This window comes from Schistocerca gregaria, chromosome 4 (assembly GCF_023897955.1).
Source record: "Schistocerca gregaria isolate iqSchGreg1 chromosome 4, iqSchGreg1.2, whole genome shotgun sequence".
Lineage (NCBI taxonomy): Eukaryota > Metazoa > Arthropoda > Insecta > Orthoptera > Acrididae > Schistocerca > Schistocerca gregaria.
In genome coordinates this window covers 694815543-694887631 of record NC_064923.1, presented here as the reverse complement: position 1 = coordinate 694887631, position 72089 = coordinate 694815543, and the positions used below count along the sequence as shown (strand labels likewise).

The 72089-nt window shown below is 43.1% G+C and overlaps 1 non-coding gene across 1 annotated transcript; it reads left to right on the top strand.

The window, feature by feature from the left end:
- The first annotated feature begins 37054 nt into the window (after positions 1-37054).
- On the top strand, positions 37055-37129 carry Trnaa-cgc (transfer RNA alanine (anticodon CGC)). The gene has a single exon. It is a non-coding gene; the product is annotated as a tRNA-Ala (tRNA).
- Positions 37130-72089: the final 34960 nt, after the last annotated feature.

The following is a 72089-nucleotide window of genomic DNA, read 5'->3' as shown; positions in this document are numbered from 1 at the left end:
AAGTCTTTCAACTTGACGGCACTTCAGTTTCTTGTGCTTTTTGATGAAGGTTGGATGAAGTGATTAGGACAACAAAGTTACAGAGCGAAGAAAATCTCCCACCGAGCAGTGAATCGAACCTGAGTGCCCATATTACATAGTCTGTGACGTCAACGATTAGATTGTAAGTAGGCTGTTTAGGTTTTATTATTGGTAACGCCGCCGCCACGTAGCGCTCTGTATGGAAATCACTGGCTGTGCCGTGTGCAGTCTGTAGCTGGTTTTCAGTGTTGTCTGCCATTATAGCGTTGGGCAGTTGGCCGTTAGCGGCGCGTAGCATTCCGCAGTTGGAGGTGAGCCGCCAGCAGTGGTGGATGTGGGGAGAGAGATGGCGGAGTTTTGAAATTTGTAAGAACTGGTGTCATGAACTGATATATATATTATGACTATAAAGGTAAATACATTGTTTGTTCTCTATTAAAATCTTTCATTTGCTAACTGTGCTATCAGTAGTTAGTGCCTTCAGTAGTTTGAATCTTTTAGTTAGCTGGCAGTAGTGGCGCTCGCAGTATTGCAGTAGTTCGAGTAACGAAAATTTTTGTGAGGTAAGTGATTTGTGTAAGGTATAGGTTAATGTTAGTCAGGGCCATTCTCTTGTAGGGATTATTGAAACTCAGATTGCGTTGCGCTAAAAACTATTGTGTGTCAGTTTAAGTACAGTCGTGTATAATTTTTCTAAGGGGACGTTTCAAGATCACAAGCTATGGATATTACTGTAGGGAAATTGGCAAACTGCAAAAGCTACGCTCTTGCCTGTTTGTATAACACCGGCTTTCCAATCATGTTTGTTGTGTAATTTATTTATTTGCTCTGTAAGGGCACACAGTCTGATTTATTGACTGTTGAGTGGATGGGGTTCTGTAGCTGAATACTTTAATTAAATTATTGAATTTGGCCCTGTAACATCTGAGACGTTTAAATTATCATGTCGAATCAGTGATCAAGAAATACGCCTGACGGCAAAATCAAGCAATGATCACCACACTTTTTATACATTTGCACGTAAGTAATGGCATTTCATAAGAAAGCATATTAATGTTTTCTTACATCACTAAACTAATACCTAGGCAAATTTGGAAGAAATATTTGGAATGATAATTCAAAGTTAATGCAAATCTGAACACTATATTCAGTTCCACAGAGGCTGTACCTTTATTGCTGTGTTGGTTAGTAAACAGAGATAGAAAGTACTGCAAAAGGATTTCCATGTTCATCCACTGCTGGAGTTGAAAGCAAGTTGAACTAATAACTATAAACACGTCTTCGAAATTAAAATTGTGATCACTGAAGATCGCTACATAGACTTCACCTCTCCTCAAATGTTGTTTAACGTTGCGTCTTTGTCTCACCAAATTTACAGTCTGCAAGTGGCGGCTGCAGTGGATAGGGAATCAGTCTTTGGATCGACATCAAAATCTCATCTCCACCAGTCAAGATAAATCTCAGCTGTATGAGAGCCTTTCGTGCCGAAGGTGCGGCTTCGAAGCAGAAGTGTGGTCTACAAGGCAAGGATAGAACAGCAGTAGCTATCTGCCGAGCACTTTTGACAAGGAAAATTTCGAGCTTTGTTGGTTTTACGTATTTCGTAATTTTGATTGACAGAATACTGATTCACGTAAATTCCACACTGTGTGATGTTGTCTTACAAGTTGCTGGCTTCCTTTCTTAATAGCGATTTCAGATGGGTAACTCATTAAAAAACTTATTACTCTTGGAGAGCCAAGAGTGTGTGTATTTAACTCTCTCCATCTGTCTTCCAATGTGTGCTCTCCCATATCGCTAGGTCTCTGTAAGTACAGTCGCACCCCCTGCTCCCACTAAAATTTTTTTCATATGAAGCAATGCGTTACCTTACAATCACTGAGTATGCCGTCGCTCAACTTCCTATTCCCATTCCACTTTTCAAGATGCTATCTCAACAGCCCATGATTTTCTGCCAATTTTGACTTCCTGCTGAATCGTCCTACAAAAGCCATTTTTATCGGTCTCTCTATCCGTCAGGTCCTACGTGTTGCATGGACATGGTATATTAAACTCATATTCTGCTGTTCTGCACATTCCTGAGAAATGATCAGCATTTGAGATGGCAGACAGACGGCGAGACAAATGAATCAGGGCAGCGTCTTTCCTCTCTCTGTCTCTCATAAAACAAAACAGTGGTCTGTACATTTTCAGAGCTGCCTCGCGTGTAGATCTACCTTCACATGGGGAGGTATTCGGGCAGTTTTGTGAATGGCACAAAGTGGACGTACTCAGGGTTTTACAACCTACACATTGTTCTTCGCTCTTACTGACATTCAACTTGTTTCCAAGTGGCCTTTGGCTTTTCTCTGGATGCAACACAGTATATGAAATAAAATCCTAGAGGTTGTGTGTTGGCAGTCAGTAGTTCAATTAATATTTTCTTACCCATTGGGGAATCATTTATTCCAATTTACCTTGACTACCGCTAACAGGTTGTACACATGTTACGGGACAGATTTCCTAAAACGGTTGCCTAACAACATACACCACTGGCCATTTAAATTACTGCACCAAGAAGAAATGCAGATGATAAACGGGTATTCATTGGAAAAATATATTATACTAGAACTGACATGTGACTACATTTTCACGCAATTTGGATGCACAGATCCTGAGAAATCAGTACCCAGAACAACCACCCCTGGTCGTAATAACGGCCTTGATACTCCTGGGCCTTGAGTCAAACAAAGCTTGGATAGCGTGTAAGGCTATAGCTGCCCATGTAGCTTCAACACGATACCACAGTTATCATGAGTAGTGACTGGCGTATTGTGGCGAGCCAGTTGTTCGACCCCCGTTGACCAGACGTTTTCAATTGGTGAGAGATCAGGAGAATGTGCAGGCCTGGACAGCAGTCGAACTTCTTCTTTATCAAGAAAGGTCCGTACAGGACAGCAACATGCGCTGTGCATTGTCCTGCTGAAATGTAGAGCTTCGTAGGGGTGGAATGAAGGGTAGAGCCACGGGTCGTAACACATCTGAAATGTAACGTCCACTGTTCAAAGTGCCGTCAATGCGAACAAGAGTTGACCGAGACGTATAAGCAATGGCACCCCATACCATCAAGCCGGGTGATACGCCAGTATGGCAATGACGCACACATGCTTGCAATGTGGGTTCACCGCGATTTCGCCACACACGGATGCGACCATCATGACGCTGTAAACAGAACCTGGATTCATCCGAAAAAAAATGAGGTTTTGCCATTCGTGGACCCAGGTTCGTCGTTGAGTACACCATCGCAGGCGCTCCTGTCTGTGATACTGCGTCAAGGGTCACAGCAGCCATGGTCTCCGAGCAGATAGTCCATGCTGCTGCAAACATCGACGAACTGTTCGTGCAGATGGTTGTTGTCTTGAAAACATCACCATCCGTTGACTAAGGGATCGAGACGTGTCTGCACGATCCGTTACAGCCATGGTGATAAGATGCCCGTCATCTCAACTGCTAGGGACACGAGGCCGCTGGGATCCAGCAAGGCGTTCCGTATTACTCTCCTGAACCCACCGATTCCATATTCTGCTAACAGTCATTGGACATCGACCAACGCGAGCAGCAATGTCGCGATACGATAAACCGCAAACGCGGCAGGATACAATCCGACCTTTATCAAAGTCGGAAACGTGATGGTACGCATTCCTCCTCCTTACATGACGCATCACAACAACGTCTTTTCCAGGTCGTCGTTCATTCTTCTTCGCCAGGAATGGGTACAAAGCCATTGGTTTTGTCCGACTATGCCGCGTGTACTTTGTTCAGATCTCTACACCGATTCCTGCCTCTGAAAGCTGTTTGGGCAAATATTCTTGTTAACATTCATGCAAGCCCAAACCTTTGTCGTTTGACTCTGTCGGATTTAAACACAAATTTATTGTCCTGTCAGCTCCGCACTTTTTTTTAAGTGGCCTGTGTTAATCCGTTGGCCAGAGTTACCTCTGAGATCATGAAATGAAATGTGTGACGAGGGCCTCCCGTCGGGTAGACCGTACGCCTGGTGCAAGTCTTTCGATTTGACGCCACTTGGGCGACTTGCGCGTCAATGAGTTACTACTAAAAACGTACCATGGTTAATGTTCTTAAGGCGACTTATGTAATGTGCCCAGCTCTCAAGCGTAATTATATCAGGGGCCACCGAATTATCTAGCGTCTTTCTTAAACATTTGTGTTTACTTTAAAATTGTTTTATGTAAGAGAACAAACGGTTTCTGAATTTTAATGTTGGTTTTCACCATGTTTTAGAAACTTTTGTGCTCTCTTGTATTACTTTTTATGAGAAAAATTTTGTGTTGCATGACCACCAGTAATACTCTTTTGCTGATAATTAATGTGTCATCTGAAAAATGTAAAATAGTACTCAAAATGAAATAATCAGATTCGTTACCAAAGGTGATAATAAATGCTCAACTATTTCATACCCTACTATAACATAAAGACAGGTAACTCTGGTAATAATGGTGTCAGTCACCAAAGTCTACTTAGTATTATTTTACTAACTCAGAATAGTAGTCAGGGTACGTCCCTACATTCAACATGCTTACTAAACAGTTTTTCTTCTTATAACAAAAAGTTTTCTCTTAGTGGTCGAATATGTACTGCTGTTTTTCTTATTACATCATTATACAAATTTGCTGTGGAGTATGTCTTCATACATACATCGTATAACACTAGTACTTTGGTTACTTGATGTATGCATTAGTATGGTTTTATTCCCAACAATCTTTTGAACAGTAACGCTACCTTATGTGAACCTGGCGGTCTTTCTGTTAGAATTAATAATTTATTTCATTATTTTTCTCATAAAATAATCGCAAGAAACGGTAGTTAACCCGCCATAAAGCCAGTTTCTTGTTAGGATGCACGTAAGATTTATACATTTAATGGCAATCCTCCCTACATAATTGTCTCTTATACAGGGTCGGATACAACGTGGAAACACCAAGTACACAACACAGTAACATGCCTAATTCGGTATATGCAAACTGTTGTCATTCAAAACAGCGTCCAATCGTCTGCGAAAGGATAAATACAGGTTCTATATAGCGTTCAAGCGAATCTTATCTTCTTCTTCCTGGAAAACAGTGCCATGTTCAGATAACAACAAGAGAGATGGTTAGCGATCAGGCATTCTTCTGTCCAAATTAGACGACAAGGGTCTACAATACTGAGATCTGATGACTGTGGTGAGCAAGGAAGATAGTACACTTCATCCTTGTGGTCACAAAACCAACATTGAAGATGTGAGCTGTGTGAAGAGGGACCTTGTCATGGAGGAAAACAGCATCATTATGTGGGAACAAAGGTTGTACCATGGGATGGACCTATTAGGCGAAATTAGTCATACATGGAAATAAGTGTCCAAGGAATAGAAAAGCAACTGGAATCACTCAACAGAGGAAAGTCCACTGGACGTGACGGGATACCAATTCGATTCTACATAGAGTACGCAAAAGAACTTGCCCGCCTTCTAACAGCCGTGTACCGAAAGTCTCTAGAGGAACCGAAGGTTCCAAATGATTGGAAAAGAGCACAGGTAATCCCAGTCTTCAAGAAGGGTCGTCTAGCAGATGCGCAAAACTATAGACCTATATCTCTGACGTCGATCTGTTGTAGAATTTTAGAACATATTTTTGCTCGAGTATCATGTCGTTTTTGGAAACCCAGAATCTACTCTGTAGGAATCAACATGGATTCCGGAAACAGCGGTCGTGTGAGACCCAACTCGCTTTATTTGTTCATGAGACGTAGAAAATATTAGATACAGGCTCCCAGGTAGATGATATTTTTCTTGACTTCCGGAAGGCGTTCGATACAGTTCCGCTTTGTCGCCTGATAAACAAAGTAAGAGCCTACTGAATATCAGACCAACTGTGTGGCTGGATTGAAGAGTTTTTAATAAACAGAACACAGAATGTTGTTATCAATGGCGGGACGTCTACAGACGTTAAAGTAACCTCTGTCGTCCCACAGGGGAGCGTTATGGGACCATTGCTTTTCACAATATATATAAATGACCTAGTAGATAGTGTCGGAAGTTCCATTCGGCTTTTCGCGGATGATGCTGTACTATACAGAGAAGTTGCAGCATTAGAAAATTGTAGCGAAATGCAGGAAGATCTGCAGCGGATAGGCACTTGGTGCAGGGAGTGGCAACTGATCCTTAACATAGACCAATGTATTGCGAATACATAGAAAGAAGAATCCTTTATTGTATGATTATATGATAGCGGAATAAACACTGGTAGCAGTTACTCCTGTAAAATATGTGGGAGTATGCGTGCGGAACGATTTGAAGTGGAATGATCATATAAAATTAATTGTTGGTAAGGCGGGTACCAGGTTGAGATTCATTGGGAGAGTCCTTAGAAAATGTAGTCCATCAGCAAAGGAGGTGGCTTACAAAACACTCATTCGACCTATAATTGAGTATTGCTCTTCAGTGTGGGACCCGTACCAGATCGGGTTGACGGAGGAGATAGAGAAGATCCAAAGAAGAGCGGCGCGTTTCGTCACAGGGTTATTTGGTAACCGTGATAGCGTTACGGAGATGTTTAACAAACTCAAGTGGCAGACTCTGCAAGAGAGGCACTCTGCATCGCGGGGAAGCTTGCTCACCAGTTTTCGAGAGGGTTCGTTTCTGGATGAGGTATCAAATATATTGCTTCCCCCTACTTATACCTCTCGTGGAGATCACGAATGTAAAATTAGAGAGATTAAAGCGTGCACGGAGGCTTTCAGACAGCCATTCTTCCCGCGACCCATACGCTACTGGAACAGGAAAGGGAGGTAATGACAGTGGCACGTAGAGTGCCCCCCGCCACACACCGTTGGGTGGCTTGCGGAGTATAAATGTAGATGTAGATGTAGACAACCACTGGTAGAAAGAAACTTACACAGTACACTCGAGACTCTTGAAATACCGCGATATGGCTTCCCAAGTCTTCCCTAGATCTCAAGCATGTTTCACTGTTGGGTAAAAAATCGAACTTTCGTTCTGTTCTGAGATATATGTGTATCTTCTCTATCATTGTCTTTGACATATGTAAGCAAACAGTATTTTCAAAACTAACATACAATATTTGGTACATTTTGAAGTTATACTCACCTATTACGAAAACGAGGATCTGATCAAAGAGCACAGCTTCAAGTACCGTTTGTTGTGGATGAGTACCAGAAAATGTAACATTTCTCGATACAATTGCTGTAGATATTTATATTTTTTTGGAGTTGATTTAGGAGATGCAGTGTGTAAATACATTTAGTCAGCCTTTGCTCCATAATTTGAGCTTTATATGTCGCAGTCTTCCTTGAAACTACACACGCCGAATGTAGGCCAAGGCTGGCCCAACATCAGAAGTAGTTAAGAAAACTTCGTTAGCCAACCAAGAACGTTAATTATATTTTTTGTACTGCACTACCTTCTGTCCCTCTACAATGGTGCTATGTTAGTCAATGAAAGTTAATGTTTGTACCATTAGTAACATAGCCTTTCTTGGGCTGAAAATGAGGTGTCGGCAATTACTGTATTGCCTACTTAGCGTACTAGTTTAACCACATATATTTTTACTGTTAGAGAAAAATAATATAGTCAATACAGACGTTGAAACAGCATTGTGACTCGGAAGTGAAGAGTTCTCTGTAAGGTTTTAGACGTCAGGTATATCTTAAACCTGTAAGTAACACAATAATTGCACTCTTCCAATAGCTGCCAAATTATTTTAGCTAATAAACACTTTGTACAATTGCAGGGCAATAACACAAACGGATTAAATATGAAAATATTTTATTTGAGGGGTTCACTGCACCTTTTACGGGGTACAGTCAACTTGACCTGTAAATTAGGTCTATAGTGTCACGTGCATATTGATAATCTATACTAACAGATCACATGTGAAACTACTTACACCAGTATCAACAACATCTTAGTTCTGGAACTAACATTCCGACACTTTATTAACATTGTGTGTGTGTGTGTGTGTTTAGCTGACAAAGCTTATAAATTGCATTCAGAGATTTTAAGTGTGGAACTCCTGTAATTTACATTGTTTGTATATTTTGGACAGACATTTTACAAATGGAAAACACTATTACGCTTCACTTAAACTTTGTGTGTGTACTTTCCCATTTTTTATAGATTATACAGATTTTTATACGTATAAATACTGTGTATTGCGCCATTATTGTGAATATCTTTATATATTTTTGATAAACTCGGATACTTTTGAACACAGCATTACTTTATGGTTCAGGCTCCTTACATATTTCTCAACATGGTGCCAAATTACTCGTTGCAGATGGTTGAGATACGTTTGAACACGGCGCTATTTTATGCACATCAGATTGTTTGGATAGTTTTGAATATGGTACCATAATCACCACAAGTGGGCAACCTCCACCGTCTTGCATTTTGATATTAAGTGGTTACGGAATAAAACTGGGCTACTTTCCATCTCGGATTTCTAAATTATTTTTGATTTTCCCATCGTTTATTGTCATTACTTCTGCGTATTTTTTTGTGATGGCATTGCTCTCCCACTGCATCCAAGCAACCTGTGTGTGAGATGTCGTTATCTACGCATGTGACGCCATAACCCTCTGTGTGTCATGTAGAAGGCAGCAGTATGCCAGTAGTAATTGAGTCATGGCGGCTTTAATCTTGACGACATGGCACCTCACTGGCGCCACTGACTACTTTGGTTGCCGATATGGGTATGATCTTATGTCTGAAGCTCGGGTCTTTGGTCGAGGCCGTGTGTTGTTGGCTTGGCGGGCCCTGGTGCTGACAGTAGGATGGAGAGCTTGCGGTTGGAAAGTTGTTGCTTCTGGGGACTCTGGCTGTCAGCCTTGAGAAGCTGTGAATGGTTAAATCGGGCAGAGGCAAGGCTTGCCGGCTCCCATAACGACAGGCAGTGGTGAGTTGCAGGACGAACAGGGGATGTCGCGTGCAACCTGATCATCAAGTTCCTCGCCTATTCTGATATCTTAAATTTTAGGGCACCTCGAAGATCACCAGTACGGATTGGAGCCCAGTACTTTTACACCGCCATGTCTGTTCTAATGTGGAACTGGGCTGTTATATTAACGAGACTTAAGAGTGATTGTGTGTTTCATAATCAGACACTGTAACTGATCGCAATTATATGTTCGAGGCCATATTCTGTGTAAGTATACTCGTATTCTCTGTTATAACTTGAATGGACGAAATTAAATTGTTCACATTATCTGTATCAGAGGCAAGTCCCAGTTTAAATGCGTATACCTTAATCACGGCATGAGATAGAGCTGACATTCGTCCGCTAATTTACAAGTATTAAGCTTCTAACTTGTATGTGTAGTTGCCTCCGCAATAACATGAAATTTCCTACATTTTAGGCGTCCTCGTCTGTAGTCTTATTTGTGGATATTATTGTTACCTTCTGATGTATGTTTGTAGGGTACTTTTGGCAGCAGACGCCGCGTTCCTGTTCTCTGGGCCTGGATTCCCTTCCAGTACCGTCATGCACTTTCTGTATCTCTTCGTCTTCGCTTGTGGCGTCGGCGCTTATACCTGAGCAATCGTTGTCAATTCTGATAAGAAGAACCCTGTCACTGAACTGTTCACAGTAACACACTGTCTGCCCTACCTTCCTATTCATATTGAATGCTATGCCCGTTATAGTATTTTCTGCTGCTATTGGTAATACAATATACTCATCTGACTAGCAATCCTTGTCTTCTTTCCATTTTACTTCACTGACCCCTATTATATGTAGTTTAAGCTTCCCTACCACGTTCAAGCTTCTGACATTCCAGGCCCCCGATTCGTAGAACGTTATCCTTTTGGTGGCTATTCAGTCTCTTTATCGTGGTCAGCTCCTTCTTGGCGGTCCCCTCCGGGAGATCCGAATGGGGGACTATTTTTGATTCTTTCACCAATGGGGAAATCATCACGACACTTTTTCAATTACAGGCCACGTGACCTGTGGATACATGTTATGTGTCTTTAATGCAGAGGTTTCCATCCTCATGCCGTTCGTAATTGCTGATTCTTCCGCATTTAGGGACAGATACTCACCTCAAGCTCAAGAGAGTGCCATGAATCTTCGTCCACTCCTCCTCCCTCGATGACAAGGCCGTTGGCAGAAAGAGGATGACTTCTTATGCTGGAAGTCCTCGACCGCCAATACTGATTATTAATCAAATTTGAAGCCGTGGCGGGTTTCGTACACGTGAGCGAGGACTTTTCGATTACTAATCAAAGACACCTACACCATTGTATTCCATTGCTAAGGTTCTGGTGCTTGCTAGTTTACTTGTCAAGGAATTAGCCACGGGCAAGACTTTCAGAATGCACCTGCGTCAAGTTAAGCTGGTAATTGACCTCCCACCATTTCTCAGGGAGATGGTGTATAACAGGTTTAAGTGAGGGGGGGGAGGGGGGAATTTGAGCAGTGGTGGCTTTAATCGTGGCGGCATGGATATCTGCTGACGCCACTAACTACTTCCGCTGCCTGTATCAATATCACATTATGTTTGGAGAAAGGGTCTACAATCGAGACGTGTATTGTTGGTTTGGTGTGCCGTGGTAGTGACAGCTGGAGGGCATGTGGCTGGTCAGTTGTTGCTTATGGGGGAATCTGGCTGTCTAGAAGTGACCTCGAGAAGCCGCAAATGGTTAAATTGGTCGGAGGCAAGCTTTGCTGGCTGCATAAATGACTAGTAGCGGCGAGTTACGAGAAGAGCAGCGAACGTCGTGTGCAACCTGGTCAGCAAGTTCCAGCCTACTTAGAAAGCTTAAATATTGCAGCACCTCGAAAATTGCCTGAACTGATTGGAGGCAATAACATATTGGCTTGGAATCCTAATAGTAACGGCTGCTTCAAAAACGGGTGGAGTTAAGAAGTTAAGCAGAGGTGAGACTTGGAGGCGCCACCTGTGCATTGATGGCGGCCATGAAAGAAATGCAAAAATCTCACAGTGTAGCCATCAGGCAGACGGTTCGCAATTTAGTCTCTACCAGAGACCTGAAATCATGGTAGATTTCAGTGTGTGACACACCCATTCGCTGGTCATTCTTATTACACGTGACTGTGCACATAATGCCTGGTTGATGAGTCCACAGTGTAGACACGTTCCTTCAGACCATTGCCGCCCGGCCAGGGTTCAGGTGGTGCCACACCAGGTATCGCACCACTGTTCCGCTGGAGACCTGTCTCAACGAGGGGCTGCCCTGTGTGTCTTGCATGGCTGTGGACCAGCCTTGCAAGATTTGCTGTGGGATGGGCTCGCTGCCATTTGCTTTCAGCTCCCAAAACCTTGTTTCTATGAGCTAAGAACCATAACAAGACGTCATGTGCTTAGTACCCTACCAGTCTCCATCAATGTCGACTCAGGCCATTAACTTCTTGGGTCTCGCTAAAGGTGGTTCAGGTTGTAACAAAATCTTTAATAATTTTCCATTTACGAATCTAGGTGAGAGAGTAACTTGTCCTCTCTCAACACCTTCGAGTGGTTGAGTGCATGATCATCAGTCAGTGTAACTGATCACAGTTATTTGTTCCAGATCATATTTCATGCAAGTGTACAAGTAATCTCTGTTATAACTCGATCTACGAAATTAAATTTCTATCGAAATCTGTGTTAGATGTAAGACCCCCTTTGCAGATGAATATGCCTTAATCATTGCAAAAGCAGGCTCTGATATTCGCCTACTGATTTGCACGTAATTTTAAGGTGTGTGTGTAGTTGTTTCCCCAATAAGTTGAGATTTCCTACATCTTAGTCGCTCTCGTCTGAAGCCTCTTTTGTGCAGATTACTGTTCCTTTCTGATGTATGTCGGTAGGGTACGTTTGGTAGTAGATGATGTGTTCCAGTTGCCTGGGCCTGGACCAGAGACGTGTTTTCCTTCTGCAGCGGCTGCACTTCCGTCGACGCACGACACCTTGGTTGGTCAACAATCCAGTGCCTGAACCAGGTTCATCGTGTTGGCTCAAGTTCAGTAAACTCGTTGGTTTGATTCATGCCACAACGGAGTGTCACCATTTATCTGGGAACCAGTAGTGTGTCCTATTTCGTGAATTCAGTAAGCTCATGAGGTTTAAAGTGTGTTCTGCACGCCCAACGTTCCACCTTGCCATACCTGCTATTTAACTACTCATTTATTGTCACTTCTGAAGCGTGTTCTAAGGACTTTCACTTATCAAAATGAACTAACTCCACTCATTGTGAAACTTGCTTGCTTGTGCCTTCTTGACTGTGATAGCCGTCTGCTATAGCTCTCAGCTTACATTGTATCTTGGGCAATTGTATTTTTATTAAGGTACATTGTCAACTTTCTGCTGGTGTGTAACAGTTGGCAGTCATATTTAAATTGCATGTCCTCCTAGCTAATCTTGCATTTTGGGCAACTGCATATTTAACTAACGGTCATTATCAACGGTTTGCATGTGCATACCATTTGGAAGCCATATTTTAATTGTATACCTTCCCAGCTTTGACAGTATTTTGGGGGGATTGTGTATTTTATTGCTTAAGGGATTTTCATTAATGCTTATAGTTTGTTAAGGGCCTTCCAACACCCAAAATCAGCGGTGCGGTTTGTACCCTTTCTGTATTTCGGGTGGGCATTATCCACTTGTGTAACGTGTTACTGTTAGTACATTTAGTAGTTGTCAATGTAATTCATTTTACTGATAAAATTGTCTGTTAAACCTTCTTGCAGCCACACCTAGTTCTTTCTTGTATTTGTAGTATTGTTGTAAAGCAATAAAGTGTATTCCATGAAACAAGAAATGACGAAATCTGTGGGTCCACCTTCCATGTGCTTTTTTCTTAAAGTTATGCCCACCCAAGTTATGGAGTGTCAGCATTACTACCGAAGATCACGAAAGCATGAAATACCGATGAATACCAGTACCATTCGGCGCTATACGCTCGCTATGAGATGAATAGAGACCAATACCTCTTCTCACCGGATGCGACACAGCACAAACCTTAATAGCTACACAGTAACAACGCCGATGGAGGCTTAAAGCATGGTTATGTCACATAGTGGACCTGTTCGCTGAGCATATTGTTGCAGACTACCGTAGGGGTATGAGTATATCAAAAATCGACGCATCGTACCTCTCTGTAAGGCACCACTCTGGAAACTATTTGAGCTATTTTAACAGATGGAAGTCCTGATAAATCTGATATTGTGTCTCACTACCGAAATAATTAGGAATATACTGTCACGTAAGGATCATTTCGGTGGATACTTCGTGTTCTACTATTACTTTCTTGTCCCCCATTACCTGTTGCCAGTGGATGATATTTCTTGGGTTGGCTATAACGAATCAAAATATTCTCTCCTACGAGACCCCCTCCTCCCCCCTCTGTCTCTATCTCCCTCTCTGTGAACCTGCTGCAAGAACTGCAGGACGTTTATCATCCGCATTTGAAAAATTTGGAATTTTGTGGTAAGTACTGTGGAACCAAACTGCTGAGGTCCTCATTCCCTAGGCTTACGCACTACTTAATCTAACTTAAACTAACTTACGCGAAGGACAACACTCACACCCATGCTAGAGGGAGAGCTCGAACCTCCGACGGGGTGAGAATCTCAGACCTTGACCAGACGCCCTAGGCCGCACGGCCGTCCCGCACGGCCGGCACCTAGAGCTGCCTGTTGTTCTCAACCTGAAGGCACTTTTCTGATCATGCGCTGTACCCTACCTTAAGGGACATTGAACTAGCTTACATGATCAGTTACAGGGATGTGCAAATGGTTTGTCGTGCGCCCTCAACTATGATACTTTCCACATTAACTTCCAAACCGTACTTTCTACACTTCAACGTAAAAACTGTTTCTGAATCTGTCTGACGACCAGATAACTAATATTATAATACTGTATGTTTCTATTATAGTCAACAACTTTCATCGTGCTAAATATTAATAGATTTTACTGTACTTTCGTCAGTACTATTCCGATAGCACATGAGGTTTCTACGTACGTTCTTATCCGCATTTACTACACTACCGTTTAGTAAAACAAGTTTATAGTGCTGTAATTCATTAAAATCTATTTATTTATGTTTAATGCTCTGCATTCAATGTAAAGTACGTTTGTAATATATAACAAGATATCACGCCTCCATTTCCCGAAATGTCATAACATTGTGACGCATTAGTGTGCCGCATCATCTTTAATGTTCATGTACCTTGTAACTACACTCTATTTGTTTCTGTATGTTGTAAATGATTCATAACGTGGAGAGCGAACTGGTGATTAGGTTGATGATCCAACGAAAGTCTGAAATAAATAAGACCGAATTCGTGCATGTGGGTGAATAAGAATAACAACATGAGTATGATTTGTCGGAGAAAATATGCAAAAACAAACCTTCCGGATGGATATATCACGTGAGTTGTATTTTAAACCAAGTCTGTAGCCTAACAATCTTTATTACAGTTTTGTAAGTGTATACTATTATTCATCGTAAGGGAACATTTATGACAGCTTTCAAGTAGTCTCAGGATGAATTATTGGTTTAGGAATTAGTAACGGTCCTTCTTCAGTAAGATAAACGTAAACTAGTTTATGGTTAGTTGTGTTACGCCTTTAGGGTTCGTAATGATACATGACGTTGCCAAGTTTTTGCACGCGTGACGCAACAGCATTGATTTGTCGGTTGCCAGAGAGCCACTCATCCTCACAAATTGTGATTACCTCTACGCCAATGAAAATTTCCTGTCTAGTGCGTCTGTATCCGCAGGGGACGCAGAAAAACGGAGCCGAAAACTACGAGAAGAATGAATAACCGAAACAACAGAGGACAAACGGTATTTGACAACTAAACGCTTCGAAACGAGTATTGAAAGCGTTCAGCAGTCGGGGAAAAACAAAAAAAAAAATATTGGTAGATATTGTTCGTTGTGTGATACGCAACGACGAACCCGACGCTGAGATGTTAACCACTGGAACGGGAAATCAGTGACGTCCGCTGTGGAATCGGCTCAAAAGGAATATATAGCCAGCCCGCGATTTTCGACACACAAAAAGATTGCTCGATGTACAACATCAAATCCGTTGTATGTGTATATCTATCCATATATGTGCTTGTGTGTATATCTCTGCCTCTTTGGTGTCCTAAGTCCCAGGTGGCAGGCAGGCAACCTGGGAATACAAACGGCCGCTGAATTTCCCGCGCGTCAGCTTCAGTTTTGCCAACAATTAGTACACACTGCATGCATACACACACACACACACACACACACACACACACACACACACACACACACAGTGAGAGAGACGTCGCTTCGGATGAGGCCAATCGCGGAGCGTGTTTTCAGCGGCTGCCAGCCCTCGGGGGAAATTATGCGACACGGCGGCCTCTTGGAGTCGGTGAGGCGAGCGCAGCGCAACGACGCGGCGAGCCGGCCAATCACGGCACTGCCCTGCAATCACTCAGCCGCACATAGCGCCGCCAGCTACACCTGCCGCCGCCATCCGCTGTCAGCTGGGGACGGACGTCCCGACGCATGCCGCGACTCGCTGTTACACTAGAGTTTCATTTTAATACGCGGAAAAGCGTAGCTTACATGTCACCCTCAGAGGTGGACAAAAGCGTGAATTCTGTTCTTACGAAAAAATTGCAGTCGAATGTACGTCCGACAAACAGAATTGAGAGCTGCAACTAGTGGGGCAGCCACCCTCTTTTAAATGTCCGATTCCGATGTGGACTTCCTAATTTTATGTAGCCACTGTAGCGTCAAATACATCCTTAGAAATATAAATAACTAAATTATACGAATGGGGTGGAAATCGGGGCATGTGATGGAAATGCACAGACAAAGAAATGATAACAGTTTCAGAAAAATTTGAGCCGGCCGGGGTGGCCGATCGGTTCTAGGCGCTACAGACTGGAACTGCGTGACTGCTCCGGTCGCAGGTTCGAATCCTGCCTCGCGCATGGATGTGTGTGATGTCCTTTATTTAGTTAGGTTTAAGTAGTTCTATGTTCTAGGGGACTGATGACCTTAGAAGTCCCATAGCGCTCAGACCTATTTGAACCATTTTTCAAAAAAATTTGATGATTTATTGAAGAAGAAGAACTTCACAAACTGAGGAATTCAATAACGTTTTGGTTCACTTCTGGCCCTTATGCAAGCAGTTATTCCGCCTAGCACTGATTGACAAGAGTTGCCACATAGGTGACGCAGAGAGACGTGCTGACACAGTCTGCGCATCTACGATAAACGTTGTGTCCAGGGGGTGCAGCTGTTACAGCAACAGCCGATTCCGGGTTTGAATAGCAGTTCGACACACGTTGTCACTCATCGCCGCTGATTCCGCGTAAAGTCCAGATGCAGCTGACGTCAGTAATCCCTCCCCTTTCCTTTCGCTTCTGAGTCCTACACCTTCAATTAACATATAATGTATCTCAGCTGTTGATTCAGTGTGATTTCTGAGCTTACGGACATTTTTGAAAGAACAGACACCAAGAATTCGTACCAAGAAATAATTAATGTAGAGTGATGAAATTTCAGGAATACATTCGTCTGCGTAACATACACTACTGGGCATTAAAATTGCTACACCACGAAGATCACATGCTACAGACGCGAAATATAACCGACAGGAAGAAGATGCTATGATATACAAATGAATAGCTTTACAGAGCATTCACACAAGGTTGACGCCGGTGGCGACACCTACAACGTGTTAAGATGAGGAAAGTTTCCAACCCATTTCTCATAGAAAAAAAGCAGTTGACAGTCGTTGCCTGGTGTAAGGAGGAGAAATGCGTACCATCACGTTGCCGTATATGAAATAGGTCGGATTGTAGCCAATCGCGATTGCGGTTTATCGTATCACAACATTGCTGCTCTCGTTGGTCGAGGCCCAATGACTGTTAGCAGAATATGGAATCGATGGGTTCAGGAGGATATTACGGAACGCCGTGCTGGATCCAACGGCCTCGTATCACTAACAGTCGAGATGACAGTCATCTTATCCGCATAGCTGTAAGGGATCGTGTAGCCACATCTCGATCCCTGAGTTAACACATGGGGACGTTTGCATGATAACAACCAGGTGCACGAACAGCTTGACGACGTTTGCAGCAGCATGGACTATCTGCTCGGAGACCATTGCTGCTGTTACCCTTGAAGCTGCATCACAGACAGAAGTGCCAGCGATGGTGTACTCAACGACGAACCTGGGTGCACAAATGGCAAAACGACATTTTTTCGGATGAATTCAGGTTCTGTTTACAGCATCATGATTGTTGCATCTGTGTTTGGCGATATCGCCATGAACGCACATTGGAAGCGTGTATGCGTCATCGTCATAGTGGCGTCTCATGCGGCGTGATGGTATGGGGTGCCATTGGTTACACGTCTCGGTCACCTCTTGTTCGCATTGACGGCAGTTTCCACAGTGGACGTTGCATTTCAGATGTGTTACGACCCGTGCCTCTACCCTTCATTCGATCTCTGCGAAACCCTACATTTCAGCAGGATAATGCACTATCGCATGCTGCAGGTCTTGTTCAGGCCTTTCTGGATACAGAAAATGCTCGATTGCTGCCCTGGCCAGCACATTCTCCAGATGTCTCACCAATTGAATACGTCTGGTCAATGCTGGCCGAGCAACTGGCTCGTCACAATAGGCCATTCACTGCTCTTCATGAACTGTGGTACCGTGTTGAAGCTTCATTGGCAGCTGTGCGTGTACACGCCATCCAGACTCTGTTTGACTCAATTCCCTGATTTCTCAGGATCTATATACCCTAATTGCGTGAAAATGTAATCACACGTCAGCTCTAGTATAAAATATTTGTCCAATTTATAACAATCTATGCACCGTAATTGCGTGAAAATGTAATCACATGTCAGCTCTAGTATAATATATCTGTCCAATGAATACCCGTTTATCATCTGTATTTCTTCTTGGTGTAGCAGTTTTAATGGCCAGTAGTGTTGATCGTCCTACGAAAAACGGTTTACAAGTTATGACGATTTTGCTTCATGTAGTTGAATGAATGTCACCCTGTATGTAATAAACATAAATTCAGTAATTTTCTTCTTCTAAAAAGCGTGACTTTGCTTTCAATAAAGTTCTGCCACCTATGGAACACCCTGAGAATGATGGTGAAGATCGTAGGAGATGGTTGGGTACTTCCAGTATGACAAGAGTTGTAAGAGGAATATGGCGAGTAAAATCTTCTCAGTCAGTGGTTTTTACTCTTGACGACCTGTACACGCCATCCAAGCTCTGTTTGACTCAATGCACAGGCTTATCACGGCCGTTATTACGGCCAGAGGTGGTTGTTCTGGGTACTGATTTCTCAGGATCTATGCACCAAAATTGCGTGAAAATATAATCACACGTCAGCTCTAGTATAAAATATTTGTCCAATTTATACCAATTGATCATCTGCATTTCTTCTTGGTGTAGCAATTTTAATGGCCAGTAGTGTATATAGCACGAATTTGAACGACTTCATATTTGAAATGTAGAAACAGCCACCAACTTGCGTTTATCTCGCTTATCTCCTTCTTGGAGTTGAGGTATTTTCCGTCAGCGTGGTTTTGGAAGGTTAATGAATTTCTTTGTGGAGTAATGCTGTATGGTTCTCATCTGTGTAATGTAACTTTTTGTGCCCATCTTTTAATTCAAGGTTGAACTTAGATTAGAGGGTGATCAGATCAAGAATCTCTGTTGCAAGGAGCAGCGGTTTCAAAATGCCACATAATATAAATTGGAGAACACGCAGTTTTTATATCGTTTTGATCAATGGAAACGAACATATATACGCGAACACACACATCCGCCACACCAGCAGACGCGTGAATCGAGAACTGAGAACTGAGAACCGACAACTGAGAACCGACAACTGAAAGACAAGAACTGAGAAGAGTGGACTGAGAAATGAATAGCGAGATCATAAAAACCGACTTGAAAATCGAGAACTGCTGTCTCACGGGAATCGAGAACCGTGGTGGGTGCTAGAGACACTGAAAACTCATTTAAATCGATAATCTCTAAAATACGCCAGGAAATCTCTGATATGAAAACAGCAGAGGCGGGGGATGAAAGAGACAGGCAGCACCAGGGTTCGCACCCCCCCCCCCCCCCCCCCCGGATACCCCTCCGTCCCTCTGCCGTGCCACCCATCGCCCGTCACGGCGTCTCTTACGGAGGCACTTTCAGATAAGAAGTCTGTCATCTAGCGTCTGTGAAGGAACCTACTAGAGGATTAACTGGGCGTGGGTCCGACATTCCACTTGAAGATGACGAGTGAGGAACTTGCAGAAAGTAAGGACAACGCGACGCCACAACTCAGATTATAGTAGGAGACGGTTTAACAACGAAATTCGACAAGGAACTCTGCATTTCCTTGCCAGCAGTACCTTGTTCTGATAAGAAATGGCAAGCAGTGTAGAAGCTGATAAAAAATGCAAACTCCTGTCTGGATAGTAAAATATGCGTAAAAGGGCAAAAAAAGGTTAAGGAAATCGTGGCAATCTCAGTACTGTCCTTTAAGGAATTCTTTGAGCTGCGAGAAAAGGCTAGAGTGCAAAACATAGTATCCTGGGAAGATAACCCGCCGTTCCTACTACATTGAATGTAACTTCGTCTGTGGAGTAGGACGTAGAGCGGCCGGAAGGCAAAACATAATATTCTGAGAAGATAACCCAACGTACCCACTACACTGAATGTAGCTTCGTCTGTTGAGTAGGATGTAATGATGATCGTATAAACGATGAAGAAATCTGTGTAGCAGAAAATAGACCGTAATGAAACAATTTGTGAGATTGACTGTCTGGAGGTCAGCATTGTATGGTAGTGAATCATAGACAGTGTGAAAACCAGAATAGAAGAGAAGCGAAGCGTTTGAGAAGCAGTGCTAGAGAAATATGTTGAAAATTAGGTAGATTGATAAGATTAAGGATGACGAGGTTCTCTGCAGAAGTGGTGAAGTAAGCAATACATGGAAAACACTGACAAGAGGTAGGTACAGGATGATAGGACATAGTCGGGTAACCTCCATTTTACTAGCGAGGGCTGTACTGGGGAGGACATAGATGGGGGTACATACAACAAATAATTAAGGCAGTAGGGTGCAAGAACTATTCCGAGGTCACGAGGTTAGCGCACGAGAGGTATTCGTGACAGACCGCAACAAAACAGCCGAAAGACTGAGGACACAAAAATAAATAAAGGAATACAATGGCATAAGCGGCCAGTGTAGAAAACGCGGCCAATCCATTGTTGAGGAAAATCACCGTTAGGGTTGCCCCATAGTTTTGACGAAAATTAAGCTATACATTTGTGACTTTATTGCATCTGTGTGAACCTGAGATGACAAAACGCATTTTGTGTCGTTCTATACGACTCGATGCTCTCTGAGTAATGCGAACAAGCTAGCTGCTTCAGGCAAACGCTTAACAATTACCACAGGAATCAGCAGCTTACAAATGGCGCCCAGATAAACCCGTAGAAAGTTAAATTTCATCTCAATCTTAAGAACTTATTGTCTTGTGAAATCACAAGTACCTTTTTGAAGCACCCAGTATCATTCACGCTTTTTGTTTTTTCACTGTGTAAGTACATGCGTTGTCCTAGGGTTTTTTCCCTTTTTTGAATAACACGGTGCTGAAGATCATTTAACGAAACTCGGTGCATTCATTATAATATTCAGTAACTGTCGCAAGGTTTGCCATCTCATGCAGCTTACTTATCCCTGTTTCATTTATGTAAAAGCGCTGGCATAAATACCAATTATAGTAAAACCTTTTTACTTGTTCGGCCATATCACATTGCTCTGGGGATTTCTAGTACTCCGTCTTCAGGCAACAAGTGGCCCACAGGGACCATCCGACCGCCCTGTCATCCTCAGTTGAGGATGCGGATAGGAGGGGCGTGTGGTCAGCACACCGCTATCCCGGTCGTTACGATGGTTTTCTTTGACCGGAGCCGCTACCATTCGGCCGAGAAGCTCCTCAAGTGGCATCACGGCGCTGAGTGCAGTCCGAAATATGACAACAGCGCATGGCAGATGGATGGTCACCCATCCAAGTGCCGGCCACGTCCTACAGCGCTCAACTTCGGTGATCTGACGGGAACCGGTGTATCCACTGCGGCAAGGCCGTTGCTCGAGGGATTTGTAGAATGCCCGACAACTCGATTCATCTTCTGTAATCATCTTGATAATAGTGCTGTGGACCATGGGTGGCTGAACAGTGTCGAAAACAGTGTAGTGTCCACTTACTAATATTTGTTTTCCCGATCTTTTCGGAGAAATGGAATTTCTTGGCGTCGTAGCGATTAGAAAACAGTGGAGTGTGTACCTAGCCACAGACTGCGAGGTGCATAGAGGACAATCAACAAGCCACTTTGATGGCATGCCGACAATAATAATGTAATAAACACTGTCCACCACATTGATGTGACCGCTGTCAATACGCGATATACGCAGGAAAAGTCAGTGAGGTTTGAAAGGTACAGGGATATACTACAGGGATGAAGATCCATGCTGACTTCAATGCCGTAGCCAATTTTTGTTGGTTTCTCGGTTGAAGTCCCATGGCAATTGCTTCTCCATCTATATGGTCTCACATGGTCTCTATTCGGTTTTAATCCGTGGTCGGCCGCAGTGACCAAATGCTTCAAGGCTCTTCAGTCTGGAACTGCGCGACCGCTACGTTCGCAAGTTCGAATCGTGTCGCGGGCATGGATGTGTGGGATGTCCTTAGGTTAGTTAGGTTTAAGTAGTTCTAAGTTCTAGGGGACTGATGACCTCCGCTCTTAAGTCCCATAGTGCTCAGAGCCATTTGAACAATTTTGTAATCCGTGAGTCTGGTGGCCAGGGGAGTAAAGTAAACTGATCCTGGTATCTTCGAATCATACACATACACTGCGAGCTGTAAGACGGGTTCCCATGTGTACACGGTAGATTCCGAGGGAAAACAAATGGAATGAAACGATAGATGCATATTTATGTTGATCCACTGTGCCTTCCAGAATGACGAGATCACTCAGTTACTGCCACGAAACCATTTTCCAGCCCATAACACTCCCTTCTCCGTCTTGGACGCTTCTGACGATTACTGCGAAGGTTTTGCATTCAGACGTTTCACGTCATACACGCTAACGACCACCTGTCGCCACTCTGGGACGTCCAGCGTGCAGCTGCCAGCCTTCGTCGCCGATAAACAGCAGTCAGCACGGGCGCGAGAAGCAGGCGGCTGCTGCGGAGTCCCATACGCAACAACGTTCGCTGAACAGTCACTGAGAGACGTTGTCGGTAGATCCTTGGTTCTTCTGGGCGGTCAGTTACTCAACAGTTCCACATCGTTCACCCCTGTCATCGATGACTCGTGATGCACCACAATGGCTTTCGTGGCGTTTTTGAATTGCGCCATTTTGCAATACGCCGTGTATTCCAACCAGGTGGCATGCACACAGTTTACAAACTTAGTCGTTTAGGAAATGCTTCCACCCATGGGCTCAAAAGCCAATGATCATGCCCATTGGGACATGACATAAATCGTTCCGTTTGCGAATTACGAAAACGATGTCCCATGTGTTCAGATCCGGAGAATATAGCGGTCAATCGAGGCCCACGCCAATGGCCTCTGGGTCCCCCAGAACCAAACTGCGACAACTCCCTCCCCCCCCCCCCCCCCTTCAACGCACCGCCATCCTTCTCCCCCGACACATTTTATATACCCTTCGTTCCTAGTGTCTTTTTATTGCACTATGACGTCAAAAATATATGGTGGTCATATTAATGTGACCGAACCGTGTACCTCTTCGTTGTCTGCTATACTTACAGGATGACAGTTATTGGTAAAATGGAAATGAGCGTATGGCGTCAGTGGCCGGGAGTTCCCAAACGGGAAGTTCGGCCGCCAGGTGCAAATCTTATTGTGTGCGACGCCTATTTGGGCGACTTGTGCGTCGACAGTGTGGATGAAATGGTGACGAGAACAGCACAACTCCCAGTCCCTGAGGGGAGAAAATCCCAATCCCAGCCAGGAATCAAACCCGGGCCCCCGTGCTTGGCATTCCAATGCGCTGATCGTTCAGGTAATGGGGCGGACGACTGTTATTGAACAATATGGTTCAAATGGCTCTGACCACTATGGGACAGGTTGTGAGGCCATCAGTCCCCTAGAACTCAGAACTACTTAAACCTAATTAACCAAAGGACATCACACACATCCATGCCGGAGGCAGGGTTCGAACCTGCGACGGTAGCCATCGCGCGGTTACAGACTGTAGCGCCTAGAACCGCTCGGCCATCCCGGCCGGCTGAACAATATGAAAAGAAACTTAAATTATTACACTACGGCTTGCACACACTTTATTTAACATGTAAACGTTACCACAGACATTCGGATTCAGGTTACGACATGTTTGACATACCTGCCATCATTAGCGATGATGTGGCGTAGACGAGTAGCGAATAATAACTGTTAGCAGAATATGGAATCGGTGTGTTCAGGAGGGTAATACGGAACGCCGTGCTGGATCAGTGGAGATGACAGGCATCTTATCCGCATGGCTTTAACGGATAGTGCAGCCACGTCTACATCCCTGAGTCAACAGATGGGGACGTTTGCAAGACAACAACCATCTGCCCGAAAAGTTCGACGACGTTTGCTGCAGCATGGACTATCAGCTCAGAGACCATGGCTGCGGTTAACCTTGACGCTGCATCACAGACAGGAGCGCGTGAGATGGTGTACTCAAGGACGAACCAGAGTGCACGAATGGGGAAACGTCATTTTTCGTATGAATCCAGGTTCTGTTTACAGCATCAAGATGGTCGCATCCATGTTTGGCGACATCGCGGTGAACGCACATTGCAAGCGTGTAATCGTCATCGCCATACTGGCGTTTCACCCGGTTACATCTCTCGGTCACCTCTTGTTCGCGCTGACGGCACTCTGAACAGTTGACGTTATATTTCAGATGTGTTACGACCCGTGACTCTACCCTTCATTTGATTCCTGAAAAACCCTACATTTCAGCAGGATAATGCACGATCGCATGTTTCAGGTCTTGTGAGGCCGTTTGTGGATACAGAAAATGTTCGTCTGCTGCCCTGGCCAGCATATTCTCCAGATCTCTCACCAACTGAAAACGTCTGGTCAATGGTGGCCGAGAAACTGGCTCGTCACAATACGCCAGTCACTAGTCTTGATGAAATGTGGTATCGTTTTGAAGCTGCATGGGCAGCTGTACCTGCACAAGCCATCCAAGCTCTGTTTGACTCAATGCCCAGGCGTATCAAGGCCGTTATTACGGCCAGGGGTGGTTGTTCCGTGTACTGATTTCTCAGGATCTATGCACCCAAATTGCATGAAAATGTAATCACGTGTCAGATCTAGTATTATATGTTTGTCCAGTGAATACCCGTTTATCATCTGCATTTCTTGTTAATGTAGCAATTTTAATGGCCAGTAGTGTAGAACGTCCTAATGAAAAACTGTTCACAAGGTACGACGATCTTACTTCATTCAGTAACTGTCACCCTGTATGTAACAACCATAAACTAATTCCTTCTTCTAAAAAGCGTGACTTTGTTGTCAATAAAGTTCTGCCACCTAGGGAACGCCCTGAGAATCATGGAGAAGATCTTGGCATGTGGCAAGTCGAGTATGGCAAGAGTTGTAAGAGGAATATATCGAGTAAAATCTTCTCATTAAGCGGTTTTTACTCTTGACGACGATGGCAGAGATAGCCATCGAAAGCTCGAGAATTTGATTCGAGTTGAAGCGGCTTGAAAACTGAGATGATTTCATTCAGACATTACGTCGCGAAAGACTCCGAGCAATGTGAAGAGTAAGTGTGCAAATGTCACCAGAACCGCTCCCTTTCGGACTTCCAACGCCGCTTGCCGAGTGCGGTCGCGGATTGCGCTCGCCCGACGCAGCGGTCCGGCCCTCGGCCGCTGCCTCCTCCACTGTGCACACAGGGGAGCGGCGCAGCGTTCGCGGCCGATTGCGCAGCTCGTGATTGGCGGTCGCCCTGGTCGGCGTCAGCGCTTATCCCGCCAGATAACCTGCCGGCGCGGCGGCCCGGCGAGGCCGGCCCGGCACGGACCGCCGCTAAGCTCCGGCCCTCGGCCGCCCTTATCGTTTACCGATGAGGCCAGCCGGCCATCAGCCCGGCCGGGGAGAGAGCGCTGCCCGTGGTCCCTGACTTGGGCACCACGGTCGCGATTGCGCGAGCGCAAATTACTGCATCCAACGCGAGTGCGAGGTGGAAATTCATCGGGCTGACACTACAAAACCATTTCGATTTCAAGTATAGTTAAGGTCAAATGTCTTAATACAATAAAACTGGATCATTTAGTATTAGAAAGTTACAACTAACAAATGGGTATTCATTGGACAAACATATTACACTAAAGTGACATGTGATTACATTTTCACGCAATTACGGTGCATAGATCCTGAGAAATCAGTACCCTGAACAACCACCTCTTGCTGTGTTAACGGCCTTGATACGCCTGGGCGTGGCGTCTACAGGAACAGCTGCCCATGCACCTTCAACACGATACCACTGTTCATCAAGAGTAGTGACTGGCGTATTGTGACAAGCCAGATGCTCGGCAACCATTGACCAGACGTTTTCAGTTGGTGAGGGATCTGGAGAATGCGCTGGCCAGGACAGCAGTCGAACATTTTGTGTATGCAGAAAGACCCTTACGCGACCTGCAACATGCGGTCGTGCATTATCCTGCTGAAATGTAGGGTTTCGCAGGGATCGAATGAAGGGTAGAGCCATGTGTCGTAACACATCTGAAATGTAACGTCCACTGTTCAAAGTGCCGTCAGTGCGAACAATAGGTGATCAAGACGTGTAACCAAGTCACACCATACCATCGTGCTGGGTGATACGCCAGTATGGCGATGACGAATACACGCTTCCAATGTGCGTTCACCGCGATGAAGCCAAACACGGATGCGACCATCATGATGCTGTAAACAGAACCTGGATTCATCCGAAAAAATGACGTTTCGCTATTCGTGCACACAGGTTCGTCGTTGAGTACACCATCGCAGGCTCTCCTACCTGTGATGCAGCGTCAAGGCTAACCGCAGACATGGTCTCCGAAATGATAGTTCATGCTGCTGCAAACGTCCTCCAACTGTTCGTGCAGATGGTTTTTGTCTTGCAAACGTCCCCATCTATTGACTCAGGGATAGAATCGTGGCTGCACAGCCACGCGGATAAGATGCTTGTCATCTCGACTGCTCGTGATACGAGGCCGTTGGGATCCAGAACGGTGTTCCGTATTGCTCTCCTGAACACCGATTCCAAATTCTCCCAACAGTTATTGGATCTCGACCAACGCGAGCAGCAATGTCGCGATACGATAATCCGCAATCGCGATAGGCTACAATACCGACCCTTATCAAAGTCGGAAACGTGATGGTACGCATTTATCCTCCTTGCACGGGGCATCACATTAACGTTTTACCAGGCAACGCCGGTCAACTGCTGTTTGTGTATGAGAAATCGATTGGAGACTTTTCTCGTGTCAGCACGTTATACGTGTTGCCAACCTTGTGTGAATTCTCTGAAAAGCATGTTATTCCTGTCGGTTAAATTTCACGTCTGTAGCACGTCATCTTCGTAGTGTAGCAATTTTAATGGCCAAAAGTGTACAATAAAACTGGATCGTGTAGTATTGGAAATTAAAACTACGAAAGGGCTTTGGTGTACACAGAAGTCTCCTTTCTAAAGTCTAGCAGTTGAGTACTATGCTAGCCCTCTCTCCCTTCTCGTGTTCTGTTCTGCAAAGTTTTCTATTGCCGTGTCGATTTTAACTTCCCTCCCAACGAAATTACGAAAAGTTAAACTACGAAGGCTGAATAATTTATAGCTACTTGAACGGAAACTTACGGGCGAGAGAAGTCGTTTCGCCAATATTTAAAAAAAAATATCTCCCACGATCCAAGACATAGATTTAATACCTATTTTAATTCTTAGATCTACGAAACAAAATGATTAGCCAGTTACAGTTCATGATCATACTTTGTCTGCATCTCGATTTAGAAATCAACTCCTCGAATAAAACTTTTGTGCCTCTGCTGAATTCCGGCGATCGTCGACACTGAAAATACTTAAAACAGTCAGAGACACAGTCGTATGCCGTGGGGAAGCCTTCTTGTGTGCTACGACGTATTTCCTCTCCAGCATGGGAATCAGTGTCCAAATTGTGTATTAGTATTGAAATTAATCTCTCAAAATAATGCATAAACGACCGTGGTGCACGCCTTACTGATTTCCCTGGTTAACACACACCAAATAATGTTCCGAGCCACGGGCAAGTGAGAAGGTAAAACAACCAAATCATTAAAAGTGTTCTTTCCATTCTTGAAATTATTTTTTTCCATAAACGATCTTCATAGCTACATTTCAGGTTATATCATCCTCTAGTATGAGATAAAATGTTACCATGATTAATCAAATTACCTTCCGCATTAAAAATGTCAGCTTACAACCATGTCGCTATTTACATTTCCGCTGCGATCCTACTCTCCGCAATTACTAAATCAGAAGTAAGTCCGCTTTGGTATCACGGGTCAGAGATAATCTCTTTCTCTACCACAGTTGTAATGAGTCTTTGATCCGTACAGATCACATGGTGCAGTAACACATAAATATTTCCGCTAGAAGAGAAAAAGTGATAGAAAAATGGTGAACCTTCAAGACGCAACCAACGATTTCCTTGTTTTCAACCGAAGTATTGAACAGTGAATTTCGTAAGTGTAGAGTATGGTCCTCGTCTCTCAGGATAAAAATTCTACACGCGTACAACTCAGGACAGATCTGACTGTGCATAGACACGACTCAGTCTTTCCGTAGGTAGAGGGGAGAATCACACCACTTCATTTCGCCTCTGACAGAGATGTTACGGTGTTGGCTCTTGATCTGATGTTGACGCTAATTGTCGAACTCGGCACAACTTTGATGTATAGAAATGTCTTGATTGCGCAATTGTTTCTTAACATGCTCGCATTTAAAATTTTCATCATCAGTCTGAAGCTGTGACATGAAATGTACAAGAAGCTAATGACAGAAAATATAAATAAACGTGTTTCCAAGTATTCCAATATATAGAAATTCCTGACAGTATCGTACTTACATTCAAATCAAACTTAAGTACAAAGCTCATGAAAGTGAGCACATGAACTGAATAAAATACAAATCTCATTTCATATAGGCGTTCGATGGCTGGTAGGTGGCTGACCATATTAGGCAGGGCAAAGAGTAATTTTAAAAAGTTTTCTACACTTCGATTAAGTACATGTCAGCACCTCTTCAACAAATTTGACGAAAACGTTTTTGCTACTTTTATGGAGGAGAAACTCATACTAATAGCATGAAAACTACATCGATCAGTAATATCATAAAAAACGTTACAGAGGTAGTCAAAACAGAAGACACTTGTAACCAATAACTAGTGTGTGAACATCAACAAATATTAGTAATAAGCAAAATTCAACTATGAAGGAAACAATTCAAAACACTCACAAAATAAATGTGTGTAACTATCATAAAATGTAGTCAAATTACCATTTACGAACATGTAATAAATGATACTGTAAGTAGGTTGTTTAGGTTTTCTTATTGGTAACGCCGCTTAGCGCTCGGTATGAAAAATCACTGGCTGTGCTGTGCGCAGTCTGTGTTTAGTTTGCATTGTTGTCTGCCATTGTAGTGTTGAGCAGCGGCAGCTGGATGTTAACAGCGCGTAGCGTTGCGCAGTTGGAGGTGAGCCGCCAGCAGTGGTGGACGTCGGGAGAGAGATGGCGGAGTTTTGAAATTTGTAAGAATTGGTGTCATGAACTGCTATATATATTATGACTAGTGAGGTAAATACATTGTTTGTTCTCTATTAAAATCTTTCATTTGCTAACTATGCCTATCAGTAGTTAGTGCCTTCAGTAGTTTGAATCTTTCATTTAGCTGGCAGTAGTGGCGCTCGCTGTATTGCAGTAGCTGGAGTAAGGAAGATATTTGTGAGGTAAGTGATTTGTGAAACGTAAATGGTAATGTTAGTCAGGGGCATTCTTTTGTAGGGATTTTTGAAAGTCAGATTGCGTTGCGCTAAAAATATTGTGTGTCAGTTTAACCACTGTCTTGTAATAATTATTCAAAGGGGACGTTTCAATACAACAGAGTTATTTATGTGAGAAGAGATTTGTGGTAACGCTTGAAATAAAGAACTATATTATACGATATTACCAAACGACGCATTTTGCATGCTGTCAGTATGATGACGATGTTGGAAGGACGGATCAAGCATACAGAAAGGTCAAAACAAACAAAGGTGACATTAAAAGCAAGGGTGGTAACATTAATTGCGCAGGGGGAATCCCACTGTTTCAAGCAGAGGAGACAGCATATAGGTGGAAAGAGTACAATGGAAACCTCTGTGAGGAGGAAGACTTGTCTGATGCGATAAAAGAAAGAATTGGAGTCGATATAGAAGAGATAGTGGATCCAGTATCCGAATCCGAATTTAAAAGGTCTTTCGAAGATTTGAGATGAAGTAAGGCAGAAGGGATACATAACATTTCATCAGAATTTCTAAAATCATTGGGGAAGTGGCAACAAAATGACTGTTAATTTGGTATGTAGAACCTATGAGTCTGGCGACATGTCACCTGCCATTCGTAAAAGTATCCATGCAATTCCGGAGATTGCAAGAGCTGACCAGCGCGAGAATTATCGCACAATCACCTTAACAGCACATGCATCCAAGTTACTGACAAGAAAGTATACAGAAGAATAGAATAGAAAACTGAGGATGCTTTAGGAAAGCTAAAGGCACCAGAGGGGCATTTCTGACGTTGAGGTTGATAATGGAAGCAAGATTTAAAAAAATGAAGATGTGTTATAGGATTGTTCCACCTGGAAAAATTATTCGACAGTGTTAATTCCTGCAAATTTTGAGGAAATTTGGCGTAAGCTACAGGGAGAGACGGGTAATATACAGCATTTATAAGAGCCAAGAAAGAATAATGACACTGGAAGACCAAGAAAGAAGTGCTCCGATTAAAAACGGTGTAAGACGCGGATGTAGTTTGACGCTCTTACTGTTCAATCAACACATAACAGCAGGAATGATGGAAAGAGAAGAAAATTTCAATAGTGAAATTAAAGTTCAAGGTGAAAGGGCATCAAAGATGAGATTCGGTGATGACGTTGCTACCCTCACTGAAAGTAAGGAAAAATAACACGTTCTGCTGAATGGGATGTACCGTCTAATGAATACAAAATATGGACTAAGGGTAAATCTAAGAAAGACGAAACTAATGAGAAGTAGAAAAATGAGAACAGCGAAGAACGTAACACCAGTGTTGATGGTCGCAAATTAGCTGATGTCAAGGAATTCTGCTACCTAGACAGAAAAATAACTCATGGCGAACGGAGCAAGGAGGAGATAAAAAGGCGACTAGAACTGGTAAAAACGGCATTCTGGCTAAGAGAAGTCTCTTGTATAAAAGACCTTAATGTAGGGAAGAAATATCTGATAATGTACGTATGGAGTATTGTATGAGAGTGAAACAATGGTTGTGGGAAAACAGGAGCAGAAGAGAATCGAAACATTGGAAACGTGGTGCCACAGGCGAATGTTGATAACTTGGTAGAGTGATAGGGTAAGGAATGAGGAGGTTCTGTGCAGAAAAGGAGAAGACAGAAGTATCTGGAAAACACTGACAAGAAGAAGGGCTCGATATTAGGACACCTGTTAAGACATCAGGGAATAACAACTATGGTACTAGAGGGAGCTGTGGAGGGTATTGGCTCTACATGAAGACAAAGATTGAAATAAATCGAGCAAATAATTGAGAACGTAGGTTCAAAGTGCTACTCTAAGATGAAAAGGTTGGCATAGGAGGGGAATTCAGAATTGGTCGCCTCAAACCATTAAGGAGATTCACAAACGTCGGAGGATTTTATATTCATCCAGGTGTTCACCAAGGAGATGGTCTCACCCCCCTTCTATTCAATGCGGAAGAATTGTGAGGACATGGGAAAATAAAATAAATGAATTCAACTTGGGATTAAAAAAGAGCAGAGAACAAATGTGAGGTGTCTGGCTCTCGCGGATGACCTTACTATTCTAGCCAACAATAGAGAAGAAGCAAACTGGCACTTTAGAAGCAGAAAACTGGCCTATAAATCTCCTAAGAGAAGACTCCGTACATGGAAAGCAAGCCTTAAGATAATATCCCCATTACAGCTCAGTACGGGAATGTGGCATCGGTTGTGCGCTTCTAATAATTAGGAGATATAATCCACCGCTGGACCGAACTCCATAGCCAATCAAGAAAGAATGTCACTACTACAGTAAGCATATAAGCTCACTTGGAATCACTACAACAAACATTCTATTTCTGCCAACGCAAAATTAAGGCATTATAAGACAGTGATTCTACCACAAGCACTCTACGCTGCTGAAACTACAGTGATTTATGGTAATACCAAAATCAGAGACACTGAAAAGCAGTAAAGAACTATTCTGAGCAAAATACATGGACCAGGGTTTCGTGAAGGAATTTAGATAAAGAGAGCAACAAGAGAGATCTACATAGAGATAGAAACAATAACGGACATTTTAGAGAGAGAAGGATGAAATTTTATGGACATATCAGCAGGATGAACAAGAAGAGGTTCACAAGGCAAATCTTGGACACAGCAAACACCAGCAAAAACTAGACAAATAGGAACACTGAAACAGAAGAAGAAGTTAAGGAACTGGGAATCACACAGGACAACATTAACAATCGAGAACAGTTCTGGAACATCATATTGAACCATACACTTTAAGAAAAACACACCGAAAAAAGAACAGGAAATACACTCCTGGAAATGGAAAAAAGAACACATTGACACCGGTGTGTCAGACCCATCATACTTGCTCCGGACACTGCTAGAGGGCTGTACAAGCAATGATCACACGCACGGCACAGCGGACACACCAGGAACCGCGGTGTTGGCCGTCGAATGGTGCTAGCTGCGCAGCATTTGTGCACCGCCGCCGTCAGTGTCAGCCAGTTTGCCGTGGCATACGGAGCTCCATCGCAGTCTTTAACACTGGTACCATGCCGCGACAGCGTGGACATGAACCGTATGTGCAGTTGACGGACTTTGAGGGAGGGCGTATAGTGGGCATGCGGGAGACAGGGTGGACGTACCGCCGAATTGGTCAACACGTGGGGCGTGAGGTCTCCACAGTACATCGATGTTGTCGCCAGTGATCGGCGAAAGGTGCACGTGCCCGTCGACCTGGGACCGGACCGCAGCGACGGACAGATGCACGCCAAGACCGTAGGATCCTACGCAGTGCCGTAGGGGACCGCACCGCCATTTCCCAGCAAGTTAGGGACACTGTTGCTCCTGGGGTATGGGCGAGGAACATTCGCAACCGTCTCCATGAAGCTGGGCTACGGTCCCGCACACCGTTAGGCCGTCTTCCACTCACGCCCCAACATCGTTCAGCCCGCCTCCAGTGGTGTCGCGACAGGCGTGAATGGAGGGACGAATGGAGACGTGTCATCTTCAGCGATGAGAGTCACTTCTGCCTTGGTGACAATGATGGTCGTATGCGTGTTTGGCGCGGTGCAGGTGAGCGCCACAATCAGGACTGCATACGACCGAGGCACACAGGGCCAACACCCGGCATCATGGTGTGGGGAGCGATCTCCTACACTGGCCGTACACCTCTGGTGATCGTCGAGGGGACACTGAATAGTGCACAGTACATCCAAACCGTCATCGAACCCATCGTTCTACCATTCCTAGACCGGCAAGGGAACTTGCTGTTCCAACAGGACAATGCACGTCCGCATGTATCCCGTGCCACCCAAAGTGCTCTAGAAGGTGTAAGTCAACTACCCGGGCCAGCAAGATCTTCGGATCTGTCCCCCACTGATCATGTTTGCGACTGGATGAAGCGTCGTCTCACGCGGTCTGCACGTTCAGCACGAACGCTGGTCCAACTGAGGCGCCAAGTGGAAATGGCATGGCAAGCCGTTCCACAGGACTACATCCAGCATCTCTATGATCGTCTCCATGGGAGAATAGCAGCCTGCATTGCTGCGAAAGGTGGATATACACTGTACTAGTGCCGACATTGTGCATGCTCTGTTGCCTGTGTCTATGTGACTGTGGTTCTGTAAGTGTGATCATGTGATGTATCTGACCCCAGGAATGTGTCAATAAAGTTTCCCCTTCCTGGGACAATGAATTCACGGTGTTCTTATTTCAATTTCCAGGAGTGTAAATTATTGGAGGAGCGCAAGAGAGAGCACGGGGAGAGTATGAAGATGATTTGGAAAAAGGAAGGAAAAAGAAGAAATCATGACCACTCAAGTGTGTGTGTGTATTTTCTGTTTTCCTCCAAAACCACTGTACCAATTTCAGCCAAACTTGGTAGACGTGTTACTTACCATCTGGAAATAAAGGCTGTTGGGGTAAGAACTTCCTGCTTGTCAATGAGGTAGCTGTGTAGGTGAAAAGGCACTGTGCCCACGACTTGCGAATAGCCATACTTCAGTCGCCTAACATCTGAGTTCGAGTCTCGGTTGGGCACACAGTTTTAATCTGCAAGGAAATTCATATTAGCGCACACTCCGCTGCAGAGTGGAAATCTCATTCTGGAAACATACAAGATGCTTAACTTCATTATTCCTTTACTACTAACTCTGTTCGCAAGATGTTTTTTTTTCATATATTACCCGCAAATGCTACTAACTCTATTTGCAATACTTTTCCACAAGCGCTATCTACATACACTGCTGAATGTGCATAGAAAAATCTATGATGGTACAGCACCTAGTTGAAGAGATGAGACATCATAGATATTGCAACGCGTGAAAAGTTCCGCATCATGCATAACGTTTTAATTTATTACTTCTCTCCCACTAGCTCTACTCACAACACATTTCTGAGGCATTAGCTGAACATGCCCCTAGACGCACCTGCAAAATAATCTCACTGTACATGAAATATTTCAGGAGATACGGCTCCATGAACATAGTGCTGAGTGAAAATTTAACTCCAGGGTGAAATTCGGTAGAGATACAGGTGAAGCATGTGTACAAATATGTGAGAAATACGTTAAACATACGCTGGCAAAGAGAAGGCTAAAGAGCTCATTCTAAACCCCTGGATAGATTTCAACAAAACTTTATACACATATTAGTTACGATCTGGAAATAACTACTGAGGAGGGTAAGAACCCTTAGCCTCCCACTGGGGTGAGCGTGAAAACAAGGGATGAGAAAAGCGGGAGGGGGAGAAAGCCAGTGAGGGCAAGGAGGAGTAGCACACAGATACGGGTGGGGAAAGGAGGAGTCAGACGGAGAGAGGAAAGCGAACAGGCAGAGCAGAGAGGCATACAGGAGCAGACAAAGGACAGAGGAGTAGGTGGACAGAGACAGAGGGAGGAAGTGTTTGGCAGAGGGGGAGGAGAATATGATCAGATATAGAGGATGGATTAATTAAGAAAAAGTGAAAAAAATGAACTGAGAGGGGATGGGAAAGAAATGGTAGGACTTGGCAGAGGAGGAGATGGGCTGAGAAGGAATGAACTTGGGGATGTTGAGGTGATGGACAGAGAGGGGTTAGGTGGATATGTTCAAGTAAATAAGGAGATGGATTAGGAAGGGGAGGAACAGAAGGGCAGGTGGGAAGGAGCGGTGTACAGTGAGAGAAGAGTGAAGGTGAGATGGAGCCGGAGAGGGATAGGACGAGGTGGACAGAAAGGGAGCGAAAGAGGAGATGGACAGAGAGACGGGAAAGAAGAGGTGAATAAGTAGAAGAATGGAATAAATACATACATAGGAATCGCAGGATAGTGAGCTATGTATGTACAGTTCACTGGAAGTCACTAAGTGCCTTCGTTCTCAAATACTGGATGAGTATAGTATGTTTAATGTGGCCACCATAACTTACAATGTCCTAAGATGCGTACACAGTTTCCCACTGTGACACTTGTCTTCCTACATTACATCATGAAAGAAAATTTGTACATCTGTAAGTAGGCTGTTTAGGGATTTTTTATTGGTAACGCCGCCGCCACGTAGCGCTCTGTATGAAAATCACTGGCTGTGCCGTGTGCAGTCTGTGGCTGGTTTGCATTGTTGTCTGCCATCGTAGTGTTGGGCAGCGGCAGCTGGAAGGTAACAGTGCGTAGCGTTGCGCAGTTGGGGGCGAGCCGCCGGTAGTGGTGGATGTGGGGACAGAGATGGCAGAGTTTTGAAATTTGTAAGACTGGATGTCATGAACTGCTGTATATATTAGGACTATTAAGGTAAATACATTGTTTCTTGTCTATTAAATCTGTCATTTGGTAACTATTACTTCAGTAGTTTGAATCTTTTATTTAGCTGGCAGTAGTGGCGCTCGCTGTATTGCAGTAGCTTGAGTAACGAAGATTTTTGTGAGGTAAGTGATTTGTGAAACGTATAGGTTAATGGTAGTCAGGGCCACTCTTTCGTAGGGATTTTTGAAAGTCAGATTGCGTTGCGCTAAAAAATATTGTGTGTCAGTTTAAGTACAGTCTTGTAAAATTTTTCTAAGGGGACGTTTCACATCTACATAGATACTCCGCAAGTAAACGTACGTGGCAGCGGGTAGCCTGTACGGTACTACTTATTCCCATTCCTGCTGCACTCGCAAACAGAGAGAGGAAAAAAACGACTATCTATATGTCTCCTTATGAGCAATAATGTCTCGTACCTTGTCTTCGTGGTCTTTACGCGCAGTGCATGCTGGCGTCAATAGAATCGTATGTCAGTCAGCTTCAGATGCCGCTTATCTAAATGATCTCAATAGCGTTTCTAGAAAAGAATGTCGCCTTCCGTTCAGAGATACCCATTTGAGTTTCCGAAGCATCTACGCAATACTTATAAGTTGTTCGAACATACCAGTAACAAATCTAGAAATATTTAGACATATCAGTGATCCTTTTTGCCTAGTTTTGGCTGGTGTTTGCTATGTCAAAGATTTGCCTTGTGAGCCTGTTCTTGTTCATCCTGCTGATACGTCTTCCTTCAATCCAACCTGGCACGGATCCCGAACACTAGAGCAGTACTCTAGAACAGGTCGCACCAGCGTCCTATAAGCGGTCTATTTACAGCTGAACCACCTGAACCAATCTTTCCTACGATTCTTCCTACAAACGGAAGTGGACCGTTCTCCTTCCCAATGATAGTTCTCACATCCTCGTTTCATTTCATATTGCTTTGCAGTGTTCCGACAGATATTTAAACGACCTGACTGTATCAAGCAGGATACTAATAATACTGTATTCGAACAAGGTTTGTAGCTCCTACTCATTCGCATTAACATACATTTTCCCACATTTACAGCATTCAGCGATTCATCACATCATCTAGGAATTTTGTACAACCCATCCTGTCCACTACATCATTTATGCATGTAGAGAACAACAACAGTCCAATCATATTTTCCTGGGACACTGCTTACGACTGGAGCACCGTGTCAAATGCTTTCCGGAAATATTGAAGTATGGAATCTGCCTGTTACCCTTAACCCGTAGTACACAGTATATAATGTGAGAAAAGGGCAAGCTGAGTTCGACACGAGCGCTTCTTTCTAAAATCACCCTGATTCGTGGGCTTAAGATTCTCAGTCTCAAGGAAGTTTAAAATATTCTAACTGAGAATGTGTTCCAGGATTCGATAACAAACGGAAGTTAAGGATTAAACTTCCTGGGAGATTAAAACTGTGTGCCGGACCGAGACTCGAACTCGAGACCTTTGCCTTTCGCGGGCAAGTGCTCTACCAAATGAGCTACCCAAGCACGACTCACGCCCCGTCCTCACAGCTACACTTCTGCAAGTACCTTGACTCCTACCTTCCAATCTTTACAGAAGCTCTCCTGCGAACCTTGCAGAACTAGCACTCCTGAAAGAAAGGAGGTACTGGCAGAAGTGAAACTGTGAGGACGGGGCGTGACTCATGCTTGGGTAGCTCAGTTGGTAGAGCACTTGCCCGCGCAAGGCAAAGGTCCCGAGTTCGAGTCTCGGTCCGGCACACAGTTATAATCTGCCAGGAAGTTTCATGTCAGCGCACACTCCGCTGCAGAATGAAAATCTCATTCTCGAAGTTAAGGATATTGGTCTGTAATTTTGCAGATTTGTTCTTTCCTCCTTCTTATATATTGGAGTCGCCTCTGCTTTTTTTTTCCAGTCTCTGGGAACTTGTTGGTGGGCGAGAGATTCACGATAAATGCAGGCTAGGTAAGGGGTCGTTGCTGTAAAGCACACTTTGTAAAACCGAATTACAGTTCCATCCTGAACTGATTTATTTGGTTTCGTATCATTCTGTTGTTTCCCAACGTCAGGGAAGCTTATTACTATGTGGTCCGTGCGTGAGTCTGTCCGATGGTAAAATGACGGTATGCTCGCATGACGCTCCTGTGTGAACCGTTTCTTGGAAGTGGTATTTAAAACTTCGGCTTTAATTTTGCTGTCTTCAGTGCCACAACAGACTAGTCAACAAGGACTGAATGGAAGCCTTAGTGTGATTTTACGTAGGGCCAGAATTTTCTCGCGTTCTCTGCCAGATCTTTTGCTAAGGTATGATGGTGGCAGTTGTGTATGCTTCGCGCATAGATGTTTTCACAGACGCTCGACTCTCTATTAAACTTCGCTTGGAGTCACTTGAGCGTCCTGTTTTGTACCGAGAGTGCCACAGCTTCTACTTCGTCAGCGTCTTCAGAATTTCGTTATTTAACTATGCCGGATTCTTTCCATCTTTTGTCCACTTACCGGGCACATAACGCTCGAGATTACAATTTACAATCTGCTTAGACTTCACCCATGACTCATCTACATCCATGTCACTAGAAGTAAGTGGTGTCATATCCCTGTCTAAGTGAGATGCTAAGAACAGCTGATCTGCTCCGTCTAGCAAAAACTCTCTCCAAGCCTTCTTGGCTGATTTATTTGCTTTCGTAATCATAATTGCTACAATGATATCATGATCGGTAAGCTCCACTTCTATGCTGTCATCGTCGATAAGATCCGATGTATTTGTAGCTACAAATACTGAGCCATTTCCATTGCGAGTGGACTAGCTGAACTAGCTGCTCAAGACAATTTTCAGAAGATGTGTTCAAAAGTATTTCGCATGATAGCCTGCCTGTGTACCCCACAATGAATCCATAGACGTCCCAGACTCTACTCGATAGGTCAAAGTCGCCTCCATCTAGTATTGCAAAATTGCGGTATTTAGGCGCTACTGACAGTAGACGTTCTTGGAATGACTTAGAACTGTCACAGCGGAATCGGGTGACCGGTGAAAACATTCAACAAACAATTTAGTTTCACCGGCACCTGTCATACGCGACCAAATAACTTCACTATTACACTGAACTCCGATCTCAATAGGGACTACATTGAACACTCCCCCTCATAAGGCCTCTAAGCTGTCTTTCCGATATACGTTGTATGATCGCCAAATATCTCAGAGCCTTCCACCTCGGGTTTCAGCCAGCTCTCGGTCGCAAGAATAATTTGAGCGTGAGAACATTCATGGAGAGTATTAAATACGGGAATTTTACAGCGGACACTTTGATGGGTAAGGTATAACAAAATTTTGTACATGTCTGCACGTTACAACTGAAAGAAAAACAGCCCTCGTTCACTGTATTTAAACGAATTAACCCGGATGTGTGTCTTCCTCTGAATTTAAATCAAATCTATTTAAACGAATTAACCGGGTTTCAACATTGCTAGGAGTGTCTTCCCCAGAATTTAAATCAAAGATTTGATTTAAATTCTGAGGAAGACACTCCTAGTAGTGCTGAAACCCTGTTAATTCGATTAAATATAGTGACCGAGGGCTGTTTTTCTTTCAAATGTTAACGTATAAAATTTTGACTTCTTTATTCTGAACGCTGTCTGACTTCCCATTCTGCGTATCGACTGGCGAGTGTTCGTCAGAGCACCTCAACTACCGTCTAGCCTAAAAAAAATCCCTTGTGTACTGCACAAGTTCTCTTCTAGCCGAGTATCTGCTACCTTTGTGTAGTGTACCCCTGAGTTATCAAAGGGAGTCCTACAAATCCCCATACGACAACGCAGATCTAGAAATCTGCAGCCAAGAAGAAGGCTTTGGTTGAGACCTCCTATTTCAAACTAAAGGACTTCGATCAACTGTGGGAGCAATGCTGCAAATCGCGAGTTCTGTTAGGAATCAAACGATCACTGCGAGCAATCTTCACCACCTCCGCCAACCGTGTGCATGAACTGAGGATGGCTTCAGAACCCATGCGATAGGCGTGTCGGTAGCGACGTGAGCAGTAACGTGCAGACGACGGCACCCTGCACGCTCGATAACCGTAGGAGAGGCCGTCGCCTTCACCCCTCGGACGGGGCCCCTCGGCACACATGTCGAATGTACATTGGCCTTCTTTCCAGCCATGAACGGTATCTGCCTAAAGGGCTCCATAACGCGCCTAACGTTGGAGCTCCAGATAACTAGTAAGTCCCTCACCCAATGTGCCTGTTTGGACCCTGCTGAAGGAAAGGCTACCCGTCGACTCACGGTGTGAATGGGCGAGGCCTGGCGACCAGTCTCCACATTGATCCTTCTTCTCGAGCAACGCAAACGCGTTACCATCTTACGCTCATCCTGCTCTGAGGACCGATCCACCTCATCGGGTGCACTAGGGGGTGCCTCGGAAGCAGAGCCGGTGGGCAAAACAAGCGACGCCTGAGGCACCCCATATGACGTGCCAGATTATTCGCCTTTGCTACACCCTGGGGTATCAGCCTGCTGGTGGTTGATCGCAGTCAAAAGCACATTCTGCTGCTCCGGAACTGCTGGCCAGCTCCTTCTACATTCGCGCATGGCATACACATATCCTAACCATCGCAGCAAGACTAACTGAAGAAGTAAACTATAATAGCTGACAGTGTCCTAGATATGCAACAAGCTACTCTCCTTATGTGTCCTCAATGGCCGCTGATGTGTTAATGAGCTATGTAACTGGCGGTTCAGTGAACCCTACTGCGCTACATAGTGAATGAATCTACACTTACAGAAACGGGAAATTATAGGTTTTAAACAGAAAAACACACACGAATTTCAGTAACTGTACTACATGGGAAACAGGAGAATAAGGTAAACATTTATACTGCCGATACTTAGCCGTATATCAGCTGAGAGGTGGAGCCTCATCTTGAGAAGTAAATTGGGCTTCAGCCGTGAGAGGCTCGCGGTCATGCCGTTTATTGCTCGTCACCTTGTTTTTATGGTTATGTTGCCTCTTTCTTATTCGATTTACTGACGTCACTAAATTGGTGGCTTGCCCGCCTGGGAGTAGCCGCAGCGACCGTTAGTAATTCCGGGTTCTCGTTTGGCGGGAGTTCAGCCTGAAGTAGCGCCAGTGAGGTCCGAACAGCTAGTACTCGCCGACCGCTGGCGACACACTGTAACGTCTCTTAGCAGAAGACATACTATGTAATAAAGAGAAAACATTGTGTGTCATGTTTTGTTCTTGTATAGAATTATGTACTTTTTTTTATTTAGATAGTATCTGTGTCGGCGAGTACTGGAACCGCCACAGACGATACTTATTAAATATCAAACAAAGATGAGAATAAGTGACTAGTATAAATAGTGAAAAAAGAACATTAAATTCTCTGTCGTCTTCTTGTAGTTACGTGAGTAGCAAGAGCCTGTGACGTTATATTGTACGCTTGCGTAGCATTCTTTTGACAAGATTGTGAGAGGGACGCCATTAGACATAGCCTTGGAAAGGTGTGTAATTAATTGATTTGTTTAAATGTTTTGAATAGAGTTACTTAGTGAACCCTTGCATTATGATTTGTAATAAGCTTGCCTGGTATTTAATCCCATCCCTTTAAGACATTTTCAGTTATTTAAATATTATTCGTGGTGCAGAGCTGCGCTACGAACGAACGAGCCGCTGACGCGGCGCATTCAAAATTCATTAAATGAAATCTATCATACCGCAAAGAAGCGAGCAGGTAATATTGAAGTAAAATTATTGCTTTCAGCTTTCGGAATTGCAGAGCAGAGCAGCAGATTTTATGATGTGTTTTACAGGTTGACGCGGGCTGCTGATAATATATTACTAACAGTGCAAAAAGATAGTTTACCTTCATAACATAAAAGACATCTTGCTGTGCGTAGTTCCGGTCTGGAAAAACCTTATAGTAAAGACATCTTTTTCTCCGATAATAGTCTCATGTTCTCGTGTTAGTCGTGGTATCTACTGGTGTTTTACTGTTAACGAAAATCCACTGCAAATTTTTGATGTTGAACAATCATTGCGTACTGTAACATCAGTATTGATAACGAAGTAATTTTCGCTAACCCTTTCCATAAGTATAAAGTAAGGAAGATATGTTGAACTTTGTGCCGAGTTGCAGTAACGGAAAAATGTTCCTTTAATAGAAAGCCAGATCCAGAATAATAAGAACATAATATATTTTGTCTGTTGAAAATTAATGATCCAAAGAAAGTCACAGCACAGCATCACTAAAAGGTATTTCAGGGCTATTTTCATAGTAACATAGTTTATTTCATATATTACTTGTTACGCGAGTAATAATAAAACAAAACAAATAATAAAAGAGCCAGCGAAACTGTCGCCCTAAAGCGTGGGGCAGAATTTGCAGTGGCCTCGAAAATAATAACTGTTTTATGTGTTTTCTTTCATTGTCTATTGTTATATACATGTATGTATTTAGTGATAAGTGTATGTATGTGTCTCATGATTAATGCCATGTATTAATGAATATACAGACATTCTTTCATGAAAAAACGCACCACTGCAAGCGAGGAAAAGATCCTGATAGTACTGAGAAACTGTAACGACTACATAATCCCGAGGCAGCCGAACCCCGAAATCAGACAAACTAAAGGTAAGACTACAGTGTAGTTGTCCTGTTTGTAGAAGCTTAACTCCAGTGAAGTGATCTCATATCGCTAGTGGTGTGTGTAGTTTGACGTTAGTATTTATGACAGGGCAAAGTTGAGTGTAGATAATAATTTTTAGTGTGCCGTGTATTGTAGATAAATTACCATATTTTGTGTGCAAGTGGCAAAACTGTCGGATCTTGTGTGCGAGTAGGTAATTTATGAATATGGTTAAATTGCGTAGTCAACGTCCGAGCAATATGGATACTGAGGAACAGCCATTAATTAGTGCAGGGAATTTAGAGACGGGTGCATTAAGCAGTACAAGTACTCTCTTTGAGGATATACCATGCGAAAATGTGGGGGCAGGAGCACAGGAAGTGTTGCCATCCCCCACCAGTGGTCAAGGAGATGTAGATAAAAAAATTGCTCCACCCCCAGAAAAACAGGAACCAGAGAGTGGTAATCTGCCTGGTGGGTATCCACTTCAGGCGATATTAGAGCGCGTGCTGGATTACCAGTCAAAATTTGCGCAACAACATGCTGAAAAGGACGAACGAAAGAATTGAGATCTTTCTCGCACAGCAAACTGAGCGAGATCGCCAGTTAACAGAAAATTTCCTTGCAGAGCAGGCTGAGCGACATCGCCAGCTAGAGGAAAAGTTTCTTGCCCAGCAGGCCGAGGGGGATCGCCAGCAAGCTGAGCGGGATCAGCAACTTGTGCAATCGTTATAAATTATGAAAAAAGAGACTGCCTGTATGAAACAGGATTATGAGTCAATACCTAAGGCCGTGCAGGAGTTGACTGTACAGGTCAACAATCTGCAAGTAGCAAACACTAACATTGTAGACGACATAGGTGTCTTGGCCAACCGATTAGAAAAGCTAGAAATAGATTCCACACAGCTTGTAGAGCAGAAGTGGAACGAACGAGCGACTAAAATTGAAACCGAATTCAACTAATGGTTAGAAGCGAAGGAGAGCGAGATCGACAAAAATATTAATTCTAAGGTACAAGCTGCCTTGGCAGATAGATATTCCGAATCGTTCAGTACCGCAGTAAATAGTCAATTACAGAACGACGTGAAAACCATCAAACAAATACTCAATGAGGATATTCCGCAGTGGCAAGTGAATCTTACCAAACGGATATCCGAATTGGAAACGGGTTTAGCACAGAGCAGCAAACATCTTGAACATGAAACTATGTCGCCAACAGCCAATGTTTTTAGCAACGCACAAACCTATACGCGACGCAACAATGGGAAATCTTTAGGCGATAATGCGAAGAGCTGTAGCTTCGGTTCGGAGTACATAGCCTATGTCCCAGGAGCAAAACAGTATAGTCCAAAAATATTGGTTGAAGAAAGTTTGATCAAAAATAGGCAGTTTCAAACGTTTACTACTGAACGGAAGTCAGCACACCCAGTAGTATTCATAAAGAGCTTTAAAAATATCTTGCCTAGTGTGTGGAACGAAGCACAGAAAATTCAATACGTAATGTCATACACTCAGGGTGATGCAGCGTTGTGGGCAACAGAAGTAGCAGACAGCTGCATGACGTATGAACATTTCGAAAGTCGAAATACTGGTCGCCTTGTATACAAGAGCGGCTAAGAAAAGAAGTATACAATCCCGAACCGTACTCACCCCGTCGGAATCTGAGACGGTATTTCGAGAAGTATCTCACCAAGAGACATAATAAGGCTCCTAAAATCACATTTACCCATTCATATCAAAGAGAAACTAATACATGTACCAGAGAACGACATGGAACACTTCCTGTCTGTTCTAGATTCAATAGACTTAATCCAGGAAGACGCAAAAGCAGCGTGTGATCACTTACTCAACAATGGATGAGGATGTAAACATGACAGAAATAATAGTGCAGAAAACCACAACCATGGAGATGGTGGGGGCGGTAACAAGCGGCAGGAGCACTCGCAAAACGGTAATAATGGTAGAAGTTAGAACGGGTATGGGCAGCCGTCCCATAATAAAAAGCGTTGATTTGACGACCGGTAGGATTCCGGACTGCCAGGGACCAACCGCTGGAAAAATGCACGAGGTCATTGGCATAGCAATTACAGCGACAGTAATCGTAATTGGAATGAGAATCAGCGACCAAGCCCAGAACGGGAAGGTAATGGCCGGTACGGTAACAACAGACCACCACTGCAAAACGCGCCTATTGCGCAGTCGTGAAGGCCTACAAATCAAAACGTACACATAGTAGAGGTCGCCGACAAGAGCCGTCAAAGTACCTTGCAAGCAAGCCATTCAACAAACTAGAATCGCCCACGATATGCTCTCCATCACTGGCCGAGAGGTGGAGTGAGAGCAACACGAATGACAATAATATACCTGGAATACCATATCAAATGGCTCTGAGCACTATGGGACTTCTCATTTATGGTCATCAGTCCCGTAGATCAAAGATCTACTTAAACCTAACTAACCTAAGGACAACACACAACACCCAGCCATCACAAGGCAGAGAAAATCCCTGAGCCCGCCGGGAATCGAACCCGGGAACCGGTGCACGGGAAGCGAGAGCGCTACCGCACGACCACGAGATGCGGGCTGGAATACCATATGCTGCGATACAACGACGGTATCAGTATGGATAAAGATCTACTGTCCGAACCGCATGAATGTAAGAAAGATACCAACGAAAATGTGCAAGGCATAATAGAAGCGAAACATCAATGATGTTGCAGTGATTATAATCATCGATACAGGTGCCTCAGTGAGTGTAATCAGTACAGAATTGTTTAAAGCGCTGGGGAAGGGACGTAGCATACCGACTTTCCCGGTTAATAAGTGCAAAGTGTCTGGAGCTATATGTGCACAGAGCCAATTAGTTAAGTAACAGGTGCAGGTGGGGATTTGTAAGGAGGGCGAAGCCATAGTGAGCTCGTTCCTCATTGTTGAAGGGTTAAAGGTGGCCCGCATTCTGGGAGTAGATTTTCTCCGTGTGAGGGACGCAGTGATCGACCTCTCCTAGGGAAAACTAAGCATAGTTAATAAAGGTAGAAGGATTGAGTTGTCTATGATGAAATCGAAGGAGGTACCTGTGCCATGTTGCAAGCTAATTAATATCAAATGTAGGAACCCCTGGGTACTACAGATCAATGATTATTCACATGTGGCATATCTCTATTATACTAGTGTGGAAGATAGAAATTTTGAAACAAATTGTGATGCATTTCTAACCAAAGTACAGGATTCTGAAGGTTTAAGCAACATACAAAAGCAACAGTTGACGCAGCTGCTATCGGGATATACCATGGTATTTACCGACCGACCAGGAATAATCAACGGGTACCACTATCACATAGAGGTGATGCCCCACAAAACATACTGTCGCGCATCTTACTCCATCCCTTGGTCAAGCAGGGAAGTAGTGGCTAAAGAGATTCGAAAGATTTTAGAATGGAATAGTAAAATTATTTATTCAATGACCTGTCAGATGTAAATAGTAGCAGTAAGAAGATTTCAGTTGTGTTTTAGAGTATAAATATGTTAGCTTTAAGAAAGAATTTGTGTGTATTTAAAATTTTGAGAAAGCAAGACATAAATAAGTAAGCATAGCATGAAAGTAGAATCAACAAACTGGGCAATAGCATTCAAATGGAAGATTTTGTTTACAGACAATTAGTGTCATTAAAATAATATATGCTCATCAAGCAATGAACAATCTTTTTGTTGACAAAGTGATGAATAATTTCTTGTATCATTTTTCATTTGTAGTAAGTACAATTAATGATGAGATTTCATCTAGTAATGTAACAGGTGTAATTGTGTTAGAATTACGGAACTCTGAGAGCGCGTCTCTACAGAAAAAAAAAACTTTGTAGTACAAAACAATTATGTGATGTAACGTTACCGCCAATAGTGATCTGAGAACGACAGTGAAGCAGAATTCAATCAATGAGAAACCTGTTCCGTGTAACCTACGCTTGGTATGTACCGATGCTTCAATTAAAGGCTCTATACTTGGCACACGTCTTTGAGTATTAATTACGCGGTACGCGAATCAAGTCAATCAACGAGGAAACTACACTATAGTCCTGTAGGACAGATTATTAAAAAAAAAAAAGAAAATGCTAGAACTAAATGAAGTATTTATTGAGCAATATGCCAAAATCCAGCTGTTATGCACATGGTAAAATCTATTTGCTAGATGGGTGAAACCTGGCAAGCTACACCGAAAAAGGAAAAGAAAACTATGTACCAAAAATCACACACCTTTAAATAATTACAAAAAAAGCCATATATGCCTAATAACAATACTAAAAGTGTGTATTGACGTGGTAAACAAAATGGACTCAATGTAGATGAGAGTGATTATGCTAAGAACAGTTGATATGCATTACAAATAAACTGTGTGCATAAAAAATCTAGGAAAGGACGGAATATTGTGTGTAGCAGGGACAGAAAATGACTGTTGTATCTGCACCAATATATACGTCGGAATAAGTCAAGTGTTGAGTGACTAACTGTCATAGTGCAGTGCTCAACGAACAATAAATTTACTGTGTGTAAAAACGGTAGTTAGTGATCCGTTCGGAGTCGGTTCAAACAAACATCGCTCGACGGAAACATTTAGTGCGTGTGAACCGAAACATTTTCGCATGTTGAGAGACGCTCTGGCAGCGTATCGACCGTGAGAACAATTGAAACTGTGTAGTACAACGTGCGTGTGACGAACCCTAAATACCAGTGTCACAATGCGATTCACTTGTGAAGCCACAAGAAACCCGTTATCACGCCAAAACATCCCGTGCATACAAGCGAAACGACGGCTTACTGAACAATAAACGCTTTTAACCAAGTTGCATTTTCTTCCGCAGCTAATAACCTATATCCTTAAAGACAGTACACCTTTGTGGAATATTTGTTTCATGCGTTGTGACGGGGAGCCATGCGGAGAAGCAGAGACGGGTGCCGTGCCGCGGGAGACAACTGCAACACACCGACATTGTTGAATGGTTGGGCGCTGTTCGCGACTGCGTGGGCGCCACCCCAACACGCCGTCGCTGTTAACGGCGAGCATGTCGTCGACCCCAGCGGTTGTTGGCACGCCGCGTTCCAGACGACGCCACGCAACAATTGCTTCGCGCCGCCCGCTCCGTGCGACATTGTCGACATTCAACCGAACATTACCAGCTACGCTGTTAATGTACCGATATAAAAATGATTTATTGGACACAAAATTACGTGACAAACATTTTTTTTAGTTTACTGTGTATAAACACAAAATATTCATTTGTTCGATGACATATGTTATATGTTTTCGTCATATTAGTGAAGCAAACTGACACTAATGCCATACCATGGTAGAACATTTGTCGTGAGTAAGTGTAGAGACAATTCATCACACCACTGTAAAACTATTTAATGATTGACTTTCAGTGTGACACAGAACACAAATATTACCACGAATGTGAAAGAGTGTAGAATGTACATTTTCAACAAGGGGACTAAAAGTTTAACATTTTATCATAAACAACCTTCGTTATCTGTGAACATTTGACAAATGCCAACCTTTTTTTGATGAACAAACAGACTGCGTTTTACGGCAAAAAAAATGGCTCTGAGCACTATGGGACTTATCATCTGTGGTCATCAGTCCCCTAGAACTTAGAACTACTTAAACCTAACTAACCTAAGGACATCACACACATCCATGCCCGAGGCAGGATTCGAACCTGCGACCGTAGCAGTCCCGCGGTTCCGGACTGAGCGCCTGAACTGCTAGACCCGTTTTACAATAAACCAGGCGAGATGACCATGGCTCCGGCGCAGTTTTCTCAGGTTTTCTGACCGCACATAACCCGAATGGAGGAGCCAGAAAACTGTAATGAACGTGGGACTAGGTTTACGGTCACCTCGCAAAGTGTGAGAAAGTCCGAAAGAGTGTACTTAAAACTATAGTGCAAAAGAGCAAACAAGTGAATAGTGAATATTCCAAATAAAGTGACAAACAATGACAAAACGAATGTTAGTGGCAGCATATTGTCGAACATTCTTAACGTTAGTCAGTTGCTGCCAGGGGGCATTGTAACGTCTCTTAGCAAAAGACGTATTATGTAATAAACAAAAAAACATTGTGTGTCATGTTTTGTTCTTGTATAGAATTATGTACTTTTTTTATTTAGATAATATCCGTGTCGGCGAGTACTGAAACCGGCACAGACGATACTTATTAAATATGAAACAAAGAAGAGAATAGGTGACTAGTATAAATAGTGAAAAAAGAACATTAATTTCTCTGTCGTCTTCTTGTAGTTACGTGAGTAGCAAGAGCCTGTGACGTTATATTGTACACTTGCGTAGCATTCTTTTGACAAGATTGTGAGAGGGACGCCATTAGACATAGCCTTGGAAAGGTGTGTAATTAATTGATTTGTTTAAATGTTTTGAATAGAGTTACTCAGTGAAACCTTGCATTATGATTTGTAATAAGCTTGCCTGGTATTTTATCCCATCCCTTTAAGACATTTTCAGTTATTTAAATATTATTCGTGGTGCAGAGCCGCGGCGCATTCAAACTGCGTTACATGAAATCTATTATACCGCAAAGAAGCGGGCAGGTAATATTTAAGTAAAATTATTTCTTTCAGCTTTCGGAATTGCAGAGCAGAGCAGCAGATTTTATAATGTGTTTTACAGGTTGATGCGGGCTGCTGATAATATATTACTAACAGTGCAAAAAGATAATTTACTTTCATAACATAAAAGAAATCTAGCTGTGCGAGGATTTGGTCTGGCAAACCTTATAGTAAAAACATCTTTTTCTCCGATAATAGTCTCATGTTCTCGTGTTAGTCGTGGTACCTACTGGTGTTTTACTGTTAACGAAAATCCACTTCAAAATTTTGATGTTGAAGAGTCATTGCGTACTGTAACATCAGCATTGATAACGAAGTAATTTTCACTAACCCTTTCAATAACTATAAAGTAAGGAAGATATGTTGAACTTTGTGGCGAGTTACAGTAACGGAAAAATGTTCCTTTAATAGAAAGCCAGATCCAGAATAATAAGAACATAATATATTTTGTCTGTTGAAAATTAATGATCCAAAGAAAGTCACAGCACAGCATCAATAAAAGGTATTTCGGGGCTCTTTTCGTAGTAACATATTTTTTTCATATTGATTTCATATATTGCTGACACACATAACGTGAGTGGGAACAACCTTGGTTCGTCTTTTGGTAGGTCGTCCCATCGGACGAGGTGTATTTGGTCGCTGACCACTTACAAAAACTCTGTTTGTGTGTGACTCGTCATTTCTCCTTGTTGTTCCACGGTGATCGGTTTTAGGATTGTTGGGGTGCTTGGTGCAAGTGTGTGCGTGGAACTGTGTGTAGCGTCTGTGATTTCAACTGAGCAGATGAATGCTGTCTCCGTACTGCAGTAGCCAGTTGGTCAGTTGCGATAGAGCAGCGAGGAAGCCTCTACGGCGTGATGTCAGGCCGGGGCTGCTGGCAGCATGCTCGTGCGGTTGGAGTTGTGTGGCACCAGCTGTGAGAGCTGTAAGGTTCGTCACTCACCAAAGCTGCATACTGGAGTTGAGCAATAAGTGAGCCTGCTATGAAATCTCAACTCCTGTGACATCTATTCATTGACTGCTGGTTGTTGCTTCCTGGGCTGTTCCCGCAACCTGTCATTCTGTATGACATTTAACTTTTGAAATTATTATAATTTATTTGTGAAGTGGATCAGCGGTATCTTCTGCCTTGTGGCCGTTAATGTTCCGATTACTTGCCCTGGTCGTTAGCGTTGGCGAGTTTTCCTCGCCATGTTGATGCTGTCCGGCACAGGGTGTAGTTCGACAGCTGGGTGTTGTTCTCCCTTTTTCTTTGAGTGGTTATTGTGCCATGACTGAGTTTAGACGCCAATTATTAAGACATGGTCCTGCTGTGACCCTCATCCTCGCTTAAATTTTTGGTTGTCGTGCCATTGGCCAGGTGGAAGAGAATTGATTAGGTTGTTGGTTGGTTCTTCAGCCGTCCCAAACTCGTGTTGCCACCCGATTATTTAGTGTTACGCTTGGCTACCGGTCTCACATAGACTGTTGTTAGAGTTTCCCCCCAGGCCAACCCTTGGAACACTTCTGAGCACCACTGTTCTGCTGTTTGTGATTGCGATTTTCTTTTGTCACAAGTACTGTGCCAGGACTTCAGCCGTGTATTAATTTTGACTGTTCTATGTCCTTATGTGAGGTATTTTAAGATTAGGCCTCCAGCAGTGTTTTATTTTAAATTTTTGTTTCCTCTGTATTTAGGCGCACAACCGCGTTTGGTTTCAGATCTGTTGCTTTCAGTACGTAATGTGTAAATTCCCGTGTGTAAGATTTCTCTTCAACTATTTTTAAATCCTAAAAATGCCTTCATCTGTAGTGTGTAAATGTTTAGCTTAAGGTTTGTCTTTAATTATTTTGAATATTTGTTAAGCATTCAGCCGTCGCGGTATTTCAAATTTTCTTCAGATGGTTTTCTGTTTTACTATGTAAAAAAATGGCTCTGAGTACTATTGGACTTAACTTCTGAGGTCATCAGTCGCCTAGAACTTAGAACTAATGAAACGTAACTAACCTAAGAACATCACACACATCCATGACCGAGGCAGGATTCAAACCTGCGACTGTGGTGGTAGCTCGGATCCAGACTGTAGCACCTAGAACCGCACGGCCGCTCCGGCGGGCCTACTGTGTAAAAGCTTGTCTTTAAAGGTTCCCTTTTATTATGTTGAAATATTATTGCACTTTCAGCCGAGTGATTAATTTCAGTATTCCTTAATATGGCTTTTAGTCAAGATTTGTAAATTCTTGCCTTTCAAGGACTTCCTTTGCTGATATGAAATATTATTTGGGCCTTTAGCCGGGAATATATTTTAATTTTATTTAAGTAAGGCCTTCAGCCGTTTGTCAAAATTCTTCTGCTTTAAAAGGAATTACGTAATGTTATATTAATTTTACTTAAGTAAGCCTTCAACCGTTTCTCTAAATCCTTATGTTTTAAAAGGAATTATTTAAACATTATTATTGAGAAGTCACCTCGTCCCTCAGCCGTGAATTGATCCTTGCTGCTTTAAAGAGAAAACTGTGCTTTGTGTTTTCAGGGAATAAGGTTCTGTATTCTTGTGTAACCATTAGTAACTGCTCTCGGCCCCTTTCCACAACTTGATCCACTCTGTCCTGCAAAATCAAATTTCAGTGCTACCTTTAATTTTTTTTCAAATTCTGTCATTAATGACGGAGAAATATGGAAAATCAAATATTCCCAACCTCTAGATGCTATTATCCACGCAGCTGGCTACTGGTACTCGTATTCGTGCACCGGATTAGCCGGTTAGTAATACAGATAGCTATGCGCTAAACAAAATTCAGCTCACTCTCTGCGTTCCTTTATGTAACTTTACGTGAACAATATACCTGTTGCGGGAATAATTTCTTTACTTGTTTAACGAATAACGGAGACTACTGAACACAACAGAAAAAGTGGGCTAGCTTTACGCGTCGCATTTCAGTTACGCGGTCCAGTTGTCCTCTTGCAAAGCCACACCCTCGATTGTTGTGGTATTTACTGCCGTTCCGATAGGCTGCCGTCGCCGGTGCGAACTGCGTCCTTCCCCTGCGGCGCTGGCGTAACAGAAAAAGCAGTTACACCTGCAGAGCGATACGGCCGGCAGGCGGGCTAAATATTCCGCACGGCTTGCCCAGATGCGCCTCCGCGCCGCGGACCGCGTAACGCGGACAGCACGTCGGCGGAAGCGACAGGAGCAATGAGCGCGCCGGCCAGTCAGAATGCTCGCTTTACGACCGTGTTTTACTGCACGCCGCCATAAACCTGGCGGCACTCACTCTCTCGCTCCCCCCTCTCCCTGCCCTCCCCCCACCACTCCGAAAACAAAAGCAAACAGCGCCGGCGGGCGTCGGCCACACGCAGCTTAACGGCCGCACCCGCACACCAATCCGCCAGGGCAGGCGACGTCCATTTGCTCCTCGCGAATATTAATACCGTTAAACCGCCGTTAAAACGCGGCGGACGCCGTATTGAAATCGCGTTCGCAGCAAAGAGGAGTTCGTTTTGTGACCCGTCCCGCCGCCGTCGTAGTGTGTAGTTACCGCCGGGGCCGTCCAAATATTTTGCAGCTTTCGCGGCTGCTGGAGCAGCCAGGTCATGCGGTAATGTAAGCACTGCCCTGGGAGCTTTCACCTCCGATCATTTACCTATTTTACAGTTACCATCTCCGGCGGAAACATGCATACCTATCTTTGAATCTCTTGTCCCGGGTGATGCTGAGTTAGTATACGTTCATGCCTTCTAAACTGCTTTTGAACGGAAATCTGCACGACCGTCGAGAATCACTAACAGAGTAAATTTAAAGATCGTTGTGCCACAGGCCTAAAGGTTGTGCTCATTAGTGAAACTATCATGACTGTCGATTTCTGGACTAGGCAACCTATCGCTGTCTGTCTTTCACCAGCAGTACTCTAACCCAGGCCAGTTCACCTATCTGCTCCACCTCTACATCTAGAACTATACTATGTGAACCACTGTGAAGTTCATGACAGAGGGTATGTCCCACCGTACGAACTATTTGAGCTTTCCCCCGTTCCATTTCTGTATGTAGCTTGGGATAAATGATTGTTTAAATACCTCTGTGTGTTTTGAGATTAATCTAATCTTACGTTCATTATCACTGTTGGAGCAGTATATACGGGTTTCTAGTGCATCGTTAGAGTCATCGTTTAAAGATCGTTTTCCAAATTTTGTCCACAAATTTTCTATAGATACTTTCCGTCTGTCTTGAGCATGCTATCATTTCAGTTCTTTCAACATCTCACTGAAGTCTCCCGCGGGTGAAAAGACCTGTAACCATTCGTGCTGCCCTTCTCTGTTTATGTCCAACACTGCATGCCAATCCAATTTGCTATGGGTCCCACAACTTGGAAAATATTCTAGGATGGTCATACAAGCGATGGATCAGCAGTCTCCTTTACAGGCTGATTGCAACTGATTATTCTATCAATAAATAGAGCTTTAACCACGACCGAGCCTATGTGATCGTCACACATCATGTCTGTAACAGGTGTCACCTCCTAAAACGGTTGGCAGCCCTGCAGCAGGTGAGACATCGGAGTTTTTGCGTTCTCGTAAAGAGAAGTTGTTTAGACTGCAAAACAATTAGTTGATTACAGTTTACTCATTAAATATATCAGTTTTAAAATTATATCAGTTTTAAAATTACTATGAAAGATATTACTTTCCTTTACGTATTAACTCAGAAAACGCGAAAAGATCGTAAGGTACGGTCGTAATATGATATTTACGTTTTGGCACAAGGAACTCCACTGATAACCTCGCCGTTGAGCGCCCGTAAGCAACAACATGTAACTCAGAGAATCCAACTTAACCTATTCTACTTTTCTTTCCAACAATTTAGTCTGAGCGTATCTACCCAAAGTAGCGTGCATCTTAATTTACTTGATACAGAAGCCTTCGCAGCGCTCTGTTGTTTACTTGCAGTTTACGTACAATAATGTTACAATCTGTTGTTATTAAGATAATTTAAGGGATACTGCAGTTTGTGACTATTAACGTCTTGTTGTACGGGGAAATAAATAACTTTTTACGTTGTATCACACACCTTTAGCCCTAATTTTTGCTGCTCATAAGTAACGAAGGTTCGTATAGAAGTGTGTTAAATGATCTAATTCTATTTTTAAGCGCATAACCTATGTTGCGATGGGCCTTAAGTGTGGATGTTACCGCAGAATAGTCTAAGAGGGTGTGGTATTTCTGGACTTTGGGTTGGAGTGTTACTGGAGTGACTGCAGTGGCGAACTGATTGGGGAACGCAGTGAAGCTCTCCCACGCAACTGTAACCTTGTAAAAAATGCAGGACAATCACTGAGCTTGAGGCAAATATTTGTGCCCTTCAGGATGAATTATATCACTCGAAATTTAACTATAAAGGCTGAAGGGGGGAAAAGATCTTGGGAACTGGGTAAAAGTAACGATCAGTGGGTGCAAGGAGAACAGCTCCTCAACTTCACCTACATTTAAGCTAACAGTATCGAATAAATTTAACTTGTTACCTGAAGTAGGACGGGTAGAGTCTCATCCAGCTGTACGTCAATAAAGTGCAGCAGAGTTCTAACAAAGAAACTCAATTAAGGTCGGTACCGTAAGAGTGTAGGAAGAAAAAGAGTCTTGCTGCTAGGTAGCAGTGGTAGGATGGGTGTAGGCCAGATAATACAGGACAAATTAGGGGAATGGTACTAGGTCACAAGTTTTGTGAACCCAAGTGCCAGCGTTAGCAAGGTGGCACAGGACACAGGGAAGCAGGGGCTTCGGCAAAGAGGATCAGGTTGTTATACTTGGTGGAGCAGGGGATAGCGCTGCTAAGAACCGTAATTACAATGTTAGCGGTGATCTGGATGAAATGGGAGTGCTAACTACACACACAAACATGAGTTTAGTGAAGGCGCTGCAGAGCCGTGATTAGCTGTGAGCTCTGTGGACACTGAGTTGAGCTGACTGCTGTTGACTGAAACAAACTCTCATATGAGTGCAGTGCCAGTTTCTACAATTGGGAGATGGGATTAGATAAGGCCTGACCTATGCATGAATAGGGGAGGGACAGATAGGTTGGCTGAGAGTCTTGCAGATAACACAGGTCTGTCCCTTCTCCCGTCATCACCAAGCAGTGAGCTTTTGCTATTGTCCTTCAGTTCACAGTACCTCTTGACTCTGCGCTGTTCACGTGTTGTTTTTACTAATGCTTTAAAGTAGTGACTGTTTTCTTGTGTTGTGAAGTTATTTTACGGACAATGGACAATGGCTATCTAACGATGTATGATCTTTCCAGATTGCTTCTGCTACATTTGTTGGTAAATATGCCGTTAAAAAGCGACAAAGGAACATTTCCTATTTTGTTGGAAGAGTATATTTCGCCTATTTTGATATAATGTTAGCCGATCAAGATACGTCTTGGGCCCCACACAAAGTTGGTTCAGTGTGTGTTGAAGAGCTGAAGCAATGGTTCCAACATAAAAGCAGTCCTTCCATTTTGGAATATCAGTGGTTTGGAGGGAGCCCATAGATCATAGTGATGACTGCCATTTTTGTTCTCACAACGTAAGAGGTTTCAATTTGAAAAACATAAAGGATATTTCTTACCCTAACATTCAATCAGCCATTCGCCCTGTTCCTCATGGGCCTGAAGTACCAACACCCCTCTTCCAGATTCTTTGGACAATATAGATGATCACGAGCCATTGGCCCAGCGGGGTGATAGTGAAGAAGACAGTGATTGCTACGATCTTGGCACAACCGCTCCCATTCCGTTCTCACAATCTGAACTGAACAATTTACTTAGCGGCATAGCCTTTCTAAAGAATCGGGAGAGGTTTTATGATCTAGATTTTAAGATAAAAGTATTTTGACTCCGGGTGCACCCCTTTCGAGGTATCGATCGAGGGAAAATGAGTTTGTACCATTCTTCTCTCAAGAAGGTGACCTGGTGTTTCGCTGTGATGTTCCTGGACTAATGGCACGTTTCTAACTAGAGTATGCTCCTGATGAGTGGAGACTTTTTATTGAATCTTCAAAAGGAAGCGTTAAAGCAGTACTTCTACACAATGGCAATATGTATGCTTATATACCAGTTGGACAATTGGTTCACTTAAAAGAATGTTACGAAAACCTTGAACTGGTTGTAAGCAAACTCTGATATTCAGATCACAAGTGGACACTATGAAAGTGATTTAAATGCTGCTTCGTCAAAAAAGTGGCTATACAAAGTTCCCTTGCTTTCTCTCTGAATGGGACAGTAGAGACAAAAAGCAACACTACATAAAAAAGCTTGGCTCTGGAGAAAACCCTTAAAGGCAGGGGTTAAGAATGTTGAGAGGAAAAGCCTTGTGGATCCCAAAGGGGTGTTACTACGACCACTTCACATTAAGTTTGGGCTGATGGAACAATTTGTTAAGGCATTGCCAAAAGAAGGGGAGTGTTTCAGATATCCTTGTGGATACAGAATGAGATTTTCACTCTGCAGTGGAGTGTGCACTGGTATGAAACTTCCTGGCAGATTAAAACTGTGTGCCGACCGAGACTCGAACTCGGGAACTTTGCCCTTCGCGGGCAAGTGCTCTACCATCTTTTTTTTGGGGGGGGGGGGGTCGATGCATGGGAACGTGGGTAAGGGAGTTGCATCATGTGACAGGTAGGCATGGTACACCCCAACTTTGAGGGGGGTCAAGGAAGACGCTGCGGAGATAACCGGCAAAAGTTTTCGGATGAGGGTGCTATGCGCGGTCACAACTTTGTACCAGAAGTCAAGGACTGTATGCGGACCACTTTGAATTAGGTACTCTAAAGCCTGTCCTCGAAACCATATGAGTGCGTGGTGCTTAGCAAGAGGGTAGTGAAATGTCTGGGGCAACAACAGGAAATCCGGAGTTACTGTCGTTGGCAGGGCACGGAGGTAAAAGCCCACGATTCGTTGGATGAAGAGCCATACGTTTTGTTTCAGGGGGCACGTAAGACGGTGTCTTCGTCGGTGTCTTCGAGCTGACAGTCAGGGCAGAGTGGGAGGTGGCCAGTCCTTTGCGATATAGTCTACTATTAGTCGGTAATTTTCCATAGACTAAAACATACGAGAGTGCAGACACAGACGACGGTAAAAAGGGTACATGCACACACCCCCAAACCGTGTGCCAGTAAATGTCAGGATGCTGTAGCACCATGGGGTCGCAAGCGTTGGACAGCATAAACAAACGATAATAATCTTTTGTACGGGGAGGACGGGTGACTGGAAGACCGGCCGGAACGTAGCTGAGTTCAATGAAACAATTGGCGACGTGGTACAATAATGGAGAAATAGGTGCCACATTGATCGGTGGATCGAGAGAAGCTGGTCGGAGGATATGTAAGAGACCGCGTATTAAGGACGGAATCGTCCCCTGCCAGTGCCGCAACAGGGTGTGGACAAAGAGGGCAGAACATCGTGCCCGCACGTTGATGCGTCCGAGGCCTCCTTACAGTGTTGTAGCGGACTTTGAAAAATGCCCCTGCTGACACGAAATATCCTAAGGCTGATTGGATGCGGCGGCCAAGGAGTAATGGCAATGGGAGGATCTGGGCGACGTGTACCAGTTTAGGGGCTACATACATGTTGACATTGAAAACATGTTGGAGTTGGTTTAAATTACGGTGCACTTGGCCGCGGACATGGTGCCGAATCGACTGCAAAAGCCGCCGGTATGTCAGGGCCACTGTGCGGTGTGTGGAGCTCGTAAATTCGATACCCAAGTAACGAAGGGTGGTACTGACTGGGAGTGGGTTCGGCACCATAGCCGGGAGGCCGCGCCCAATGTGCATCATAGTCGATTTAGGGACATTAAGAATGCTACCAGAAAGACGTCAATACTGGTGGATCCATTGGATGTCGTCATTGAGTTCCGTGGAGGAGCAGGTGAGAAAGAGGAGATCGTCCGCATAAGCCCTACATTGTAGTCATGCAAAGTGAGACCCTGCAGTCGAGAGGTAAGGCCAGTGATTAGGGGCTCAAGTGCAATGGCATATAGTAAAGTAGACATAGGGCATCCTTGACGTACAGAGCGGCGTATACGAATCGGTCCTACAAGCCTCCCATTGACTTGTACCATCGAGACCGCGGGAAATAGTAACCGGCGAATGGAATCGACAAAATGTAATGGGAACCCCATACGTGTCGTCAACATGAGGAGGAATGGGTGTCGAACGCGATCAAAGGCACTCGTGAAATCGACGGATACCAGTGCTGCACGAAGGCGACAAACCGACGCCAGTGCAAAGAGGTCACGGCATTCTCCTAGGGCTGTTTCTAAGGTGGCCCCACAACCACGTGCAGTCTGCTCAGGTGAAAGGACCGTAGGTAAGACGGTGCGTTTGCGCGCTGCTAAGAGGCGTGCATAGATTTTGTAGTCTGGATTCAGAACTGTAAGGGGGCGATATGCAGAGACATAAGACCCTCCCTTCGGTTTAGGCACAGGTAGAAGAATGCCAGTGACGAAATCAGGTGGAATTGGGAAGGACGGAGTAAAGAGTTCCTAAATCATTTCCGTCCAGCGAGGAAGCATTAACGTGGCGAACGCCCGGTAAAACTCCACTGCGAGACCATCTGGTCCTGGTGATTTGTTCTTGGCCCCTTTGTTGATCGCATCTACCACCTCTTCTGCGGTGATTGCAGACATCATGGACATTGAGTCCGCTACAGTGAGGGTCCGATCAGGGAAAATACGGAGATCATCAGGAATGGGTGTCGCCATCGGTTCATCATCATAAAATTGTCGATAATGTTCAGCAAAGGCAGACACCACCGCCGCCTGTGTTGTGTGGTGAACACCATCGGAGGTCGTGATGTTGGGGACGAAAAGTTGACGTCGACGACAATGGTCGGATGCGGCATGGATTGTGGATGGGGTTTCGTCGTGGAGGAGGTCTTGTCGTCGGGAACGCACCACGACACCATGCAGTCGTGCACGTTGAAGAGAGAGGAGAAGAGCTTTAGTATGTGGTCGTTCCCTATGGGTGTCAGGTTGTAAGTAGGCTCTTTAGGTTTTTTTATTGGTAACGCCGCCGCCACGTAGCGTTCTGTATAAAAATCACTGGCTGTGCCATGTGCAGTCTGTGGCTGGTTGGCATTGTTGTAATACTCGCCATTGTAATGTTGGGCAGCGGCAGCTGGATGTGAACAGCGCGTAGCGTTGCGCAGTTGGAGGTGAGCAGCCAGCAGTGGTGGACGTGGGGAGAGAGAGGACGGAGTTTTGATATTTGTAAGAATAGGTGTCACGAATTCATATATATATTATGACTATTAAGGTAAATACATTGTTTGTTCTGTATTAAAATCTTTCATTTGCTAACTATGCCTATCAGTAGTTAGTGCCTTCAGTAGTTTGAATCTTTTATTTAGCTGGCAGTAGTGGTGCTCGCTGTATTGCAGTAGCTTGAGTAACGAAGATTTTTGTGAGGTAACTGATTTGTGAAACGTATAGGTTAATGTTAGTCAGGGCCATTCTTTCGTAGGGATTTTTGGAAGTCAGATTGTGTTGCGCTAAAAATATTGTGTGTCGGTTTAAGCACAGTCTTGTACAATTTTTCTAAGGGGCGTTTCATATGGCGACCCTGCCAGGATACCTCACAGGAATCTTCAGATTTTTTCTTGTAGTTTGTGTAGTTAGTGTAGCCTTTGTTTATTGCTAGCGTGTAATCATAGAGAGAATTTCCTTTGCAGTTGCAGTCTTTCATTGTTGTACAGTAAAACAGTTGTGGCATGCATGTATATTTGCATGAAGTATTTCGCAGCTTCGCTTGCAATTAACTAGATATTATTTTCAGTGCTATGTTAATGTGTTCTCTTATATTTGCTCTTCAAATTGTGCTTTTCTGTGTTATCGTGTGAAATATTGTGACAATAATGGAATGTGAAAAACGTAATACTAGGCTACAAAGTAAACTGAGAAATGACAGTGAAGACGAAAGCAGTGTGTTAGCGCCACCATGTAATGAATTCACTAATGTTCATAGTAGTAATTTGGTAATAGTGCATAGGGAAATGGAGCAGGCTGCAAATAATGGTGTAGGCAGTGAAACAGTTAGTGAACAGGGAAGCATTATCGATCGATCTGTCGGCAACAGCTCGCGACAGGAATGCGATACGACAGGACACAATCTTGCAAATACTGTACACTCATATTTTGCGTCTTCACCGTTTTTTCAAATAAGTCGATACACATTTTCTGCTTGTCAAACTGTGAATGTTGCCGGTGCAAATGCACTGCCGAAAAGCATAGAGGAACAGATTCCAGACACTAATACATTATTATTGCAATTAATGCAAAAAATGAAACAAAACCAGAGACAAACACAGCAACAGTTAGACACAATGGAACAAAATCTTCAAAAGTTAGACACAATGGAACAAAATCTTCAAAAGTTAGACACAATGGAACAAATTCAGAGACAAACACAGCAAAAGCTTCAAAAGTTAGACACAATGGAACAAAATCTTCGGAAGTTAGACACCACACTTGAACAAACACGTGAAGATTTAACTACTGAGTTACATAACATTGAATCGAAATGCCAAAAAATCTGTAATGAGGTAAAAGCACAAATTTGTGAGCATTTTCAACCTATTTTTTCCCGGCATGAAAATGCATTACAGAATCATGTAGCAGCCATAAAAGAACTGCAAACTATTGTTCGTGAAAATGACGACACCTTGCAAGCTAAAATGGACTCAGTTGCATCCACCGATTCGGTTACGCAACTTGCTAGAACTCAGGAAAACTTAAATGACACAGCAGATTCGATTTCAATACAAATGGACACTCTGAAACTTGGTTCAGAAAAACACACTGAGGAAATGTGTTCACTATCGGAGAAAGTAGCCGAGGTTTCAGATCAGTTCATTAACTTATCTACAAAAGTAGATGATGATCTGAATGATACAGAAGAGTGCGAACAAATTAGGAAATTCAAACAAAATCAGAATCAAATTAATACACAACACCAAAGAGAAACCGGGAAGTGCAAGATCAGCTGACACAGGTAATACAAGAATTACGTATTTCAGAGGACACTCGCGCTCCAACACGGGAAGAGGGACTTAGAAATACGGAAAAGCCACAAAATAATAACACAGGGCATTTCGGAAATTGTGAAAGAAATTGGCAAGGTGCACCGAATATTGAGATGGAACCGCCGACACGACGTAACAATGAACGATATGCTACCCGCCGACACGATGATTTTGACTATAAGCTGTCCATTACTGCACGTAAATTCAAAACATTTAAGAATTCTGGCAACGACATTCATCCACAAGCGTGGCTCCATCAATTCTCTCATTGTTTTCCTCCCAACTGGTCATTAGAGCACAGATTACAATTTATGTGTGGCTACTTGGAGAATGAACCAGCTGTAAGAATGCGATCGGTCATTCACGATTGTTACAGCGAAGGATTATTTTATCATTCCTTCCTCTCAGCATATTGGTCTCAAGCTACACAAGACCGAGTAAAACATAGCATCATGATGATGAAACACTTTGAACAATCTGAATTTTCCAGTCTCGTCAAATATTTTGAAGACATGTTGCATAAGAATCAATATCTTTCAAACCCATATAGCCCTTCAGAACTCATCCGCATTTGCATAATGAAATTGCCTGAACATTCAAGGAATATTATTTTGGCAGGGCGTTGCAAAGACGACATTGAAGCTTTTCAGGGACTCTTCAAGAATTAGAAATTGACACAGACAGTCGTGGGATGCGAAAACAGGAAAACAATCACTACAGTTCACATCCGTCACAATTCCGTGACGACAGAAACAATAATTGGACACGACAAGGCTATTCTCACAACACAAATCGTGACCAAAACAGACACCTCCCGTATGACAACCCTTGGAATAATAATAGTAACAGAGAAAGATCGTTTTTCCAAAGTAATGAATGTAACAGAGACCACCATAGAAACAGACAATATGGAAACCAATTTAATTATTATCAAGGGGGACTGAATAACTTAAGACGCAACGGTCCATCGCGCAGTTACGATTCAGGGAGAAATTCTCCACCACGTGACCGACAAGAAAGAAACTATGGAATCTACCGACATGACGACAGACGATATGATCGTAACGACAGACCTGAATTGCAGCAGAACTGGCGGGATTCAAACAGAGCAGGGCCCTCTCGGCAAGATGAATTTATAAAAGTTAGGTCTCCTAATCCCAATAACGACGCGCGCCAACAAAGACACAATAGGCAATGACTCATACCGCTGGCAGCCACAAAACGTACTTATGAAACTGACGACGCAGCTGCCGTAGCTAGTAATTACGTTAAACTGGAAGACATTAGGGACATCTTACTCCAGGAACACGACGTAAAACATAACAACTTTGCATATCCTGTGATTCACGTTACTGTATATGACGTAAAATTTACTGCAGTACTTGACTCAGGCAGTCCCATTTCAGTAATTAGTGAAACAGCTTTTAGCAAATGCAACAAATCGAAGGATTGCCCCACACTTCCGTTACGCAAGACTAAATTACAAGGTGCAATCATTGGAAAAAGTGTAGATGTATGCCAACAAACCAACTTAGAATTCTTTTGTCAAAGCAACAGCTTCTCTATGAATTTTCTTATTGTTCCATTATTGTCGACGGAAATTATACTGGGAGTAGACATTTTGAATGAAAACAAAGCAATCTTAAACTTTCACGATGCTGAAATAAGTTTAGAGAAAGAAGGTAAGTCGATAGCTTTGAAATTTGAAGACTGGCTCTCAAACCATGACGAGGAAATTAATCGGCTTTACCTTCTGTTAGACAACAGTTCGGAATTTTCTACGGAACTAGACACTAACAATCACTCTGCAAGTAATGACAGAGATGATATCGACGGCATATTTGAAACTAATGAGTTAATTCAGAATAAAATTCAAAAAATTGAGAATTGTAATAACACTGATAGGCAGGACCTTTTTGAGATTTTACAAGCACATTCCACAGTTTTTACTCACAAAACAGGAACGATCAAGGGATTTCAATACCAATTTCGTGTTCGTGAGCATACTAAATTTTGTGTTAGGCCATACGTAATTCCAGCACATTATAGGGACTGTGTTAGAACAGAAATACAATCTATGCTTGACGAAGGCATTATTGAGCCTGCAGTAAGCTCATACAATAATCCATTACATGTTGTTGAGAAGAAAAATGGGTCGATCAGGCTTGTCTTAGATTCGAGACAAATCAATACTATCATTATTCCTGGAACAGTCAGGCCGCAAACGTTGGAAGAACTTCTTCAAAATTTTAATGGTGTAAAAGTGTTGTCTTCCATTGATCTCAGATCCAGCTTTTATCAGATCGAACTTCATCCAGAATGTAGAAAATACACAGCTTTCCTTTGTTTCAGCGTTTTTTATCAGTTTCGGAAACTTACTTTTGGCTGGAACATTTCTTCGGCAGCATTCATTCGCGGGCTAAATTCCATATTACCTGAGTTCTTAAAACGTCACATCACCTTATATGTGGACGATATTCTGATAGCAGTAGCCTCATGGGAACAACATAATCGCAACCTCAAAAGCGTGTTACGTATTTTTGCAGAATCTGGTATTACAGTTAACTTGGAAAAGTCTGAATTCGGTAGGACAAAGGTGAAGTTTTTGGGACATATTATTTCTTCTGAAGGCATTCAGCCGGATCCTGAAAAGTTAGAAACAATCAGAGCCATTCCAGTTCCATCCACAAAAAAACAAGTCCGCAGCTTTCTAGGTCTCGTAAACTATTACCGTCGTTTTCTGAATATGCAAATTCTAGTTACACCAAAACTTTGTTCTCGCACTGGAAAAAAATACTATTTGGAACTGGGACGAACAAGCACAGTTGGAATTCAATACTTTGAACGAATCGATATTTAACGGGCCAATACTAGCTCATCCAGATCTGTCACAAGATTTCTGCCTTAGCACGGATTCTTCTAAAGTCGGTCTTGGTGCCCATTTATTTCAAGAAGCCATAGAAAAGGACACTACCGTTAAGAAAAACGTTGCTTTTGCTAGCCGATTGCTAACAAAATCTGAAAAAATATATTCCGTTACTGAATTAGAAGCTTTAGCTATCGTTTGGGCATTTAACAAATTCCATTTCTTTCTTTATGGTAAGCACGTAAAAGTATACAGTGATCATCGTGCATTACAATTTCTTATGTGTTCAAAATTAAATCATGACTGGTTAAAACGTTGGGCATTGTTTCTGCAAGAATTCCACTTCACAATAGTCTACATTCCCGGCAAGGAGAACATTGTTACGGACGCACTGTCCCGTGCACCGGCTGGGCTTGAGAAAAGTAACACAGAAAGCAACCTCGAGAAAAATTTCAGTATTCTTTACATTCAGAAAGTCGCCTTTGAAAACTTCATCACCACATCTTTAAAGGACATTGCTCATGAACAAGATAAAGATCCGATTTGGAAAGACATCAAAAGTAAATGGCATGAAAAGACACACACACAGATTCGGCATTATTATCTGGTTAGAAACAACATACTGTTCAAACGCTGCACTGTTGATGACAAGCTATGGGTACTTTGCATTCCAGACGATTTCGTTAATAAGCTCATTTGGTACATTCATTTCAGCTATGCACATTTTGGTCCACGAAAATGTTATCATATTCTTCGAACGACTTGTTATTTTAACAATATGGAAAAGAGAATTCGAAGAGTCTTGTCTATTTGTAAACTTTGCCAAAAGGCGAAACCATCTACTGTCTCGCATCGTGCTCCATTGTTTCCTATCATTCATTCTAAATTAAAAGAATTTGCTGCTGTTGATCTCTTGGGACCGCTTGTCAGAACATATAATGGATTTTCGTACGTTCTAGTCGCTGTTGAACTTACTTCAAAATTAGTTTCTTTCACTCCGTTACGCAAAGCCACTGGACGGTCTGTATCCAACGCCTTTGTTAAAAATTTCTTACCTGAAGTTGGACACGTTAGTAAAGTCATTTCAGATAACGGACCGCAATTCAGATCAGCTGTTTGGTCACGCATGCTTCGTAACCATAAAATCAAATCTGTTTTTATTTCATTGTACTCACCACATTGTAACCCGTCTGAACCGATTATGAAAGAAATCAATAAGCTTTGCAGACTTTATTGTCACAGAAAGCATTGGGACAGATATTTACACTTATTTCAAAATGTGCTGAATGAAATGCCTCATGACTCCACTGCTTTACCACCTGTTCTTGTACTGAAGAATAAAGAACCACCGAGCAGAATCAGAGAGCTTGTACCTTTTATGAAAGCACATAAACTTCGACACAAAGACATAATTGATTTGGCAATTAAAAATATAAATTCTGCTGCAGACAAAAGGAGAAAATTATACGGTAAAGCAAATGCAAGGAAATTATATATTGGTCAGAAATTTCTCATTAAAGCTCATTCATTGTCACATAAAAAGAAACACTTGAGTCACAAATTCTTTCTAGTATACCACATGATAATTGCGTTTAAGTTGAAACTCTGCGTACTAGGAAGAGTAAAGGTTTATACCACATTTCACATTTAAAACCGTTTATTGAAAGATAATCTGCTTTTTAACTTTGTCTTTGCCATACAACTTTTCACTTCAATTACTAGTATGTTTTGCCAGACTTAAGAAATTGTTAACATGCAACAATTTTTGAAGTTAAATATCCAATCAAGAACCAAGAGATTTATCTAAACAGAAATTATGAATGCGTTGTTATAGTGAACAGACGTCACAGTGTTATTTTGCATGTACATTCTTGCTTGTTAGTTGCACGATTACGTAACGACTATAAGGCTGACATACTTAGAACATTTACCAGTACTGCTAATGAGGTTTTAATGCAACATTTTGGTTTACTTGAAAATAAATTCTGGATTTAAAGTACTTTCTGAGAGATACAATATGACTCAGTGGTTAGTTTATGTGACAGCTATACGATTTTATCACGACGCTACTAATGAGTGACAATTTACAATGTTGCTTTTGCACTGTATCTGTTTTATATCTGCACAGTTTTTCTCAATTATTCTGGAAAGTAAAACTTGTTTTAGTGGTAACTTTTGTGGTATAGCTACAATTAGACAGTTTTCCATAGCATAGCAATACGTTACAGCACAGTACATTCTTCATCACGGCAATAAGCGTAATAACTAAGATATTTATACGCAAAGCAATTCACTTCGTTTATTACGAGGTAAGTACATTGACTTCAGCAGAACTTTGCTTACAGAGGACGATAACTACGACACTTCCACATAATTATCTTACAACAAGACGCTCAGTTTATCGCTACAGTACACGTATTTGAGTGATTAATTTTGTACTTAAAACATTTATTTTTAAAGATATTTGAAGTACAATGATACAAAGGTTTTCCGTGATACATTTCATTCAATTGCTGTCATCTGTAACACCTAAGGATATAATTACATTAATGCTCAGGGGGGTACACGCTTACTTTGTGTACCATGTGTATGGCAAGCACAAGGAGCCCTAGCTAATATGGTATTTGCTTCTACAATTTTACACATCGGTACCATATTTCTCTAACACATAAATTACACAGCTATCTGATCATTTAACTGAGAGAGACAAACATTTTGTTTTACTATGTCAGTGACAGATGTTTACGCAATTACACAGTTGGATAACTTCACACTTATGAAATTGTATTTTGTCTGCACTTTGTGAAATGTTCATATTGTTTTGGAACCATTGTGATACTATGAGAGCTTTGAATGATGTATTTGGTATGGGATAATGATTTTTAAAGTACAGTTGAGGTAGATGACACTTTTGACATGAGCAGAGAATTTTGTTTTAGGTTTTTAAATTATTGGAGGAAGCTACGATGATTTTGAGATTTGGCTGAGGTTTTATGATGTTATGTTGACGATGTGTATTACGCTGTTGCGGTATGTTTATAATCAATAAGCTGATGCTATATGAGTTATTTGATTATGCTATGCATCTATTATGATGAAATATTGAAGAAGTGTCGACGAATAAGGTAAGGAATAATGAAAATTGGTTAGGGACTATGGTTTGTGAAAAAGGTTGTTGGAAACCAAGAATCGTACTTTAAGAGTTATGAAATGTATGTAAACGCGTGAATGTATTACAATGCCGACGAAAATTTTTTGGACACTGTCATATTTATAGGATTTTATTTTCTACACATTTGTAACGCAAATTCTCAACCTGTGAAAATATTTTTATATGAAACTGTCAATGTAGTGGAAAGTGCTGTCGTAAATATTTCAGTAAGAAAGGTAAGTGACCACCTGCAGGTAATGCGTCGTGGGCACACGGCTGGGCGACAGCCACCAGGAAACAAGCCATGAGTGTGTGCCTTTCAGAGGCACAAGAAAAAAAAGGGAGGCCATTATCCTCGCTATTGACATTCCTTTGTAGAAAGCATCGCAAAAACGACACGCTCATTACTTGGAAAAGATACTTATTTACTTCTGCACACCTGATAATGACAAGCGTCTTTGTATGAGAGTTGAGAGAATTTGTACTAACTTATGAAATGTCACATTATTGAATGATGTTTTTATGCTTTGGCTTTCATAGTTGCTTATTTCATTTGATATCTGGTTTCCAGCTGTGTTGCAGCATTGGTTTTATAAAATAAAATTAAATGCATTTGCTAATGTGAACACTTTCTGTCAACAGATCTATTAAATAATTACTTTATGATCCACATCCTTCGAAAAAGGAGCTCTTGGAATGGAAATAGCAATAAGAAGCGACTAATAACAGTAACTGTATATATAATTTTCTTTTCAAGTACTTGGTATTTGTTGTAGCATTAGTTTTTGTGGTGCACCACTTTAACTGCATAGACATTAAGATGTGAATAGACATTGTCCTTATCTGCATTGTTGTCTTTAGTGTAACATTTTTTCTGCTTGAGCTTTGTTATGTTTAGGTATAAGTCATAGAATTTGCTGCGGCTGTTTGCCATTCATAGTGCTACTGAATGTCACTTTGTATTACTAGGTTAAGCAGATTTTATTACTGATTTATTTTTCTTGTTTGCTGCGCATTGCCTTACATTAGTTGTAATATTACGGCCTTTTTTGCCAATTTCCATTTTTTTATCATTGTTGTTTGTGTAAATTGTTTTGTGCTGCTGCATTGCCTCGTCCCTTAGTTAAGCATCTGAGCTCAGTAGATTTAAGTTAGCTTAAGAGGGGGTAACCTATATAAGAGAATGAGTTGCGATGAATTTGAAGAAATGCACTGAGAGGTTATATGAGAAAAGTACAGAAAGCAGGTATAGATAGGACTTTTTGTAAATAATGGAGAACGAAGAGAGATCTCCGAGAAGTAAAGGAAGTTTTGTTTGCAAAATACTGCAGTAAAACAAACCCTGCCCTTTCCTTGTGTTATCCCACTATGTGTTTGCGTACCCTTGTGTATTTATGTTCTTCATGTCTTTATATGTTCATCTGATAAGACTTATGTTGTAGAATTTTCTAATATTCAGCTACATTCACTATGATGAGGAATACTGTTATCCTCAAATGTAATTTGCAATAATAATATGTCGTTTTCTTTGTAAATATGTTTAGAAATTATTTATTCTGTTCTGTTTTAATGCTCATGTGTGAAGTTGATGTTTCGAAATTTATTCTGATTTTTTATGTATGTGCTCCTGTCACAATTCCTGTAACACTGATGTATATGTTATTTCGATTCTTTTGTAAAGCCTGTATTACTGCAAATGTTATCTGTACTATTATTTTTTTTAAAGATGTATTTTGTACCTTTGTTATTGTATTCTTATGTTGTAAAATTGTAATTGACACCAGTTCATCAAATTAAGTAACTTGTAAATTACATTTCACTGCACACATTTCTGTTGGTCATAGTATATGGACAATATGTGAGAAGTAGGGACTCATAATGTTTGCACGTGTGTTAATAATTCAGTAAGGGACTGGATAACAGCATTGCTGGTTGTAAGGACATTTCAAAAACAATTTTTGTGAGTGCACAAGTGGTGGTTATGGACTTGCTTTATTATCCGCAAGACTCTTCAATGGTGATTGTGCGCCTCCACAGTCAAACAGATGGCTGCTGGCTATCTCTACAAGGACTACAGTGGGTCTACACCTTTGATGACCCACCAATACCATTATTTCTACAAGGTCTACAGTGGGTCTGCATCTCTGGTGGCCCACCAATACTGTAATCTCTACCAGGACTACAAGGGGTCTACTCTGCGATGACCTACCTACCAATAATCTTCAAAACTTCGACTGACTCTGCTGTGGGTTTGCTCTGTTGTGGCTCATTATCTGTCTGCAAGTCTAGAGTCAGCACTGTCTTTCTGTTGGAAGGACAACACTACTTCTTCAAGACTGCTTAGAAATCAACTACTTCCTAGTGCAATTTCTTTTATTGCTCAGACTTTGAAAAAAAAAACACTGCAATTTTACTGTGATGAACGATCAGGACTGTCTTTATGGACTGTGAAAAAATTTTATCTTCTGACCAACATTGTATCAATAAGTGTGTGCATTTGATATCTTTGTTATAGTAAATATGAAAATTTTTATCAAATCATTATTGGCCACTGCCCAAAACAATTTGTAAAATTTTTTTGTGGGGGGGAGCATGAGGGCTATGTAAGCAGGCTGTTTAGGTTTTTTTATTGGTAACGCCGCCACCACGTAGCGCTCTGTATAAAAATCACTGGCTGTGCCGTGTGCAATCTGTGGCTGGTTGGCATTGTTGTAATACTCGCCATTGTAGTGTTGGGCAGCCTCAGCTTGATGTGAACAACGCGTAGCGTTTCGCAGTTGGAGGTGAGCCGGCAGCAGTGGTGAACGTGGGGAGAGACATGACGGAGTTTTGAAATTTGTAAGAATTGGTGTCACAAACTGATATATACAGTATATTATGACTATTAAGGTAAATACATTGTTTGTTCTGTATTAAAATCTTTCATTTGCAAACTATGCCTATCAGTAGTTAGTGCCTTCAGTAGTTTGAATCTTTTATTTAGCTGGCAGTAGTGGCGCTCGCTGTATTGCAGTAGCTTCAGTAACGAAGATTTTTGTGAGGTAAGTGATTTGTGACACGTATAGGTTAATGTTAGTCAGGGCCATTCTTTCGTAGGGATTTTTGGAAGTCAGATTGCGTTGCGATAAAAATATTGTGTGTCAGTTTTGTGGTGTCTCGATGCCAAGCTGCTGCTTCCTGGCCACATTGTATGAAGGCCTTTCTGATCGCAGGTTTGGCACCGTTGAGCCACCAATGGAACGTGGATGTGTACTGCGGAAGGCGTCTTTCGCAAGACTCCCATGTAGTGGCAATACATTGTCGGCAGTGTGGATCATTAAGGAGGGAGGTATTAAGCTTCCATTTACCTCTGCTGCGCCACACTGACTGAGGTGGCAGAGCCAGGGAGCAAATGACGACGCAGTGGTCCGAAAATGCAAGGGGCCACCGTTCAGCTTGGGCGACGTCATTGCCAAGTTGGGCAGAGACAAAAACCGGTCCAGTCTGCTCGCAGAATGTGATGTATAATGGGTAAAACCGGGGGTATTGCCATGAACTTTCTCCCAAACGTCCACTAGACGATAATCGTCGATTAAGGTGAGAAGCGCCGGGCACGGCGAATAACCAGGCATTTGGTCCTGCGGATGGAGAACACAGTTGAAATCGCCTCCCATGATCATAGCGTCCAGAAAACAGGGGCGCCACGTCATGTCCGAAGAAAGTGGACCGCTGCCGACGGTTTGTGGAGCCAGACGGAGTGTACATATTGATGACGCGCGTGTCGAAGATGGTAACAGCCATGCCTCTTCCACAGGGAACGATTGTCGTGTCCTTAAGTGGGATTCCTTCGCGTATGTAGAAAGCCACTCCACGCCCTGATTGATCACATGTGGACGTGTATGAGTCGTAGCCGTAGACTGTTGGTAGTGTGGCAACGCGTACTTCCTGAAGAAGGGCGACGTCGACGTCAGAGGCCGGAAGCATGTGACATAGGAGTTGCAGCTTGGGTGCAGTGGCGATCATGTTGATGTTCAGTGTGGCAAACCGGTACGTTTGTTTCAGCGGTGGTGGACGCGCATCTACCATCACCAAGGGAAGTAAGAGGAGGGCACCGACAGGAAGTCCCGTCTCATCAGCTGCTGTGCCTTGCTTTTGATGTTAACAGGCAGCCTTGACTGGCGGAGGCAACTCATCCGGAGGAGGGGGCGTATCTTCCTCAATCTCGTCGGCCCATGCTCATGTGCCGTGGGTCTGTCCAATGTCCATGGGAATTGCGTCGTGGTGAGAGAGATCTGGAGTTGTCGGCGGGGAGACAGGCGTCTCAACCGGCGCACCGATCGTTACATTGTGCGTGGCGACCTCCATAGTGGTCCCGTCCTGCGAAACGTCTTGTTCATTGTGAAAGTTGTCCGCCGACCTCTGCGTGGAAATGTCGGCTGGTTGGGTGTCGTCTTCGTCGTCGCGGGTGGCGACGCTTTGAGAGCCCGTGGGTGAACGGCGACGGCGTTTGCGCCTACGTGGCGAGCGTTGTTTGCGCACGTGTTCCTCAGTGTCGGACTACGGCAGGGAAGAGCGTCGACCTGGTTCGAAGGCGTCGGTGGGTACAATGAAATTGTCAAACAGGTGTTGTGAAGTAGTACTGTTCTCCTCTGCGTCCGATGTGGGAGCCTGTTCGGCGGCAAGGTCGTCAGGTGGGGCGTCCACAGCGTCCATAGGTGACTGGGGCGGTGGGACGTGCCGATCGGAAGGACCGGGCGTCGGAGTGGACGAAACTGTAGACGTGGCAAGAGCCGCTGCGTAAGTGACCGGTAGGGCGGTCATCGTGGGTGTGACGGACGCTCCCGACAACGGGAGCTGCGCGACACGTCGTTGAATGCATTCAGACCGTAGGTGACCTTCTTTCCCGCAACCGGAACAGGTTCGAGGTTGACCGTCGTACATTATAAAGGCACGGCAGCATCCAATACGTAGATAGGAAGGCACGTGTTTCTGCAACTCGATGCGGACCTGTCTAACACCGTTTAAAAGGGGATAGGTCTGAAATTGTACCCATCGTTCGGCAACATGATCCAGAAAGTTGCCATAGGGACGGAGCGCCTCGAGGACGACGTCTGCAGGTAGTTCGAACGGCAGTTCGAAGATCCTTATCGTCCGTGTGCCGAGACCTGCGTGATCGGCGGTAACGGGTCCGACGTTGCCGTCGGAATGACAGAAGCGCAGTCCACGTTTTGCCTCTTGAAGCACCTTGTCGCATGCCGCATCGTTGATTATTTGGACGTAGACGGTACTGCTAACTATCGACAAGAAGATACCAATTAGATCCGTTGGTGGTATTTTAACTTCATCGCGAATAAATCGTTCTACCTCCAGGGCCTTGGGTCGGGCGAAGTCGGAACAAAAGTTGAAACGTAATGTCTTCTTCCGATAGTTGTGCGCCATGGTAGTCTAGAAGGGAA